This window comes from Rhinoderma darwinii, chromosome 4, assembly GCF_050947455.1.
Source record: "Rhinoderma darwinii isolate aRhiDar2 chromosome 4, aRhiDar2.hap1, whole genome shotgun sequence".
Classification (NCBI taxonomy): domain Eukaryota; kingdom Metazoa; phylum Chordata; class Amphibia; order Anura; family Rhinodermatidae; genus Rhinoderma; species Rhinoderma darwinii.
Window position 1 is genome coordinate 151754379 of NC_134690.1, and position 72089 is coordinate 151826467.

The 72089-nt window shown below is 42.0% G+C and overlaps 1 protein-coding gene across 1 annotated transcript; it reads left to right on the plus strand.

Annotated features, from left to right (window-relative positions):
- The first annotated feature begins 18458 nt into the window (after positions 1-18458).
- On the plus strand, positions 18459-38300 carry SENP5 (SUMO specific peptidase 5). Its single transcript, XM_075861708.1, has 10 exons — positions 18459-18553; positions 22033-23513; positions 24951-25056; positions 26581-26728; positions 29301-29348; positions 31067-31144; positions 31342-31479; positions 36256-36339; positions 37321-37371; positions 37768-38300. The coding sequence occupies exons 1-10, from the start codon at positions 18459-18461 to the stop codon at positions 37876-37878; spliced, it is 2340 nt and encodes a 779-aa protein (XP_075717823.1). The 3' UTR covers positions 37879-38300.
- The last annotated feature ends 33789 nt before the right edge of the window (positions 38301-72089 follow it).

The window sequence follows — 72089 nt, forward strand, 5'->3', positions numbered from 1 at the left end:
AAGGGGTTAACTGGTAATGTATAGGTAATAGAAATCCACTCACCTATTCAGGTTGTGTTGAGATAATCACAACGCTACTTGATAGCACATTACAGGTATAATCCGCCAGCTCCCATTGCTACCCTGCTAGAGGTAACTCCACTCAGAGGAAGAAAAATGCATGAAAAAATAAAAACTGCAGTACAGGAACGAGGCGACACGCACATCAATCTAGACTGCTGGATCTAGACTGCTCTAGACTGCTGTGTCTTGCTCCCGGTCCCCCACTGCAGTTTTTATCCGTTTATGCTTCATTGTTTTTCGACTGCGTGTAATGGAGACCATAGAGGCCTCTATTACAAATATGGCACAATCAAAGTTGTCCTGGAGGGAAATTCAAATTCCACATGGTATCACTCCATTTTGTCTACAGGCGACAGAGTGAAGTTTAATGCTGTTTGTATTCTATAAATGTAATGAACTCAGATATAATAAGTTATAACCCACAAACATTTCACATTTACCACACAGCAAGTGGGCCTGTGTGCTTTCAAATGTCAGGCCTGAATTTCAGTCCCAGTCCGTCCCCGTATGTATGTGTATATCAAGAATAATTCATTTGTTTAAATAAGACTTCGGTCACATCAAAGGAACTGGAAAAACTAAAAAATGAAGTGCCGGAGCCATTGCATCACAGACACTAAAGGTGCCCAATGGAACCAATTTGCTGTGGCAACGGTACGACATCTGGAATGTATCGGCACGGGTCCAAATCTAATACGATACAGTCCGAATAAATTTGCCACAAATCACAAGTGCCCCAATTGCCCCATTACACTTTGATGTTTCCTAGGACTGTATCCACGTTGGGATTTGCAATTCCACCCCTAAAATTAAAAAAAAATACCATACTGACCAGCTTTGGTCTTTTATAGTGACGCCTGTGATTGGCAGCAGCAATCACATAGGACAAAACGATGCAATCTCAGGAGTCCGGCAGGGACACGTTGCTACGGAGGTGGTGAGAATGATATTTTATTTTTAAACTCTTTTCCCTTTTGTTTTTTATATAATCTGTAAAATGCGGACACGATTTTGTGCGCTGCGAACACCAAAAGTTTTGGATTTTGGCAAAAATGAAACTTTTGGGAAATTCGCACCGAATTCAATTAGTGCTGAATCGATTCACTCATCTCTAATCGCATGTACACATGCGATGTCATGCTACCCCACAAAAATACATTATAGGTGATATCAGGTGATATGGCACATTGCTCATCTGTGAACGCGCTGGCCCAATAATAACTGCCTATAAGTTACCGTGGAACCCTTGCCTAACAAGAACATAACGATTCTTCTTATTTTTTTTATTTAACCCATTCCCGACATCCACCACATATATACAGCGCAGGTGAGGTGGGCGTTTATGGAGCGAGCTTGCTGGCTGAGTCCTATCCATAAAACGAGTGTGTCGACACTTCATTGTAATGAGTGGGATCCCTTAGGTCAATGGTGTAAGAGTAAATGAGATTAAGGTTTATTAAGATTATAGTTTTTTATTAATTATCTGTATCAATTAAAGAATATTCATTGTATAAAAAATGTCTCATAAGCAGTTTTGAAATTAGCTGTTTAAATCAGGAAAACAATTCTAGCCACCACACAGACCAGAGAATGCACATGGCATCCTGAAGTACTATAGATAAGAAAACATTGTTATATATGTCATAAAATTTCGTGCTGAGAAATACAGAACATAGATAATATCATGTGATAGCCTAGACATAGTGAAGCAGTTTACTTTAAGTAAAAGTGACGTATATATCCTACTGATTGGTTGATGGTTTTTAACTGAACGCAGGAAGTTATAAATAAAACTCAAACTCATGGTTATGCTGGAAATCTGCATGATACACCAAACATTGTGTGTGTCTGGGTTATTCTGCGTCCGTATATTGGAACGCATATATGTATACTTGGAAATTGATCGACCTATGAGAGCAACTATAACATCAATGAGAGCAGCTATAGGGGCATTATGCTGTATGGGGAAATTTGATTGGGCATTATACAGCATGGGGGCATCTGTGTGGGCATTATACTGCATGGGAGAATCTATGTGGGCATTATACTGCATAGGGGCATCTGTGTGGGTTTTATATTGTATGGGTGCATTTATGGGGGCATTATACTGTATGATCGCAGCTATGGGGGCATTATACTGTATGGTGGCATCTAGAGGGCATTATACTGTGTTGCTATGCGTGCCGAATCGGTTGTCCCTCTTTGTGATACTTGAAAGTTGGGAGGTACGGAGGAATCCCCGGCCAAAGCATTGCTGACGCTCTTCCTGGGGATTCCACACCTCGAGAAGCCCCTGATGTCACTATCCATATATGGACAGTGACATCAGGGGCTCCTCTAGGTAGCTCCAATGGCGCTATGTACAAAGAGGGGGTTTGTAGGGCTATTTACAGGAGGGTGTGTGTAGTATCTACAAGGGGGGGTGTGTGGTACTATCTAGAGGAGGGCTGGCAGTACCTACAAGGGGACATGTGTGCCATTATCTACAAGGGGGCGTGTGTGGCACAATCTCTTGGGGGGGAAGTGCTTCCTCTTGCAGAAGTTTACCATCAAGGTTACCGGCTCGTGGACCCAGTTTGAGCAGAGTGATGCCCCAGAATGTTAGTGATCGAGTATTACCGTCATGGACAGACCGAACATGTCTAGATAAAGACGTATCCTCTTTGTTGTTAATGGCACAAAAGTGTCTGGAGATTCTTCTCCTCAGTTCTTGAACCATTTTGCCCACATTTAATTTCGGACATGGGCATTTGGCTACATAAACAACTCCACTGCTTTGGCAGTTCATTAATTGTTTGATCTGATAGATTTTACGGCCTAGAGGATTACAAAAGCTTTTAGTAGTAGGCATAGATGGGCAAAAGGAGCATCTACCACAGGGATGGGATCCAATGACTGATGATTTAAGCCAGCATTTAGATGCTGATGAGGACTGGGAATAATGACTACGTACAAGGAAGTCACGTAAATTTTTACCTCTTCGGTAAGTAATACTGGGAGTGATAGATATTTGGTCACAAAGATCAGAGTCCGCATGAAGGATAGGCCAGTATTTTTGTAAGATTTTTGTAACTTGATATGAACAAGCATCAAAAGTGCCAATACATCTAACATTCGAGGACGATTGAGAAGGCTTAAGGCCTGTTTTAGTATTAGTAAGACTTCTATGATTGGTTTCACACAAGAGATCTCTTCTGTCTGTTGCCCTGGCCCTGGCATAGGCCCTGTGAAGACATTTTTTTGGGTAGCCTCAGGCAAGGAATTTTGAAAACAACCCATCACATTCGAATTTGAAAGATTGCTCATCAGAGCACTTTCTTTTTGCTCTCAGGTATTGTCCTACTGGGATTTCCCTCTTTAGTAAAGGAGGATGGTGGCTACCCAAATGTAGAAAGCTATTTGTAGCTGTAGGTTTCCGAGAGATGTTGGTTTGGACACCACCACTAGGGTCCAGGGAGATTCTGAGATCAAGAAATATAATCTCTGTGTGATGTGTATATAAGTGTGTACAGTGAAGGAAATAAGTATTTGATCCCTTGCTGATATTGTAAGTTTGCCCACTGTCAAAGTCATGAACAGTCTAGAATTTTTAGGCTAGGTTAATTTTACCAGTGAGAGATAGATTATATAAAAAAAAAACAGAAAAACACTGTCAAAATAGAGTCACTTTTGGGGAGTTTACACTGTTTTGGTCCCACAAGGGCTTTGCAAACGCGACATGGTGACAAGAATCCGATCCAGCAAAATCTGCACTCCGAAAGCCAAATAGGGCTCCTTCCCTTCTAAGATCTGCCGTGTGCCCAAACAGCAGTTCATGACAACATATGAGGTATTTCCGTACTCTGGAGAAGTTGCTTTACAAACGTTCTGGTTCTTTTTTTCCATTATTTGTTGAGAAAATGAAAAATGTTTATTTTTTATTTTCACTGCCCAATTCTAATAAAAACTATGAAACACCTGTGGGGTCAAATTGCTCACTACACCTCTAGATTAATTCCTCAAGCGGGATATTTCTTCTTTATTCCTTTTGGATGTTGATTTTTATTAGCTAAAACTACATTTTATTGGAAAAATGTAAAAAAAAAATATTTTCACGTCCAAATTCTAATAATATCTATGAAACACCTGTGGGTTCAAAATGCTCACTACACCCCTAGATTAATTCCTTGTGGGGTGTAGTTTCCAAAATGCGTTCTTTTTCGGATTGTTTCCTTTGTTTTGGCATCACCTCTTCTAACCTGACATGGTGCCTAATATATAATCTAATAAAAAGAAGGCCCCAAAATCCACTAGGTGCTCCTTTGCTTCTGAGGCCTGTGCTTCAGTCCATTAGCACATAATGCCATGTGGGGTATTTCTAAAAACTTCGGAATCTGGGCAATAAATATTGAGTGGTGTTTCTCTTGTAAAATCTTCTGTGTTACAGAAAAAATAAGATGAATTTCTGCAAAAAAAATTAAATTTGCAAATTTCACCTCTACATTGGTTTAATTCTTGTGAAACGTCTAATGGGTTAAGAAACTTTCTAAATGATGTTTTGAATAGTTTGAGGGGTGCAGTTTTAAAATGGGGCGATTTATGGGGGATTTCTAATATATAAGGCCCTCAAAACCACTTAAGAACTGAACTGGTCCATGAAAAAATAGCGTTTTGAAATGTTCTTGAAAATGTGAGAAATTGCTGCTAAAGTTCTAAGTCTTGTAATGTCCTAGAAGAATAAAAGGATGTTCAAAAAACAATGTAAACATAAAGTAAACATATGAGAAATGTAAACCAGTAACTATTTTGTATGGTATTACTATCGGTTTTACAAGCAGATACATTTAAATTTAGAAAAAAAAATCACTAACACAAAGTCCAATATGTCACGAGAAAACAATCTCAGAATCACTTGGATAGGTAAAAGCATTCCAAAGTTATTACCACATAAAGTGTCAGATTTGAAAAATGAGGCTCTGTCAGGAAGGTCAAAAGTGGTCACAGGGGGAAGGGGTTAACTGGTAATGTATAGGTAATAGAAATCCACTCACCTATTCAGGTTGTGTTGAGATAATCACAACGCTACTTGATAGCACATTACAGGTATAATCCGCCAGCTCCCATTGCTACCCTGCTAGAGGTAACTCCACTCAGAGGAAGAAAAATGCATGAAAAAATAAAAACTGCAGTACAGGAACGAGGCGACACGCACATCAATCTAGACTGCTGGATCTAGACTGCTCTAGACTGCTGTGTCTTGCTCCCGGTCCCCCACTGCAGTTTTTATCCGTTTATGCTTCATTGTTTTTCGACTGCGTGTAATGGAGACCATAGAGGCCTCTATTACAAATATGGCACAATCAAAGTTGTCCTGGAGGGAAATTCAAATTCCACATGGTATCACTCCATTTTGTCTACAGGCGACAGAGTGAAGTTTAATGCTGTTTGTATTCTATAAATGTAATGAACTCAGATATAATAAGTTATAACCCACAAACATTTCACATTTACCACACAGCAAGTGGGCCTGTGTGCTTTCAAATGTCAGGCCTGAATTTCAGTCCCAGTCCGTCCCCGTATGTATGTGTATATCAAGAATAATTCATTTGTTTAAATAAGACTTCGGTCACATCAAAGGAACTGGAAAAACTAAAAAATGAAGTGCCGGAGCCATTGCATCACAGACACTAAAGGTGCCCAATGGAACCAATTTGCTGTGGCAACGGTACGACATCTGGAATGTATCGGCACGGGTCCAAATCTAATACGATACAGTCCGAATAAATTTGCCACAAATCACAAGTGCCCCAATTGCCCCATTACACTTTGATGTTTCCTAGGACTGTATCCACGTTGGGATTTGCAATTCCACCCCTAAAATTAAAAAAAAATACCATACTGACCAGCTTTGGTCTTTTATAGTGACGCCTGTGATTGGCAGCAGCAATCACATAGGACAAAACGATGCAATCTCAGGAGTCCGGCAGGGACACGTTGCTACGGAGGTGGTGAGAATGATATTTTATTTTTAAACTCTTTTCCCTTTTGTTTTTTATATAATCTGTAAAATGCGGACACGATTTTGTGCGCTGCGAACACCAAAAGTTTTGGATTTTGGCAAAAATGAAACTTTTGGGAAATTCGCACCGAATTCAATTAGTGCTGAATCGATTCACTCATCTCTAATCGCATGTACACATGCGATGTCATGCTACCCCACAAAAATACATTATAGGTGATATCAGGTGATATGGCACATTGCTCATCTGTGAACGCGCTGGCCCAATAATAACTGCCTATAAGTTACCGTGGAACCCTTGCCTAACAAGAACATAACGATTCTTCTTATTTTTTTTATTTAACCCATTCCCGACATCCACCACATATATACAGCGCAGGTGAGGTGGGCGTTTATGGAGCGAGCTTGCTGGCTGAGTCCTATCCATAAAACGAGTGTGTCGACACTTCATTGTAATGAGTGGGATCCCTTAGGTCAATGGTGTAAGAGTAAATGAGATTAAGGTTTATTAAGATTATAGTTTTTTATTAATTATCTGTATCAATTAAAGAATATTCATTGTATAAAAAATGTCTCATAAGCAGTTTTGAAATTAGCTGTTTAAATCAGGAAAACAATTCTAGCCACCACACAGACCAGAGAATGCACATGGCATCCTGAAGTACTATAGATAAGAAAACATTGTTATATATGTCATAAAATTTCGTGCTGAGAAATACAGAACATAGATAATATCATGTGATAGCCTAGACATAGTGAAGCAGTTTACTTTAAGTAAAAGTGACGTATATATCCTACTGATTGGTTGATGGTTTTTAACTGAACGCAGGAAGTTATAAATAAAACTCAAACTCATGGTTATGCTGGAAATCTGCATGATACACCAAACATTGTGTGTGTCTGGGTTATTCTGCGTCCGTATATTGGAACGCATATATGTATACTTGGAAATTGATCGACCTATGAGAGCAACTATAACATCAATGAGAGCAGCTATAGGGGCATTATGCTGTATGGGGAAATTTGATTGGGCATTATACAGCATGGGGGCATCTGTGTGGGCATTATACTGCATGGGAGAATCTATGTGGGCATTATACTGCATAGGGGCATCTGTGTGGGTTTTATATTGTATGGGTGCATTTATGGGGGCATTATACTGTATGATCGCAGCTATGGGGGCATTATACTGTATGGTGGCATCTAGAGGGCATTATACTGTGTTGCTATGCGTGCCGAATCGGTTGTCCCTCTTTGTGATACTTGAAAGTTGGGAGGTACGGAGGAATCCCCGGCCAAAGCATTGCTGACGCTCTTCCTGGGGATTCCACACCTCGAGAAGCCCCTGATGTCACTATCCATATATGGACAGTGACATCAGGGGCTCCTCTAGGTAGCTCCAATGGCGCTATGTACAAAGAGGGGGTTTGTAGGGCTATTTACAGGAGGGTGTGTGTAGTATCTACAAGGGGGGGTGTGTGGTACTATCTAGAGGAGGGCTGGCAGTACCTACAAGGGGACATGTGTGCCATTATCTACAAGGGGGCGTGTGTGGCACAATCTCTTGGGGGGGAAGTGCTTCCTCTTGCAGAAGTTTACCATCAAGGTTACCGGCTCGTGGACCCAGTTTGAGCAGAGTGATGCCCCAGAATGTTAGTGATCGAGTATTACCGTCATGGACAGACCGAACATGTCTAGATAAAGACGTATCCTCTTTGTTGTTAATGGCACAAAAGTGTCTGGAGATTCTTCTCCTCAGTTCTTGAACCATTTTGCCCACATTTAATTTCGGACATGGGCATTTGGCTACATAAACAACTCCACTGCTTTGGCAGTTCATTAATTGTTTGATCTGATAGATTTTACGGCCTAGAGGATTACAAAAGCTTTTAGTAGTAGGCATAGATGGGCAAAAGGAGCATCTACCACAGGGATGGGATCCAATGACTGATGATTTAAGCCAGCATTTAGATGCTGATGAGGACTGGGAATAATGACTACGTACAAGGAAGTCACGTAAATTTTTACCTCTTCGGTAAGTAATACTGGGAGTGATAGATATTTGGTCACAAAGATCAGAGTCCGCATGAAGGATAGGCCAGTATTTTTGTAAGATTTTTGTAACTTGATATGAACAAGCATCAAAAGTGCCAATACATCTAACATTCGAGGACGATTGAGAAGGCTTAAGGCCTGTTTTAGTATTAGTAAGACTTCTATGATTGGTTTCACACAAGAGATCTCTTCTGTCTGTTGCCCTGGCCCTGGCATAGGCCCTGTGAAGACATTTTTTTGGGTAGCCTCAGGCAAGGAATTTTGAAAACAATCCATCACATTCGAATTTGAAAGATTGCTCATCAGAGCACTTTCTTTTTGCTCTCAGGTATTGTCCTACTGGGATTTCCCTCTTTAGTAAAGGAGGATGGTGGCTACCCAAATGTAGAAAGCTATTTGTAGCTGTAGGTTTCCGAGAGATGTTGGTTTGGACACCACCACTAGGGTCCAGGGAGATTCTGAGATCAAGAAATATAATCTCTGTGTGATGTGTATATAAGTGTGTACAGTGAAGGAAATAAGTATTTGATCCCTTGCTGATATTGTAAGTTTGCCCACTGTCAAAGTCATGAACAGTCTAGAATTTTTAGGCTAGGTTAATTTTACCAGTGAGAGATAGATTATATAAAAAAAAAACAGAAAAACACTGTCAAAATTATATATATTTATTTGCATTGTGCACAGAGAAATAAGTATTTGATCCCCTACCAACCATTAAGAGTTCAGCCTCCTCCAGACCAGTTACACGCTCCAAATCAACTTGGTGCCTGCATTAAAGACAGCTGTCTTACATGGTCACCTGTATAAAAGACTCCTGTCCACAGACTCAATTAATCAGTCTGACTCTAACCTCTACAACATGGGCAAGACCAAAGAGCTTTCTAAGGATGTCAGGGACAAGATCATAGACCTGCACAAGGCTGGAAAGGGCTACAAAACCATAAGTAAGACGCTGGGCGAGAAGGAGACAACTGTTGGTGCAATAGTAAGAAAATGGAAGACATACAAAATTACTGTCAATCGACATTGATCTGGGGCTCCATGCAAAATCTCACCTCGTGGGGTATCCTTGATCCTGAGGAAGGTGAGAGCTCAGCCGAAAACTACACGGGGGGAACTTGTTAATGATCTCAAGGCAGCTGGGACCACAGTCACCAAGAAAACCATTGGTAACACATTACGCCATAATGGATTAAAATCCCCCCCTGCTCAAGAAGGCACATGTACAGGCCCATCTGAAGCTTGCAAATGAACATCTGGATGATTCTGAGAGTGATTGGGAGAAGGTGCTGTGGTCAGATGAGACTAAAATTGAGCTCTTTGGCATTAACTCAACTCGCCGTGTTTGGAGGAAGAGAAATGCTGGCTATGACCAAAAGAACACCGTCCCCACTGTCAAGCATGGAGGTGTAAACATTATGTTTTGGGGGTGTTTGTCTGCTAAGGGCACAGGACTACTTCACCGCATCAATGGGAGAATGGATGGAGCCATGTACCATCAAATCCTGAGTGACAACCTCCTTCCCTCCACCAGGACATTAAAAATGGCTCGTGGCTGGGTCTTCCAGCACGACAATGACCCGAAACATACAGCCAAGGCAACAAAGGAGTGGCTCAAAAAGAAGCACATTAAGGTCATGGAGTGGCCTAGCCAGTCTCCAGACCTTAATCACATCGAAAACTTATGGAGGGAGCTGAAGATCCGAGTTGCCAAGCGACAGCCTCGAAATCTTAATGATTTACAGATGATCTGCAAAGAGGAGTGGGCCAAAATTCCATCTAACATGTGTGCAAACCTCATCATCAACTACAAAAAACGTCTGACTGCTGTGTTTGCCAACAAGGGTTTTGCCACCAAGTATTAAGTCTTGTTTGCCAAAGGGATCAAATACTTATTTCTCTGTGCACAATGCAAATAAATATATATAATTTTGACTATGTGATTTTCTGTTGTTTTTTTTTATATATAATCTATCTCTCACTGGTAAAATTAACCTAGCCTAAAAATTCTAGACTGTTCATGACTTTGACAGTGGGCAAACTTACAAAATCAGCAAGGGATCAAATACTTATTTCCTTCACTGTATATATATATTCGTATGTATGTCTAGATATATCTTTATGTACAGTATATTTGTGTATCATTTTTTATTTGTGGAGGGCAGCAATAGAGCGTGCCGCACAGGGCGCCATCCAACCTAAGGCCGACCCTGGTTGTGTGGCACTATCTACAAGGGGAGGTGTGTGGCAATATCTACAGGGGCCTGTGTGGCACTACCATGCATTCTCATTAGCCTCAGTTATACAATCTGTTTTAGTCAGGCACTGACCTCTTTATTTTCTTTTAATTTATTGTTAACTCCCTTATAGAACTATATCATTTGTAAAATGTACAAATGGTTTTATGCTCAAGGTGAAAAATAAATTACATCTCATTGATTGGTAGAGAAAGCAAACATGGCGAGGGGGAAGGAAATGTTGGGTAAAGAGGTTTTGGGGGGGGAAGAGGTGCAAACTGAATCTTTGCCCCGGGTGCAGGAGAGCCTAGCTACGCCTTTATTATTCAAACAAAAGCATTGTACTCAGACAGTCCGAAGGATGTGCTCCCACTAACTGTGGTTGTGTATATTTACACTATAAAACAAACATTTCTTTATTGATATGCACTAAAAGACAATACAAGTATGACTCTAGGACCACGCAGGGGAAACCTTGATCATTTACTTTAGAAAACAGAGGCTAAGAGGATCTACAGGTTAGATTCACTCTGTCCTAAAGAACTAAATGAGAGTTTTACCTTTACACCTTTTTTCTTCAGAGGCTAGCGGACGTTGTGCTTTATGATTTTGATTTCTATTAAATAACTTTTGCAGCTTACAGTTGATGCAACAAATAATAGTGTTTATTAACCATAAAGCCCCGTAGTTAAATAATGATGAGCTAATATACAGCTTTAATGCATTACCACTAGAATACTGGCAAGTCTTTTTGTTAGGCGCAATAGGGCATATTAACTATCTTTGATATTACATCTACATGTGTGAAATAAAGGCAAAAAGTAATAAAAAAAAGAACACAAACATAATATATGTTGATATATTTTTAATGACTACTACCGTATTTTCTAATACTATTACTGTATATTCTAAATAATACGAGCGTAGCATTGCCTCAGCTCATGTGTAAACCTATGTTCTATATGATTACACTATTCTATACTGGCAAATTACTACTGTGTAAAAATTGTGTTTAGATAAAAAATGTGTCCAGTAAAAAAGATGTCTGCATAACAGTATTGCTATAAGCTATATATACAAGCCTATACTTTTCACATAGTGACACGTCCTTCCTAAGTGACGCTTCACTGGCTCTCCACCCCCTCTCGTTATACAGTGACGCGTCTTGTGACGCTCTGGAACATCCTGCTATACTCCCAAATAAGGACCAATCAGGAAGCGAGTTACTTTTGCTACTGTAGTTAGGGGCCACCTGATTGGTTATCGGATCAAGAGGGAAGTTCATTTAAAGATACTCCAGAGTACCCACGGGCGTCATTGAAACAGCCATTCTCACCTGATGATGCCACTTTACGTGGCGAAACATGTGGGGAGGCTGACTTAGGGACCTATTTTTGTTATTTTACTATACACAATCCACATATGACTAGCCTCACAATTGATAAATAAGTAGAAAAAGTAGAGAAAATGATCCAGCGCTGCAGGAGTGTGTTTTAAAAAGGAACGTATTCCTAAATTTATTGTCAAAAAATGTTAAAAAAGTATAGCAGGCAGACTTGGTAGCAAGGCAGCAACAGGTAGGTATATTGAGCCTACGCGTTTCAAGCACATCGAGTGCTCTTAATCATGGTTATGATTATGAGTTTAGTGACAGTAGAGGGACAAGAGGGGTGTATAGAGATCAGTGTGCGGAGCAATTTCTTTATAGGAGGAATGCCTCCATGCCTTTCCAGTTGTAGCTGATAGCAGAAAGTCAATTAGGAGGAATGCCTCTAATGTCTTGAATGCATCTTCTTGTTTCCAATCATATACAGTACTTATGTCAGTAAGAATATCCTCAATGAACGTAGAAGATATTGATATCTCTAACACATAAGCTTGCAAACAAATGATTTTGATTATCTATCGAATTTTCAGTGACGTTATCATCATTTTAATCCCAAATAATTGAAATATATATTGAAACAGCATTGATATCATCCTATAGCATCATAAAAGGGTATATTGAATATCTCTCTTCCCTCTACAGATTTGCTCATCAATACCAGATTGAAAGTATAATATTTATAATTGGTAAAGGCAGTCCATGGATTAAATTTTTTATTCACAATTGTTTGTCCTGAGTAGGGTTAGTAAAAAACTCTTTAGTACATATCAATAAAGAAATGTTTGTTATATAGTGTAAATATACACAACCAATTACACGTTTTAAAAAATGGCCGCGTAAAAAATGGCCCGTTGGAACAGAACGCCGTTTTTCCCATTAAAATCAATGGGCAGATGTTTGAAGGTGTTTTGCTTCTGATTTTACAGCCATTTTTCGGGCGGTTTACGGCCCGAAAAACGGCCGAAAATAGCCTGTGTGGAATTATGAGGCAGATTTTGATCTGCCTGCATGCAGTTTGCCGTGTTTTTTGCTGTGTTTTTCGCCCGCGGCCATTTATCGCCACGGGAAAAAACGCCAAGAAATTTGTTTTCTCTGCCTCCCCTTGCTGTCAATGGGAGGTCAGAGACGTATATGGCAAAAGATAGCGCATGTCGCTTCTTTTTCCCGCGAGCCGTTTTTTTAAGCTCCAGTAAAAAAACGCCTCCGCCTCCCATTGAAATCAGTGGGAGGCATTTTCAGCCGTTTTTTAGTGTGTTTTCTGATGCGGTTTCCGCGTCAAAAACTCAGTGTGAACTGGCCCTTAGGCTTCTTTGCACCTATATACACGTTTTGTTTCCTTTTGTTGGAATGTGCTGATCAAATTTTGTGGTCTCTTATGTATTATATATATTTATATCTATATATATATATATATATATATATATATATATATATATATATATATATATATAGATATATATAGTGAAGGAAATAAGTATTTGATCCCTTGCTGATTTTGTAAGTTTGCCCATTGTCAAAGTCATGAACAGTCTAGAATTTTTAGGCTAGGTTAATTTTACCAGTGAGAGATAGATTATATTTTTTTAAAAAAACAGAAAATCACATAGTCAAAATTATATATATTTATTTGCATTGTGCACAGAGAAATAAGTATTTGATCCCCTACCAACCATTAAGAGTTCAGCCTCCTCCAGAGCAGTTACACGCTCCAAATCAACGTGGTGCCTGCATTATAGACAGCTATCTTAGGCTATGTTCACACGGAGTATTTTGGGGGAGGAATATCTGCCTCAAAATTCCGTTTGGAACTTTGAGGCAGATATTCCTCTCCCTGCACGCCGATTTTCGCGGCAATTATCGCGCCGTTTTTCGCCCGCGGCCATTGAGCGCCGCGGGCATAAAACAGCGAGAAATACGCTTTCTCCTGCCTCCCATTGAAGTCAATGGGAGGTCGGAGGCGGAAGCGCCCGAAGATAGGGCATGTCGCTTCTTTTTCCCGCGAGGCAGTTTTACTGCTCGCGGGAAAAAGACGCCGACGCCTCCCATTGAAATCAATGGGAGGCGTTCTCGGGCCGTTTCTGCCGAGTTTTGCGACGCGGTTTCCGCGTCAAAAAACTCGGCAAAATACCCCGTGTGAACATAGCCTTACATGGTCACCTGTATAAAAGACTCCTGTCCACAGACTCAATGAATCAGTCTGACTCTAACCTCTACAACATGGGCAAGACCAAAGAGCTTTCTAAGGATGTCAGGGACAAGATCATAGACCTGCACAAGGCTGGAATGGGCTACAAAACCATAAGTAAGACGCTGGGTGAGAAGGAGACAACTGTTGGTGCAATAGTAAGAAAATGGAAGACATACAAAATGACTGTCAATCGACATCGATCTGGGGCTCCATGCAAAATCTCACCTCGTGGGGTATCCTTGATCCTGAGGAAGGTGAGAGCTCAGCCGAAAACTACACGGGGGGAACTTGTTAATGATCTCAAGGCAGCTGGGACCACAGTCACCTAGAAAACCCTTGGTAACACATTACGCCGTAATGGATGAAAATCCTGCAGTGCCCGCAAGGTCCCCCTGCTCAAGAAGGCACATGTACAGGCCCGTCTGAAGTTTGCAAATGAACATCTGGATGATTCTGAGAGTGATTGGGAGAAGGTGCTGTGGTCAGATGAGACTAAAATTGAGCTCTTTGGCATTAACTCAACTCGCCGTGTTTGGAGGAAGAGAAATGCTGCCTATGACCCAAAGAACACCGTCCCCACTGTGAAGCATGGAGGTGGAAACATTATGTTTTGGGGGTGTTTCTCTGCTAAGGGCACAGGACTACTTCACCGCATCAATGGGAGAATGGATGGAGCCATGTACCTTCACTGTATATATATATATATATATATATATATATATATATCTATAAAACTATTAACCCCTTCCCAGGGACGAGTTGTAGATTTTCCCAGCACCATTTTTTGTTCCATACAGGGTGGGCCATTTATATGGATACACCTAAATAAAATGGGAATGGTTGGTGATATTAACTTCCTGTTTGTGGCACATTAGTATATGGGAGGGGGGAAACTTTTCAAGCTGGGTGTTGACCATGGCGGCCATTTTGAAGTCGGCCATTTTGTATCCAACTTTAGTTTTTTCAATGGGAAGAGGGTCATGTGACACATCAAACTTATCGAGAATTTCACAAGAAAAACAATGGTGTGCTTGGTTTTAACGTTACTTTAATCTTTCATGAGTTATTTACAAGCTTCTCTTTGTTTACAGCCATTGACATGTCGCAGAGGTTAACACGTGAGGAGCGGATAGAAATTGTGTTGATGTCTGGTGAACGCAGTACCCGGGTCATTGCAGCAGATTTCAATGCAAGACACCCTACGAGACCACCCATCTCCCATGCTACAGTTTGCAAACTGCTTGCCAAGTTTCGTGAAAATGGTTCAGTGTTGGATTTGCCCAAATGTGGATGCATGAAAACTGTCACTAATGAAGAAACATCAGTGGCTGTCCTAGCTTCATTCAGCAAGAGCCCACAGCGTAGCACTCGCCGCATGTCACTGGAGAGTGGCATCAGTCGAACATCCCTTCGGTGGATATTAGCTACTCACAAATGGCACCCTTATAAACTCCTGCTGCTGCAGCATCTCAACGAGGATGACCCAGATCGGCACACTGAATTTGCAGAATGGGCAAAACAAAGATTGGAACAGGACCCTCAGTTTACACAGAACATTTTGTTCAGTGATGAGGCAAACTTTTATGTGAATGGTGAAGTTAACAAACAAAACCACCGCTATTGGTCTGACACTAACCCACATTGGATAGATCCCTCCAAGACTGTTGGAACACAAAAATTGATGGTATGGTGTGGTATATGGGGTACAAAGATAGTGGGGCCATTCTTCATCAATGGAAACCTCAAGGCCACGGGATATCTGAAATTGCTACATGATGACGTGTTTCCCTCTTTATGCACTGAAGCTGGCACGTTCCCCGAGTTTTTCCAGCAAGATGGTGCACCACCACATTATGGGTGTCAGGTCCGAGCATTCCTAGATGAACAGTTTCCTGGAAAGTGGATTGGTCGTCGTGGGCCAGTTGAATGGCCTCCTAGGTCTCCCAATCTGACCCCCTTAGACTTTTATCTTTGGGGTCATCTGAAGGCAATTGTCTATGCTGTGAAGATACGAGATGTGCAGCAACTGAAACTACGGATACTGGAAGCCTGTGCTAGCATTTCCCTTGTGGTGTTGCTATCAGTGTGTGAAGAGTGGGAGAAGAGGGTTGCATTGACAATCCAACACAATGGGCAGCACTTTGAACACATTTTATAAGTGGTCAGAAACTTGTAAATAACTCATGAAATAAAGTAACGTTAAAACCAAGCACACCATTGTTTTTCTTGTGAAATTCTCGATAAGTTTGATGTGTCACATGACCCTCTTCCCATTGAAAAAACTAAAGTTGGATACAAAATGGCCGACTTCAAAATGGCCGCCATGGTCAACACCCAGCTTGAAAAGTTTCCCCCCTCCCATATACTAATGTGGCACAAACAGGAAGTTAAAATCACCAACCATTCCCATTTTATTTAGGTGTATCCATATAAATGGCCCACCCTGTATAATGTAGTGGGAAACTGGAAGCAAAATATATGTGGGGTGGAATAGGAAAAAAACAGCGATTGCTCAATCTTTTGGGTGGTTTTGTTTTTACGGCGTTCACCGAGCGGTAAAATCTGCATGTTAACCTTATTCTGTGGGTCAATTCGATTACGGCGATACCAAATTTCTAGTTTTTTTTATGTCTTACTACTTTTACAAGGGAAAAACTGTTTGTTAAAAATAAAATGTTAGTTTTGTCGCCATATTCTGAGAGCCATAACGGTTTTATTTTTCAGTAGATTTAGCAGTATGAGGGCTTATTTTTTTGCGGGGCGAGCTGTAGTTTATATTGGTACCATTTTGATCACTTTTTATTTCATTTTTTGTGGGAGATGAAGTGACCACAAAACAGCAATTCTGAAGTTTTTAATTTTTTTATGGCGTTCACCTTGCGGACTAAATAAAGATATATTGTAACAGTTCAGACTTACAAATGTGTCAATACCAGTTATATTAATGTAATTTTTTTTTTATTGCGCTTATATAGGAAAAAATTGTTTTTTTAACTTAATTTTGTATTTATTTTTTTACTTGTCCCCTTAGGGGACTTGAACCAGCGATCTTGCACGATATACTGCAATACTAATTTATTGCAGTATATCGTGATTCTGCCGAGTACTTCATAAGAGTACAAAGATGGGGGACCTAGGGACCATCATCAGGCCCCCATGCCAACCAACAGCACCTCCCGATCTCGCCGCGGGCCGTTGGAACGTCACACAGGGTCACCCCCGTCTTTAGTCATTTATATGCGTCGGCCGCTATTGACCGCGGCATTTAACGGGTTAAACAAGCGGGATCGCGCTCGACCAGGATCCTGCTCGTTACCCGGAAGTGTCGGCTGCCACACACAGCCGACACGCTCGTCCTATGGAGCAGACTCAGCCCGTGAGGCCGCTCCATACTCCCCCACACGACGTGCGCCGTATATATATGGCGGAAGGGGTGTAAAGTTAAAAGAAAAAAAAACCTTTTCCCACTTTCCCCCAAGCACAATGTAAAAAAATGAATGAACTGGTGTAGCAGCGTCTGTAATGGTCCAAACTATTAGCACATAACATTATTTAACCTGCACAATAAATGCTGTAAAAAAAAATGTAAACGCCAGAATCGCTGTTTTTTGGTCACTTCAACAAAAAAATTGAATAAAAAGTGATCAAAAAGTCTCATGTACCCCAAAATGGAACCAAAAGAAATAACAGCTCGCCCCGACCGAAAAACAAAAAAGTCATGGATCTCAGAATGTGGTGGCTCAAAGCAAATTTTACTTTTACAATAATTTTTCTCCTTGTTTCGGAGCCGTTTTTCATTGACTCCATTAAAAACCAGCTCAAATAACGTCCGTAAAATACGCCGCGAAAAACACATATTTTTATTAGAAATGTGGTATCGCCGTAATCGTATTGACCAATACAATAAAATTAACATCCCATTTTTGCCGCACGGTAAAAGCTGTAAATTCGAAACTCCACAAAAATGGAGGAATCCCTGTTTTTTTCCCCATTCCACCCCGCAAAGAAATGTTTTCCACTTTCCCAGTACATTATTTAGTACAATAAATGGTGCCGTGAAAATCTAGAACTCGTTCCACAAAAAAATCAGCTATATCGCGGAAAAATAAAAAAGTTATAACTTTTGTAATGTGGGAAGGAAAAGACGAAAGTGAAATTCCGAAAAATGTCTGCGGCGGGAAGGGGCTAATAATAACTTTGTTGTGTTGACAATTGTTAGAAGGGCGATGTGTATTCATAAGTAGACAAAAATAAAAAAAGTTATTGTTTTTTTGTAAAAAAAAAATTTTTTGGGGGGGGGCACTGATCCTTTGGGAATTTGATACTAAAAAAAAATGAATAAAAAAGTAACTGCTGTCAGAATCTATTTCCAGGAGGTGATGGATTTATAGTTCACTCGTTTCCTATTAATGTAAGGTGCGCAGCCTAGGGGCAGATCTTAGTACTGCAACGGAAAAAAATTCAAAAAGTTAGATTCAAACTCAAATTCTTGTTATACTGTTGAAGTTATGTCAACGGTACCGGGTTGCCATGGTGAGATGTAATTGTGACGTGCCTGGGGACCCCCAGTTGAACGGTTTTCTACACAGAATGGACGCTCATCTCGCTCCTCCCGATGGTTTCAGGTACATTTTGGATTGGTTAGCTAGAAAGCCTGGCGGACGGGATCGGAAGTGAGAGGCACACGAATGCTAGAAAATAGTTTTGTCAAATTCCATTCCATCCTACCGGTGATCGCTAGTCCACAGCGCTATCGCTCCGAACCGTGTCTGTTTATCTAATGGGAAGGGATCAGGTGATCGTGAACAATTTTAATAAAATCGTTATATGGCAAATTGAGATATTCCAATCGGACGCTTGGTGTCTCCACTCCCACGGTCCGATGCTCGCGCAACCTGATCGTGTAGGCGGCGATAGAGGGCGCTGCAGACCGGCAGAAGCGTCTTTTCTTAACGACCTAATTCTCTCTGTATTCCCAGCACTCTAGACGTTATACTAAGTAAATGTATAAGCCGTTAACGTTGTCTCCCTATAAAATGCACGGAAAACCGGCCAAAATCCCTAGATAGTGGCCACGCCGCTACTGTACCGGGAAAGGACCAGCAGCAGAACACTCACTGCGCCCTCCCCCAGAACGACAGGAAGCCCCGGGCCAGTGCTCAGGCGGTCACGTGTTCCTCCCCGGCTGTGGTTCGCACTCTGCTGATTGTCCCTTGTGATGCTCCGTACAGGAGGCGTCGTACTGTGTTTTTGGCCAGGAGGAAGCCAGAGGATTTGGGCAGTTGTGGTGTGTACGGCGTATACCGGGTGCCCCCCTCCTATAGAGCCCGGTGCGGACATAGCAGCGGCGGTGGTCTGTGTGATACGTACCCCGGCACCGTGTATTTAGGGGACTGCTGCTGTATGGGCCTCGGTATAGGACGCTCGTACTGCCCGTAGTGGTCTCCTCCAGTGGCTTCCCTTTACTCTGGATCCAGTAGCTGTGGCCCGTGTATTGACATGGATATGAGTTGGACACGCCACATGGCTTGCTCTGCTGAGGTAAGTGCATGCTCGCTCTGTATGATGTTACCGGAGGTAACCCTGCAGTATCCGGCATAGACTGTGTCACTAATCCGTACCATCTATTAAAGGAGAACAGTCATGGCTCATTGCGAAGCTGAGAACAAAAGTGTGTGCTTGTTGCTACGGGTTACAGTACCATATACACTTCCCTCCAGTTCTTTTTTTAAAGGTCCATAAAGCTGTGGAGGTGATGTAGTGTGCGATGTTCTGCAGGGGGGGTGTTTGTTTACATACGCTGCCCCATATAAATGGGGATCTATGGCTGTATCTCATCCGCCTGTCCTTCGATCCCATCCATGGGCAACATTGCACAACGTCGCCTTTTTCTTCAGACCCTCAAGATAATCAATTGGGGTCCAAGTATTGGCACATTGTATACTGCAAGTTTTCTATGTCCTACATGTGTAATACCAAATTGAGGGGGGTACGTCCACTCACACCCTTAAAAGCGGCCATATGTTAGTAAATCAGAAGTTCGAGCCGCAGCCAGAGTTTGGTATTTTTGTATGGCTGCGGCGGCCATATTTATAAAAGTGGTAACCAATATGGCTGCACTTCCTGTTATCAGTTGTATTCGACCGTGACCCCAAGCTGCTAGTTTCTCCCCATATACGAAGTAAAAAAAAAACGATTTATTCTTTGCTCTGGAGAGGTGAATTCGAAGTTAACCAAAATGGCAGTAGATCCGGTTGATAAAATAGCTGCCCCAGCGGGGAAGAGAAATTCTATCCTCTCTGTGTGTAAAAGAAACATAATGAACTCTGCGCTGTGATAGCTTTTCATTCACTAATATATGGCTATTTACACGTTTTTAGTCGAAAACCTATTTAGCCGCCGCCGGCCTGTGTTCTGGATGCGGTACAGTTGGTATTTTCTTTACAATTGACCATGAACTGTGTTCTGGCTTGCTCACGTGATGCAGATTTGATGGCAAATTTCTGTAGGTTTTCAAATAACTTTTTTTGAACAGGAAAGTGGCCGTGAACACGTGTGGGTACAGCTTATCGTTATTCAGTAGCTTGTGCCATGCTCCCCAAAAGGCATGCAAATCCGTTCAGAGATGTGGCACACAGTACATCAGGCGTTGTACCTGACAGTGGGCATGCCAGTCCTTCTCACCCACTGGGCAATAGATTGAATAGCATTGTGGAATATAAAAGAGAGATGACCCGGCAATTATCCTGGCGAGTCTGCAGAAAGATGAAAATCGCTTAAAGACGTTGTCCAAGACTTTAGAGAGAGCCTCTCGCCTCACGTGTCTGTTTTAGTAAATACTTGTTCATGGAAACAATAGCTATTTATAAAAGAATAATAAATAAATACCATTGAAATCAATAATATTGCAAGTGGAAACGATACTTTCCATTTGTCTTTCCGTTAATCTGTTCCTTTGACGGAACAGATGAATGGACGGCCAACTCCGATGTGAACAGGCCCTTAAAGTAAAAGGGGAGGAAAAATAAACAAATACCGAAAGGGGCTACCGGAGCATCAGCGCTGGAGCGACCGGGTGTTTAACAGATGAGTATTGTTTCTAGTTTTATTTGATAACATATTCAGCAGCTAATTTAATTTCTTAAAGCCCCAGGCAGCCCCTTTGATATATTCTAAAAAGTAGCTACAGGGTATAACTTCAACCAAAATAAATAGGAATACCTGTCTTGGTAAGGCTTCGTTCACACTGGTGTCATGGCTTTCACTTTTGCGCATGTGTGTCCCATTGACTGATAGAAAAGAAGTCATGCAAATTTGAGCAGTCTTATGCCCCATGCACACGACCGTAAACAATCTTCGTAATTGCGGACTGTTATACGGTCTGCAATTACGGACCCATTCAGTTCTATTGGTCGCGGACACCTTTTTCGTATTGCTACGGATAGGTGTCCATTCCGGAGAACTGTGCCGGGAATTAAGGAGCGTGTCCTATTTTATGGACGAGCCGCCCGAAAATGCAGGCTGCGGAGGCCGGACGTACCTGCAATTGCGGGCCCTGCTTACGGGCACGGCCGCGTGCATGAGGCCTAAGAGAAATGTATTATTTTGCTAAAATTGAGGTGTAAGGCCTCGTTCACATCCGTATCGGGTTCCGTTTGAGGTTTCCGTTCGATCTTTCCGTCAGGAACAGATGAACGGAAAGCCAAACGGAAACTATTACCATTGATTTCAATGGTAATGCTTCCATATCAATTAGTTTCCATTTGTTTCCGTTCCGTAAGGTTTTCGCTTTTTGAACGGAAACAATAGCGTAGTCGTCTACGCTATTGTTACCATTAAAAAAAACAAAAACTTTACGGATCAGAAACAAAGGGAAACCAATTGAAACGGAAGCATTACCATTGAAATCAATGGTAATGAAAATGGAAGCTATAGTTTCCGTTTGGCTTTCCGTTCATCTGTTCCTGATGGAAAGGTCAAACGGAACCCTCAAACGGAACCAGACACTAATGTGAACAAGGCCCCAGATGACGTTCGGAAATGAGCCCCTGTTATAAGATCAGCTTTACTTACTCTGCGTTTTTTTTTTTTGTTTTTTTTTTAGGGTAGCCTCAAGCTCATTATGTGGCAGAAAAATGAAAGAACATAAATTTTCACGCCCCAAAAAAAATAGATTTCCTGTCTGGCCTTCAAAATGGTCAAGACAGTGTGGAGATTTTAACAACTTTGGCTCCAAGAAACAAGATATTCTCTTATCCAAAAAATGGAATAAAGAAAGCCTAAAGAATGACTATAAGCACCAGCAGATTGAAGGCAATCAAGCCGAAGCACGCAAGAGAAAGACATTTGCTGGTGAGACCTCAGGAACAAAATCTGGACAAGACGCCGTAAAAGAAGGAAAGCTTAACCGTTACAAGAAATGTTATTTTTCTTCTGGCGTTTCTCTACATACAAATACAGTGACCCCATCGCATGCCGCAAAGCAGAATAAACTTTGTGGTAAGAAGGCGACTTCAAGACTCGTGTCCGTAAATAATCTCGTACATGAAGACTCTGCTAGTGTGCCACCAAAGAAGATCACGAAGGCGCGGAGACACAAGGATGAAAGTGCCCGCAGCCTCGTGGCTGCTAAGAGTCAAGGAAATAGACGTTCTCCTTTATATAAAGAAAGGCGCTCTGGCGGTTTATGGCTGCTGAAAATCTGTGATTTGCTTAATATCGGAAGAGGATCTTCATTTATGATGCAGAAAAAACTCTTTCAGATTGCAGCCTGTGGTAAATTACAGTCTGAGAAGCTCAGAGCAAAAAAGACGACAAACTATAGACTACTGGATTTTAACTGGATGTGGTTTCAGAAAGGTTTTTGGAACTGCTGCAAGAAGACTCTGAGAAGCCGGATCCGTAAAGTGGTCTCTTATTTGAAGTTGCAACTTCAGAAACACATAAGGGCCGGACGGAGGTCGTACGATATGAACAATAACACTTCAGGAATTTTATACGAGATCCCACAATGCACTACCAAAAGCTGCCTACGAGATGACGTTGTCAAGCTGCAGAATGTGGAAGCTCCGTTTGGAAATGCTGCATCAAGCATAGCTCTGTTAAGAGACAGCCAGCAACCGCTGCTCTGCCCTCCTGCTCAGTGGTGCGGCGCGGACACCTTAACCAAGAAAACAAGTGATAATCCAGCGCACAACCAGCCAGATGACTTGTGTGTATTGCTTACCGAAAAAGAGGTATATATATCTTGCCAGGAAGAAACGACTGCTCACGGCGAGAAGGACGATGAACCCATTCCCCTGACTTTTGACAAATTGCAACATTGTGCGAATGATACTTTTGTTTGTCAGAACAATGCTTCCATGGAAACGGTAGAGAATGGTGATGAATCCTGCCCCATGGATTTGGATGACAGTACAGACTCTGATGTATTTAGTGCAAAGCTGTTGGATCACCCTTACTGTAAAAGTCCCATGCAACAGACCACTTCTGAAGGATTGGATATACTGGCGAAACAAGGCCTACAGAACGGACAGAAAATCCTCCGCTATGTCCCAGATGAACAAATTGCATCCAGTATTTGCGGTATGTGCTTTAATATCGGGTCCTTCATGAAATGATTTGCATTACTTTACACAATGCTACTAGTAGTACAACCAGATTGACATGTCAACTTTTCAAATATTTCTCACGTTTTACAATGATGTTAAGGCCTCATGCACACTTCCATCACCATTTACACGGCCGTTTCTCACGGATCCGTGTGTCCGTTATGGTGTCCGTTCCATGTTTCCGTTTCAAACGGACGTTGTACTTCCGTTTGGCTTCCGTGTTTCCGTTAAAAAGAACAACACATTTATTTAACTTTATTTCAACTTGTCACATGTCCCAGTCTGTGAACTTTGGCACGCCATGCCGTTGCTAGGGCAATGGATCCGTCAAAAACGGACGGCACACGGAAGCCTTCCGTGTGCCGTCCGTTTATTTTTGATGAACCCATTGACTTCTATGGGCCCCACAGTCAGGGAATCACTGACCAAAGTAGGACATGCTCTACTTTTGACGGAACTGAACAACGATCCGTCAAAATAATAGAAGTGTGCATGGGCCCATTGAACTGAATGGGTTCAGGGTGCTATCAGTGACAAAAATGGATAGCACCCTGAAGGGAAAAACCTCCATAATTCTCAAACTTGTATTTGCAACCTTCTCTTATGAACACTTACAATGATGTTACCTTATGTGTGGCTATCGTTTTGTCTTTTCGGGGTATTGAATAGTGTAGCCGGCTCCAATCTTCAGCCCGGCAAAAAAGGGGTTAATGAGTAGATGGATCCAAGTGTATGGTATATTTCTTCGTTGCTGTATTTTGTAGATCAACTATATGGCCCAAGCAATGTGGTGTGAGCAGGTCCTAATAATATGACAAACACCATCTACACTTACAGTTACAAATGTCCTTACGTCTGAACCTGGTCTAACGCTGCGGTCCTCTATTTGCTGTGATTTTCATGGGATGTTTGTCACACGAGATCTGGTATGTTTTACATCCTCTCTAGACTGACTGGAGAAGATCATATGGCATCTTGATCACTAAAGATAACATCAAACCATCACAGCTGAAATTAAAGGGGATGTCCAGGGGGGGGGGAGGGTCACCTGTTCAGGATCCTCATCTCTTGGCCAGAGCAGAGAGCGGTTCCAAAGAGTGTCTCTTGAACTGGAGGACCTGTCCGGTCCTGAATTACACAGACAACCTATTATGAATTGGTACTGTGTAATGCTAAATTTCTCCTGTGGTGGCGCTGCAGATAAAGTGAACACTCCCTCTCGGATTTCCCCGCAGATTACAGCTGAAGGCTGGGGGTCCCAGCAGGTGGAGACTGCGTTATCATTTTATTGTCAAAGGAACCTTCTATAAAATCGGGACTGTCCAAGGCGCAGAACCGCTTTAATGGAAGTATTTCTGTTTTTGTGTGTATTTAATGGGGACTGTTTTTTTCCTTTTCCATCTATTTCTAGATTTCCTAAATGAATTCATGAAGAAATACGGTAGCTTGATTCCAGTATCTGAAAATGACGTACTTACTCGTTTAAAGGAAGTTTTTCACCAGGATTTTTCCCACAGGTTTGATATTTAATACTACTAATGTAGATCTTTACAAGAAAGTAAAACTATTAGGCTGAATTCAGACACAGCATTTTGGTGGCGTATTTAATAGCGTTTCTTTGCGCTTCCATATGTTACATTCGGTCTATAGCGAAATATAAAAGGCTATATATACACTGCATTTTGGTTTGTGGTGTCAGTGGCTCTTTTTTTTTTTTCCAACACGCAGCATGCTCTGGGTGTAGCGTTTTTTTTTTTGTTTTTTTTCTGGCGGTTTTTCTATAGGCTTCTCTATAGGACTCAAAAAAAAAATACTCCTCCAAAAGCGAATGTTACATCTTTAAATGCCTTAAAGATCACGGTCAGAGTATTTACGTTCTCCTCTGCCATTTTATGTGGGCAGTGATCAAGCTACCGGTTTACCGACCACAGTGGTAGCAGGAGACTGACCGTTCCACAGACCACACATACGGAGAGAACGGTCGTCTGAAAATCTCCGGTGCCTGGTACAGATAGACTCCTAGGAAGTCTTTTACACTACTCTGCCCGCTTCAGATTTTGCACCCATGTATAAGGCAGGCACAACTGTATTTATGGAAGTTTATTCTTTGCTGTTCTGCATTGAAAGACTCCAAACGGCTGTATGTTTTTAATATGCAGACTATGGCAGCGATTTCTATTGCCTTTCCCTGTAAGAATAATGTATTGTTGTTGTGACCCTTTTGCAGTAAATTATTACTCGGTGTGAGCGTATCTTTGGACTTTTAGGCTGGAGATAAACAGAGCAGTGGCTTTTCTTTCCTGCTTATTTTTCTCGTACTATAACCACTATGCTGAAAACCTTTGGGAATTCCATTCCGTCCATCACAATAGTTTAATATATGCTTGACATGCCCTAAATGTACAGAAGTTTATGGAGATTTATGGTTTATACCGAATTGTTTAGGATCCATTTTCCATCTTGTTTCTGTCACAATATAAACTATTGTCTTCATGTGTATATAGTCTTACTTTCTTCGCTGGTTTAATAGTTGGCAAACCATTGGGCATCAGTGCATAATGCGAGTCAAGAATAGCAAATCTTAAGGCGACCATAGACATTTAGATTGAGGTCTGCCGATTCTCAGCAGGTTTGGCGGACCATCTATCTGTACGGGGGCCTCCTGCCCCCCCACGGCAAATGTCTCCAGTATTGGGCAGTTGGATTTTAATATCCCTGATGCCTTTGTTCTCAGGGGAGATAAGCCACTAGTTGTCTGGCAGCGGATCACTCCCCTCTCCCCATTTAGTGCGTATTGGGGGAAGGGAGAAATAGCTGTCGGCCAAACGATTGTCCAACCAACAACGATCTAATGCGTATGGCCAGCCTTATTCACTGAGATCAGATCCCATACATGGCAATATTATCCGTATGACGCATTGGAGGGGTCTACTGATGCCTATTGTATCTAGTCTAGACATTTAACCACATAAACGCAAAAAAAGATGCGTTCAAGTTTGTGTATAACTAATAATTCTGTTTTATTGTATTTTCTCTCTAAGGATTTCCCACATTAGCAAGGAAATGGCAAAGTATAGAGCCAAGATTTCCAGAAATATTGGTTGCGGTTTTCGTATTGGCTATAATAAACACACACTTTACATGGAAGATCTTGTTACCCTCGATGAACAGCAGTGGCTCAATGACCAGGTAGGTAACATGGATTTCTCTTTATCCTTTTTCAGAAAGGTCTTTGTGTGAAATAAAACGACACATGACATTGTTCTTGTTTACTGATGATACCTCCCGTCTGTGTATAAACCACCTACACTTTAACCCCTTAATACCGAAGGTATTTTAAACCTTAATGATCGAGCAATTTTTTTAGTTTTTCCATCGTCGCATTCAAAGATCTATAACTTTTTTATTTTTGCGTCGACATAGCTGTATAAGGACTTTTTTTTTGCGGGACAAGTTGTATTTTATAATAGCACCATTTTGGGGTACATATAATTTATTGATTAACTTTTTTTAGTGGGGTACTGGAAAAAAAAAAAGACATTTCGCCATTTGTTTTGCGCCTTCATTTTACGCCGTTTACCGTGTTGTATAAATAACATAACTTTATTCAGCGGGTCGTTACAATTGCGGCGATACCAAATTTATATGGATTTGTTTGTTTTCCTGCTTTTACACAGTAAAACCACATTTTTTTCAAAACTATTTGCTTCTGTGTCGCCATATTTTAAGAGCCATAACTTTTTTTTTTTTTTTTTTTTTTGAGCGCTAGAGCTGTATGAGGGCTTTTTTTTTTGCGGGACGACTTGTAGTTTTTTATTGGTAACATTTTTGAGTAGATGCGACGGTTTTATCACTTTTTATCGTTGTTTTCTATTATATTTTTATGGCGTTCACCGTGCGGGTTAAATAATGTAATCATTTTATAGTTGGGTTTGTTACGGATGCGGCGATACAAACTATGAGTAACTTTTAACATTTTTTCATAAAGTATTTTGTAAGGGGAAAAAGTGGGGTTTGATTTTTTTTTACTTGGGTCATTTATTTATTTCAAACTTTATTTCACTTTTTTTTTTTTTTTTTTTTTACTTTTATTTTTAGTCCCACTAGGGGACTTTACTGTGCAGACTTTTGATCGCTATTATAATACACTGCAATACTTCGGTATTGCAGTGTATTATTGCCGGTCAGTGTAAAACTGACAGGCACCTGTTAGGTCATGTCTCTGGCATAGTTGAACAGGCAATCACTAAAGGCAGACCTGGGGGCCTTTGTTAGGCCCCCAGGCTGCCATAGAACCCATCGGCACCCCGCGATGCACGCGGGGATGCCAGTGGGATGAGAGAGGGAGCCCCCTCCCTCTAAAATCACTCAGATGCGGCGCTCGCTATTCAGCACCGCATCTGAGGGGTTAAATATGATCGGAGACAACTGCTAGTGGTCTCCGATCGTTGCCCTGAAGCCCGAGGCTGTTACTAACAGCCCGGGCTTCAGCAGTACTACCCTGAACGGCTGATGTAAAAACACTATACGCCAGTTGTTAAGGGGTTAATACCGAAGTTATTTTAAACCTTTTTTGACCAAGCAATTTTTTTAGTTTTTTTCATTGTCTCATTCAAAGAGCTATAACTTTTTTTATTTTTACGTCAATATTTTTCAGTCCTGTATAAGGACTTGTTTTTTGTGGGACAAGTTGTATTTTTTTAGTAGCACCATTTTGGGGTACTTATAATTTATTGATTAACTTTTATACATTTTTTGGTGGGGTAATAGGAAAAAAAATCTGAAATTCCGCCACTCTCTTATTGTCATAAATTTATGCCGTTTACCATGTTACAAATAATATAATAACTTTATTGAGCAGGTAGTTAAGTATTTTTTACGGTGTTCACAATAATGCAATAGTTTTATATTTAGAGTTGTTACGGACGCGGTAATACCAAATATGTGTAACTTTAAAAAAAAATCATAATCTAGTATTTTGTGAAGGAAAAAGTGGGTTTTTAATATTTTTTTTTTTACTTGGGACTTTATTGCAAACTATTAAACTTTTTTTTTTTTTCCAGTGCCACTAGGGGACTTCACTATGCGATCTTTTGATGGCCTAGCAGGTATTAACTAGAGGCAGACCTGGGGGCCTTTGTTAGGCCCCCCGGCTGCCATAGAAGCCATCGGCACCCCGTGATCACATCGCAGGGTGCAGGTGGGGTGAGAGATGGAGCCCCCCCCCCCTCTAAAACCTCTCAGATGCGGCGCTCGCTATTGACCGCCGCGTCTAAGGGGTTTGAACATGATCGGAGACCACAACTAGTGGTCTCCGATAGATAGCCCGAGACTGTTAGCAACAGCCAGGGCTGCAGGAGATCCCTGCCCGATGGGAAAACTACCCCGAACGGCCGATGTAAATAGACTATATGCCATTCGTTAAGGGGTTAAAGGCTATGTCAACCTTTTTGAAAGAGATTTTTTTATTTTTTTTAAATAGAAATGTCAAGTGTGTTTGCAACTTTCAAATGAGATTTTATTAAAAAATTTACTTTTTGATATACAGCAGCTCTGTATTCTGTATACAGAGCGGTTGTATTGTTTGCTGAACCCTTCAATGACTTCAGCTTTTGTGATCGGTGATGGATCACTTATTCTTCGATGTGCATTTCTATCAAGAATTTGTCATATCTCAGGACAAAGGACGTTTTTGCCTATTATGATTTTGATCTTTGAATTTTTCACTACTGTGCTAATGTGTTGTTTTTTTTTATTGTAGATCATTAACATGTATGGTGACCTCATAATGGATGCTGCACCCGATATGGTGTGTATTTACGGTTTTAATTGTATATTTCTACATGTTCTTTCCATGTAAGGACTTGTTCACATCTGAGCTCCATCTTAGACGCAGAAGGAGAATACCGGGAGTGCCAGATCCGTCGCATGATGGAAACAAACAGTTCCCGACGGAACCCATTGACTTTACTTGGTTCCGTCATGGTTTCCGTCATTTTGCTGGACAAAATAGCCAGCGCTATTTTGTCCGGCAAAAACGACAATCTGCGACAGAGGCCCCTAATAAAGCCTTGAACGCAGATGTGAACAGGGCCTAACTAATTTGATGACCTAGTAGAGTTGATCAAGAAGTATGGGCAAATGCGACATCCTTCCACGATTCATTGTGAATTAATGAAAGAAGTTAGTGCACCCTATGGCCGGGATCCCACGTAGTGTAAATGCTGCGGAATTTCCGCAACGGAATTCTGCGCAGAAATTCCACAGCATTTACAGTAGCAGCAAAGTGGATGAGATTTAGAAAATCTCATGCCCATGCTGGGGAAGAAAACCGCAGCGTAAACGTTAATATATTGACCTGCGGTGTGGGATTTAAATCCACAGCATGTCAATTTATGCTGCGTTTTAGTTGATCTCCCTTTGTGGGTTTTCCCCATTGAATTCATCCAAATCCTGCAACAAAATGGCAAGCGTTACGACTTTTGCGGCGTATTGGCAGCGATTACGCTGCAAAATTCGCAACTATGGAAAAAAAAACATACCCAGAAGTCTGTTCCTTCGTCCAGTCCGGCCTCCTGGGATGACGTTACATCCCACGTGACCGCCGCTGCAGCCAATCACAGGCTGCAGCGGTAACATGGGCTGCTGCGTCATCCAGGGAGGCCGGACCGGACTGCACAGGAGGGACACGTTGCCAGAACAATGACATAAGTGTGAGCGTTATTTACCACTGCTTTCTGCAGCGGAAAATTTGTCTGAAAAAAACGCAGCACTGTGTGGTGCGATTTTTATTTCTTTATTTTTTTTCCCCCGGACAGAATGTACTGTGTGTTCTAGGTCAGACACACTGCGTGAAATTTACGCAGCGTATACGACCCGTGGGAACCCGGTCTAAGGCTACACTCAGACGTAGCAGATTTTCGGTGTGGGTTCCACGATACATGTGAATGGGAATGACACACACTGCAGCATGCCTTAAATGCAGCGGATTTGTGGAAAAACTTTACGTGATTTTTCTGTGGGTTTGTGGTAAATACCTGCAAAGTCTGAACAAGTCTAACGGTCAGTCTTTCCCGTTCTCTGTAACATTAGGCTACCTCCACATCCCGGTAGCACTGCTACTAATTTTAGGTTGTGAATGTAGGACTTTTGGGAAATAAAGGAGGACGAACGGGCTCCACGTGCTTGCTGCAAAATCTAGAAAAGAGGAGCTAAAGCAATGCTAAAATCGCTGCCCTTTTATTATTGAAATGTTGTGGGATAGCCCAGAATTGCAACTGCAATTTATTATATTCCAAATTTACATTTTAAAATAAAAGCTACAAACTTTAGGAAAGACATTATTATCTTTATGAAGTAGAGACAGATTGAAGATTACTGCCTCTTATGGCTCAGGCATCCTCTCCGTTTCTGGTGATAGTCGTTGATGTTGTGGACTTGAGGTGTCCTGCACCCCATGTACGTTGTATCTTTTTAAAGTTATAGATTGCGTGCTAACCTTGTTCCATTTTTTTATTTTTCTGGCAGATTCACTTCTTTAACACATTTTTTCATAAGCAACTTGTGACCAAAGGATATGATGGGGTGAAACGATGGACTAAAAAGGCAAGTTCACTCTCATGCAGTATGGTGTCATTGTAAAGATTCAGATAATCTACTCCCTCATCCCGCTTCCATGTGATTGTCTTTTTTTTTTTTTTTTCTGGAATACCGGATTTGTCTTGATAAACACATTTCTATATACATGTACATTGAGTTTATTTTGCTTTAATTAGTTTTTTTTAATCTTGTGTTTTCTATAGGTGGATCTTTTCAAGAAGACTTTGCTGTTGATTCCAATACACTTACAAGTCCACTGGGCCCTCGTTGCTGTGAACATCCCAAATAAGACTATTACCTTCTATGACTCTCAAGGCTTACATTTAAAATTTTGTACCGAGGTAAGTGCGTTTTTTAGAACAAAATATTGTGATATCCTATCTAAGTGCTATATATATATATATATATATATATATATATATATATATAGTATTATACTACATTGTAATTTCACACTTGATGGCCAGTCCCTTCTAAGGCCATTTTTATGATGCATTTTTGGTGCTGTTTGTCTCCTTTTTTTAACCCCTTAATACCGAAGGTATTTGAAACCTTAATGACAAGGACGTTTTTCATAATAAAGCATTTTTTTGTAAGGGGGGAAAAGTGGGTTTTTAATTTTTTTTCTTGGGATTTTTATTTCATTATTCTAAACGTGAAACTTTCTTTTTTAGCTTTTTTTTTAAACCAAATTTTTTTTAGTCCTATTAGGGGACTTTACTGTGCGTAACAGGCGTTACATGGACTAATAGGCGTTTACGTTAGGCCCCCTGGCTGCCATAACCATCGGCACCCCGCGATTGCATCGCGGGTTGCAGATGGGGTGAGAGAGGGAGCCCCCTCCCTCTAAAACCTCTCAGATGCGGTGGTCACTATTGACTGCCACATCTGAGGGGTTAAACTGCTATCGGTCTCTGATCGTTGCCCTGAAGCCCGAGGCTGTTGGCAACAGCCTGGGCTTCACGAGCAGTGTGCCCGATTCGGGGGAAACCTGAAGTGCCGCCGTGAAAAGGAAGCGCTTCAGAAGAACTATCCTGAACGGCCGTTGTAAAAAGACTATATGGCGGTAGATAAGGGGTTAAGCCACTAGGACGCTAACTGTACGTCACGGATTGGCTTACATTATTAAATTTTGGTGTACTGTTACATCATGGTGATCGCGCTGGCATAGAAGCTGTGCCAGAGCAATAACCACGGAAGCCCGGGGTTGACTGAAAGCCGCATTCCCGCTGCAATGGCCTGGGACAGAGAACAACGTAACCAGCTGTTTAAATCTTTATATGCCTTAGCCAATAGCGACCACAGCATTTGACTGGTTTGATAGAGCGGCCCATGAACACGATCCGCCTAACAAAGTTACCCAAACCTACCGTGGCTGTATGCCTATTAGGCCGTGCCAGAGCGTTTTACACAGACCGGCAGTAATGCTTTCGTATGCAGAGTTTACCAAAGCGTTATATAAGTGATAAGATCCTCGCTTTTTGAAAGATTACTAAATGCATTTAAAGGGAATGTGGCGCTAGAAAAATATATATATATTTTTTTTTTTAGTTAAGCAGTGTATAGGTGATTAAACATTGTTCTAATTTTTTTCACGAGTCAGGAAATATTATAAATTAGATTCTAATTCATAACATTTCCCAGTGCTGGTCACTAGATGGAGCAATTCCCAAAATTGCAGCATTGGCATGTGGTAAAGCAACCACATTGCTTTATGCTGCAAAATTTGAGAATACACACTCGCTCTAGTGAGCTCTCAGAATCCCCCCTCCTTTATCCTGGCTAGTGCCAGGAGAAAGGAGGGGATTGAACGGTCAAACCTCCTACACTGTGTCGCCATTTTTTGAGCGAACACACAGTGTAGTAGGTTTACATACAGTAGTAATCACACACTAAAACACGTACATACACAGAAATAACTTACCTGCTCCTGCCGCCGCCGCTCCCTCCGGTCCGTCCACTCAGTCTGCTCCCTCCACTCCAAGTGCTTGCATTAGAACACAAGTCCGGAAGCCGCGACCGGAAGTAGTAATCTTACTGTCCGGCCGCGGCTTCCGGTCCACAAGAAAATAGCGCCGGACGTCACTCGGCCGAAGACCTTCTATTTGGACTGTGTGGGAGCGGCGCATGCGCCGTTCCCACACAGACGGCGTACAGCATAGTGAATGGAACGGCTCCCGTTCGCATTCTCTATGGGGATGTATGTGGCGTATTCCATCACTGTATGTGTCGTTAATCGACACATAGAGATGAAAAAAAAAAATGGCAGCCCCCATAGACAAGAAAAAGTTCAAAAATAAAAAAAAGTCAAACACAAACACACAAATAAATAAAACATTTTTTAATAAAACACTAAAAGAAAATTGATATAAAAATTATTTTTTTTCGCGAGACCCGTCCTTTAAGGGGATGTTCACATCAGTGTTGGGTTCAGTTGATGGGTTCCGTCATACCTTTCAGTCAGGGGAACTCTTCAACGGAAAGGCAAATGGAAACCATAGAAACGAAAGCATTACCATTGAAATCAATGGTAATGCTAACGGAAAGCTAATGGTTTCCGTTTGTCTTTCTTTGGCGAAAATAGTGCAGTCAACTGCGCGTCAAAAGAAACCTAACATTAATGTGAACACATCCAAAGGCCCTGTTCACACTTTTTTTTTTACATGTTTTTTTTTTTTGCCACGGAAACCGTGGCAAAAAACATCCGGAATTGCCTCCCATTGATTTCAAGGGGAAGTGGAGGCGGTTTGTTTTTCCTCCGAGCAGAAAAATATGCTCGCGAGAAAAAAGCGACATGCCCTATCTTTAGGCATTTTCCACCTAAAAAAAACCCCATTGAAATCAACGGGAGACGGAAAACAACACCGCAAATGTTTTTTTTTTATGCGTTCATAGCAAAAAACGCTATTTTCCTTTGCCTGTTGAAGAAAGAGGTAAAAAATGTGACAAAATTTGCAGCATAAAACACGTCCAAAAAAGCCTGTGGTGCAAAACCACAAAACTCTGTGTGAACAGGGCCTAAAATAAAATTGCACAGTAAAAAAAACAAACTTTTTTTCTATAAAAATTATTTTTATTTTGTAAATGTATTTAAAAAAACTAAACAAAATGGTACCATTTAAAAACGCAACTTATCCTGCAAAAAGAACAAGTTTTATTATGGCTCTTTGAATGCGGCAACGCAAAAAACGAAAAAATCCTACAGGCCTGAATACCAAAATAGGCTTGGTACTTAATGGGTTAAACGCTGCAGCCAAATGTTAGTTTATATGAGAATGTCCAGATGCATAGCATTTTGTTTTTTGGGGGCAATTTACCAATCGTACTACTTTTTTTTTTTGTTTTTCTCCACCATTGGCTTCTCTAAAAAAATTCAAAAATACCACAAAAAAAGCCATTAAAAATGCTTGAAACGCGTGGAGATTTTTTACATCCTTTTTTTTTTTTTTTTCTGAATATAAAATTCACGTGTGGAGGAGGCCTAAGTGTGGTGTTATTAGAACAAACAATCTAACCAAATGCAAGTCCTAAATAATAGCAATAGGTTGGTTAGCTGAATTTTAAAGCTCTACGTAATGTTCCTGTTAACTCTACTATGACCTTTATAGAACAATATAAAGTAAATAGATTATTTGTAACTCATTTTGTATTGCACGGTTTTAAAGTCGATCATTAATTTAATATTTTACACTGGTTTCAAATTTAGTACATATTCCCTTACCTCCCTGTCTACCTTTCTTAAACTGAGACTATGTTGTGGCAGAAAAACTTGAGCAGTGCCTATTGGCTCATAGGGGTCTCTAAGGGCCCTTTTACACCGGCCGGTGCATCGAGCGCCGATCAACGAGACAATGAATGTGGACAAGCGGTCGTTGCTCTGATCGCTCTTCCCCATACATTATCATGTCGGCAGCGCGTTTCCCTGTTTACACAGGGAGATGTGCTGCCGACGACGATAATCTTTTCGTTTTTTAAAACGATACGACCAGCAGATGATCGAGCATTTGCTCATTCCTTTTCTGATCGCTGTCCTGTTCACACAGGGCAATTATTGTCAACGAGCATTCTATGAATGCTCGTTTGCCCAATAATCGCCCAGTGTAAACCCCCTTAGGATTCTATAAATTATATTGCAAAACAAATATTAGGTAAAGGTGGAAAACCCCTTTTAGTGTGTTGTCTATAGGGATGGAAGAAAAGGTTTTTTTTTAAGCTGACTCTTAGGCCTCATGCACACGACCGTATTTTTGTCCACCCGTAAATACGGGTCCGGTGTCACACGTATTCGACCCGTATTGCACCAGTATTTACGGACCCATGCCCGTAAATACGGGTCCGGTGTCACCCGTATTCCACCCATATTTACGGGCACGTTTTTGGCTGCAAAATTACACTGCAGTAATCGGCAGCCCTTCTCTCTATCAGTGCAGGATAGAGAGAAGGGACAGCCCTTTCCATAATAAAAGTAAAAGAAATTCATACTTACCCGGCCGTTGTCTTGGTGACGCGTCCCTCTCTTGACATCCAGTCCGACCTCCCTGGATGACGCGGCAGTCCATGTGACCGCTGCAGCCAGGGATTGGCCTGTGATTGGCTGCAGCGGTCACATGGGCTGTAACGTCATCCCAGAAGGCAGGACTGGAGGAAGAAGCAGGGAGTTCTGGGTAAGTATGAACGCCTTTTTTTTTTTTTTACAGCTCTATCTATATTGTGATTGTTAGTCACTGTTCAGGGGGCTGAAACAGTTACTGCCGATCGTTTAACTCTTTCAGCACCCTGGACAGTGACTATTTACTGACGTCGCCCAGCAACGCTTCCGTAATTACGGGTGCACACACGTAGTCACCCGTAATTACGGGAGCCCCATAGACTTCTATTGGCTGCCCGTGCCGTAATTACGGCCTGAAATAGGACATGTTCTATCTTTTTCAACGGCACGGGCACCTTCCTGTAAGCATACGGGGAGGTACCCGTGGCCAATAGAAGTCTATGGGCCCGTAATTACGGGAGATTTTACGGTCGTGTGCATGGGGCCTTAGGGATTTTCTTGCTAATTTTTATTTATATGTAATGTTTTTAAAATATGCTTAATCCATATTGCTTTATATTCCCTGCAGAACATCCTCAAGTACATTATGACAGAAGCCAGGGAGAAGAATCACCCTGAATTTCTTCTGGGTTGGCAGACTACTGTAAAAAAGGTAAAATTCAGGCTTGGTAATTAGTAGAAAAAAAAATTTTGGACTGTAAACGTAGCATTAGTAAATCTGCAATATTTGTAGAGCATCAAACCAGGAATTATTTAGTATGATTGATAATAATGCCATGAATAAGTTACTCCACCTTCTAGGGGCTATAAGTGACAGCTCTCCCATCAACCCCTGCTTTCACTGCAGTAAACATTGTATAGTCAGGAAGAATAGCTGGATTTGGAGAAGGTGAATCTAGAGGCTATGAAATCCTGATACTTCCTAGTTTTTTTTACCTTGTCTAAATTTAAAAGCAAGAAAACTAATATTACATGTTTTCTTTTTACATGATCAAAGGGACAAGGTAGGCAACTGACAATAACTGGTTGCATAATCATAAATTTGATGTAAAATCTATGCCCTTTGCCAGTTGCGTTTTTGCTAGGAGTTAGTGTTATCCTGTGAATTATTTGAATTCCAGAAGTCTGGAAATGCTTTTAATGGCTGTTTTTAAAGTAATTTGCAGTATTTATAGCCTCCTTTTATTTTTTGCTTCCTTGTGTCCCCCATGGGGCTATTTCTAATCTGTACTGCTGTAAGGATACAGAACTTTACAATCCTAACAAGCTGAGAAAGGAGTCTTCTCAGCTATATTGCCATGCTATAGCAGAGGCTCTGCTCCTTACCTGACAAGCAGAGCAGAAAGCTATTTCTATTAGCTGCACAGTGATCCTCTGTTTACTGCAGAGCAGAGACCTGACTGAGGGGAGAGTGATGTGCTCAGTAGGTGGATGTGCACATAACCACTACACTTTGAACGCCAGGTGGCGCCATACTATGTCATTACACTTTACTGGATTATTTTTTTGTTTTTTTTAACAGCATGTAAATGGAAAACATTGTTAATGTTTATATGATCTATGCAACTAATGTGCTATATAATGGTGGGACAATCCCTTAGAAATAAAATGCCTTCAACATTTTGTTTTTCAGTGCATTCCACAACAGAAGAATGACTTTGACTGTGGCGTGTTTATGCTTCAGGTAAGTCCATAGCAGTTTGCCAGAACGTGTTTGCACTTGCCATATAACACAACCTAAGACTCACCGATTTATCACTATATATTCTGCCCAGATATATGGCACAATCTTCCCACCAAACGCGACTTCGCTGTCACAACATAGCTGCAAATGTATGATCTCATTTCTGCAGTAACGTGCACCACTAGAGGTGTATGTGTTCCAGACATTGAGTACAGGCTTTCTCCAGCACTTCAAGTTTGGGAAAGTTTCCAACCATTTAAGTCGGTGCTTTTTTAGTGGGGAAAAAAAACACCTTGTACATATGACACCGATACCCTATTGTGTTCAACAGTACAGTTTTTTATGTCTGTATGGATTATGCTTGATAAATAAAAGGAGTCTATTTTCTCTCCTCAGTACTGCAAGTGCCTCGCTCAAGAACAGCCTTTCCTGTTCTCCCAAGAAGACATGCCTCAAATCCGAAAGTGGATATACAAAGAACTCTGTGAACGTAGACTCATGAATTAACAAAAAACATTAAAGCTGCTGTTTTGTGGCTTATTTGGAAACATTCAAGCTGTACTTGAATTATTTAATACTTCTACAACTCTCAAACATAACTTTAGAAGGGTGGCTGGCCCTCCATTGTTACCTCAAATGCTCCTTTTATTTGATTAAATTCATTTGATTTGGACATGATCTGGTTCGCTTGTGGGACAACGACCAAGCGAAGCTGCCATGAAATCTTTGTGGCTTCATTTTGATTCTGGTATTTATTATTTATTATGTAAGCATGCAAATATGCAAAAGCATGCAGCAGTAAAACAAGGACTGTATATTTCATGCACCTTTGACTTGTAGATAGAAGTGACAAAGAATTTTAATTTTGTTTAAATATATTAAACAGGTACATTTTTCCTGTAACTATTAAAACTGTATTTACTTTGAAATGTTTTTCCAATGGAAAAATTATTCATTACATAATATTTTGACAAGATATATTTTATTGATTTTTGTATTTTCCACTTTCATTTACAGTCCATGTGAAGTTCCAGAAATTAGGGATAATTGTGGACACTTTCCATTGTGCTATGTTTGTGAATCAACAATGATATGATTTTATTTAATGTGCTTCTAGTCTCTATCTGCATTTGTAAGAAAGTAAGCGAGGGGAATTTTTTTTCCACTGATACACAGAGCCTTGTGCTTTCCAACTATGAGGTATATAAGGGGTTTTCCACTCTTTATAATTTGTGTGCAGATGGTGTAACTGTGGTAAGATTAGTCACTTACTAATGTGCTGTCTGTAGCTGAAATGCCTCCGTAAATTAGTCTCACATGTAGTTACATGACCATGCTCTTGGTGTTGATCTCCTGCTTGTGTGATGTTTCCTACACCAAACATGTGGTTAACTCTCCCCCTCCCTATAGTGTATGGGGTGACACACATTACATGCCTCTTACTGTCACTGCTTACTCTCCCCCTCCCTGTCTCTGGAGAGATGATTTCAAATGCTGGGCAGCTGTGTCTTCGAAGCAAACAGAGTAATTACAGCACTACCTTACACCTTTTTAATAGAGGGGCATGTAGACCGCTGTGAATATAGGCAATGTCTGAGAGGGGACGAATTATGGGAATTGTAGTACTTTTACGTGGTAATTTCACCCACTGAAAGCCCTGGCAGCATCACAATAGCAATTCTGTATAGAGCTGGATAAGGCTGCATGCACACGACTGTATTTTTCATCCGTAATTATGGACCAATTCATTTCTATGGACACCTTTCCGTATTTTTACTGATGTGTGTCAGTGCCGTAGAAATGATAGAACATGACCGGGTTTTTTTTGTCCGCAATTACGGCACGGTCTCCACAAATCTCACCCACACTGCTGCTACTGTATTACGCTACAGTGTTTACTCTGTGTGTTCCTACACTTAGGCATTATTCACACAAATGTGTTATACGTCCGTGCTACGCGCGTGATTTTCACGCGTGTCGCACGGACCTATGTTAACCCCTTAAGGACGCAGCCTAGTTTGGGCCTTAAGGCTCAGGGCCCATTTTTCAAATGTGACATATTTCACTTTATGTGGTCGGAATGCTTAAACCTATCCAAGCGATTCTGAGATTGTTTTCTCGTGACACATTGGGCTTTGTTAGTGGTGAAATTTGGACCATATATTCAGTGTTTATTGGTGAAAAATTGCAAAACTTAGAGAATTTATAAAAAATATAATTTTTCAGAATTTAAATGTATCTGCTTGTAAAACAGACGGTTATACCACCCAAAATAGTTACTAGTTCACATTTCCCATATGTCTACTTTAGATTGGCATAGTTTTTTGAGCATTCTTTTACTTTTCTTGGAAGTTACAAGGCTTTGAACATAAACAGCAATTTCTCATTTTTAAGAAAATTTCAAAAGCCTTTCTTTTAACCCCTTAACGCTCAGCGGCGCTATTACGTCGCGGGAGTAACGGCCATTTCGGCCGTCCTCCCGACACATGCAGGAGCTGTGACAGCAGCTGTCTCGTACAGCAGCTGCCGCAGCTCCTACAGCGGGGACCGATCGCTGTGTCCCCGCTGATTAACCCGTTAAAAGCCGTGTTCAATAGTGATCACGGCTTTTTAGGGGTTAAGCTACAATTGCCAGCCTGCTACACGATAGCGGCCGGCGATGGTGACTATGGCAACCGGACACCAAACAATGGCGTCCGGCTATGCCATTGACGGAAGCATAGTGGGTCCTGACGAAGTCAGGACCCACTGCTTGCTGTCAGTGAGTAGCTGACAGCTCTAATACACTGCACTACGCATGTAGTGCAGTGTATTAGAATAGCGATCAGGGCCTCCTGCCCTCAAGTCCCCTAGTGGGACAAAGTAATAAAGTAAAAAAAAAGTTAAAAAAAGATGTGTAAAAATAAGAAAATAAAAGTTTTAGAAGTAAAAATCCCCCCTTTTCCCTTATCAGTCATTTATTATTAATAAAAATATATAAACAAACAAATAAACTATACATAATTGGTATCGCCGCGTCCGTAACGGCCTGAACTACAAAATTATTTTGTTATTTATCCCGCGCGGTGAACGCTGTAAAAGAAAATAATAATAAACCGTACCAGAATCACAGTTGTTTGGTCACTTCACCTCCCAAAAAATGGAATAAAAAGAGATCAAAAAGTCGCATGCACCTAAAAATGGTACTGATCGAAACTACAGTTCGTTACGCAAAAAATAAGTCCTCGCATGGCTTTATTGATGGAAAAATAAAAAAGTTCTGGCTCTTAGAATAAGGTAACACAAAAAGTGAATGATTTTTTTACAAAATGTATTTTATTGTGCAAACGCCATAAGACATAAAAAAAAACTATAAACTTCTGGTATCGGTGTAATCGTATCGCCCCGCAGAATAAAGTGAATGTCATTTATAACGCACGGTGAACACTAAAAAAAATTGAATAAAAAAAAAAACAATAGAATTGCGTTTTTTTTAGTCACCACGCCACCTAAAAATAGAATAAAAACTGATCAAAAAGCTGCATGCACCCCATGAAAACTGCAATGAATTCCTCAAGGGGTCTAGTTTCCAAAATGGGGTCACTTTTGGGGGTTTTCCACTGTTTTGGCACCACAAGACCTCTTCAAACCGGACATGGTGCCTAATAAAAAGGAGGGCTCAAAATCCACTAGGTGCTCCTTTGCTTCGGAGGCCGGTGTTTCAGTCCATTACCGCCCGAGGGCCACATGTGGGATATTTCTCTAAACTGCAGAATCTGGGCAATAAGTATTGAGTTGCGTTTCTCGGATAAAACCTTTTGTGTTATAAAAAAAATGGTATAAAAAGGATTTTCTGACAAAAAAAAAAATGTACATTTTACTTTGCTCTAAATTCCTGAGAAACACCTAAAGGGTTCATAAACTTTTGAAATGCTGTTGTGAATACTTTGAGGGGTCTAGTTTCTAAAATGGGGTATTTGATAGGGATTTCTAATATAGGGGCCCCTCAAAGCAACTTCAGCACTGAACTGGAACCTAAAAAAATAAATAAATTAGGCAATACTTCGCTCCTTACATTCTACTGATAATGAGCCGTGCCCACCCCGAGATGACCCCAGTTTTGACCGTTTGTATAAACGGAGACCCCTATTAGACCGGTTCAGTGCCCGGTTTTCCCAATCATACACCCCTGAGAATTGTATTTCTATTGAGTCCTTAGTAGATTTTAAAGAGAGGGTTCAATTCCGCGAGTACCTGCCAGGTAGGAGGGTAAGGTATGGCGTGAAGATGTATAAGCTGTGTGAGAGTGCATCAGGGTATGCCTACAGGTTTAGGATATATGAAGGGAAGGACACCAGTGCTCAGCCCCCAGAATGCCCCCCCCCCCCCCCCCTTACTGGGAGTTAATGCAAAAATTGTGTGGGATTTGGTGCACCCACTGCTGGACCAGGGTTACCGCTTCTACCGGGATAATTTTTATACCAGCGTCCCACTCTTCAACTGCCTCGCTTCCAGAAGTCATGCGGCACTCCTAGAAGAAATCTGAGAGGCCTCCCTAAGACTACTTGGGCAAACAAGAAGGGGTGAGAGCAGGGCACATTCTAGCAGCAACATATTGTGTATTACGTACAAGGTCAAGAGAGATGTCACACCAGTACCTATGTACCAGGACGAGGTACCAGTACAGAGACCCCCAACCAGACTGCATCCTGGACTACAATAGGTACATCGGAGGGGTGAGATCAAGTCCTGAAGCCCTACAGCGCCATGCGGTGTGGTATAAGAAGCTGGCCGTGCACATCATACAGATGGCATTGTACAATGCGTACGTGCTACGTCATTGTGCAGGCCAGTCAGGAACTTTCCTTGAATTTCAAGAGGTGATTATCAAGAACCTAATCTTTAGGGTCCAAGAAGGGGGACACCCAGTACTTCTGGTAGCGGGGCCACACACATCGTACAAGGGCAACACTTTCCAGGAGAAGTTCCCCAAACTGGCAAGAAGGGAAAAAGTCAAAAGAGGTGCAAAGTCTGCTATAAGAGGGGGGATAAGGGAGGACACAATATACCAATGTGACGCGTGTCCCGAAAAACCAGAGCTCTGTATGAAAGAGTGTTTTAAAATTTATCATACATCCCTTGGTTTATAATTTACCTCTAGATGAATGCCTTAACCCCTTAAAGGGAATGTGTTGCCAGAAAAACATGTTTTTTTTTTAAAAATTAAACATTTAGTGTGTGGGTGATTAAACATTGTTCAAATTTTTTTTATTTTTTTCGCGAGTCAGGAAATATTATAAATTTTTTCTAATTTATAATACTACCCATTTTTGGTCACTAGATGGAGCTAGTTCCCAAAATTGCAGCATTGCAACATTGGGTTAAAAGCCCTCGCTCTAGTGAGCTCTCAGCATCCCCCCCTCCTTTATCCTGGCTAGTGCCGGGATAAACGAGGGGTTTGAAAGGTTTAACCTCCTACACTGTGTGTCGCCATTTTTTGAGGTAACCCACAGTGTAGTAGGTTTACATACAGTAGTAAACACACACAAACACTAACATACATTGAAATCTCTTACCTGCTCCTGCCGCCGCGGCTCCCTCCGGCCCGTCCGCTCCCTTTGCTGCCGCTGTTCCATGTGCACAAGTCCGGAAGCCGTGACCGGAAGTAGTAATATTACTGTCCGGCCGCGACTTCCGGTCCACAGGAAAATGGCGCCGGACGGCGCCAATTTCGAATAGGACTGTGTGGGAGCGGCGCATGCGCAGTTCCCACACAGACGCCGTACACGGCAGTCAATGGGACGGGAGCCGTTCGCAGTCCCTATGGGACTGTGGCTGCCGTATTCCATGTCTGTGTGTGTCGTTAATCGACACACACAGAAATGGAACAAAAAATGGCAGCCCCCATAGGGAAGAAAAAGTGTAAAAATAAGAAACAGTAAAACACAAACACACAAATGAAAATAAACGTTTTTATTAAAGCACTAACATCTTTAACATATAAAAAAATTATTTGTGATAACACTGTTCCTTTAAGGACGCAGCCTAGTTTGGGCCTTAAGGCTCAGAGACCATTTTTCAAATCTGACATATTTCCCTTTATGTGGTAATAACGTCGGAATGCTTAAACCTATCCAAGTGATTCTGAGATTGTTTTCTCGTGACACATTGGGCTTCATGTTCGTGGTAAAATTTGGTCGATATATTCAGTGTTTATTGGTGAAAAATTGCAAAATTTAGAGAAAATTTGGAAAAAATAGAATTTTTCAGAATTTAAATGCATCTGCTTGTAAAACAGACGGCTATACCACCCAAAATAGTTACTAGTTCACATTTCCCATATGTCTACTTTAGATTGGCATCGTTTTTTGAACATTCTTTTATTTTTCTTGGACGTTGGAAGGCTTAGAACCTAAACAGCAATTTCTCATATTTTTAAGAAAATTTCAAAAGCCTTTTTTTTAAGGTACTTCTTGAGTTCTGAAGTGGCTTTGAGGGGCCTATGTATTAGAAACCCTGATAAAACACCCCATTTTAAAACAGCATTCAAAACAGCATTTAGAAAGTTTTTTAACCTTTCAGGCATTTCACAAGAATTAAAGCAAAGTGGAGGTAAAATTTGCAAATTTCATTTTTCTTGCTGAATTTCAATATTAAAAAAAATTTCTGTAACACAGAAGTTTTTACCAGAGAAACACTACTAAATATGTATTGTCCAGATTCTGCAGTTTTTAGAAATGTCCCACATGTGGCTCTAATGCGCTCATGGACTAAAACACAAGCCCTAGAAACAAAGAAGCACCTAGTGCATTCTGAGGCCTCTTTTTTATTAGAATATATTTTAGGCAGCATGCCAGGTTTGAAGAGGTGTTGAGGTGCCAAAACAGTAGGAATCCCCGAATAGTGACCCCATTTTGGAAACTTCACCCCTCAAGAAATTCATTTATGGTTGTTGTTACCATTTTGACCGGACAGTTTTTTCACAGCACCTATTTGAATTGGGCTGTGAAATTAAAAAAAATGTCATTTTTTCCAATAAGATGTCATTTGTGATCAAAATTTCTTATTTTCACAGGGAACAAAATACCCCATTTTGTTGCCCAATTTGTCCTTAGTGTGGCAATACCCCATTTGTGGTGATAAACTGCCGTTTAGGCCCATGGGAGGGCTCAGAATGAAAGGAGCGCTATGTGTTTGTTGGAGTCCAGATTTTGCTGGATTGGTTTTCGGGTGCCATGTTGCATTTGCAGAGCCCCAGAGGTATCAAAGCAATGGAAACCCACCAGAAGTGACCCCATTTTGGAAACTACACCCCTCAAGGAATTCAAATATGGCGGTTGTTACAATTTTGACCGCACAGTTTTTTCACAGCACCTATTTGAATTGGGCTGTGAAATGAAAAAAATTATATTTTTTCCAATAATATGTCGTTTTAGCTCAAAAATTCTTATTTTCACAAGAAATAAAATACTACATTTTGTTGCCCAATTTGTCCTGAGTGCGGCAATACCCCATTTGTGGTGATAAACTGCCGTTTGGGCTCATGGGAGGGCTCAGGAGGAAAAGAGCGCTATTTGTTCTTTGGAGTCCAGATTTTGCTGGATTGGTTTTCGGGTGCCATGTCGCATTTGCAGAGCCCCAGAGATATCAAAGCAATGGAAACCCACCAGAAGTGACCCCATTTTGTAAACTACACCCCTCAAGGAATTAACTTATGGATGTTGTGACCATTTTGACCCCATAGTTTTTTCACAGAACTTATTTGAATTGGGCTGGGAATTAAAACAAAATTAATTTTTTCCAATAATATGTAGTTTTGGCTGAAAATTTCTTATTTTCACAAGAAATAAAATACCCCATTCTGTTGCGCAATTTGTCCTGAGTGCAGCAATACCCCATTTGTGGTGATAAACTGCCGTTTGGGCCCATGGGAGGGCTCAGAAGGAAAGGACCACCATTTGGCCTACTGGGGATTTTCTGGTGCGAAGTCATGTGTGCAGAAGCCCCAGTACAGTTGAAACCCGCAAGAAGTGACCCCGTTTTAAAAACTACACCCTTAAGGCATTCATCTAGAGGTGTAGTGAGCATTTTGACCGGAGAGATACACCCCATAAACTGTAATGTGGGTTCTCCCGGGTATGGCAATACCCTCAATGTGGCTGTTATCAGCTGCTTGGGCACACAGCAGGGCTCAGAAGGGAAAGATAAGGGGGATAAGCTCTGCGGAGTACATCAGGGTAAGTAGAATTGGGGTAAATTATAAATCAAGGGATGTATGATAAATTTTAAAACACTCTTTCATACAGAGCTCTGGTTTTTCGGGACACGCGTTACATTGATATATTGTGTCCTCCCTTATCCCCCTCTTATAGCAGACTTTGCAACTCTTTTGACTTTTTCCCTTCTTGCCAGTTTGGGGAACTTCTCCTGGAAAGTGTTGCCCTGGTACGATGTGTATGGCCCCGCTTCCAGAAATACTGGGTGCCCCCCCCCCTTCCTGGTCCCTAAAGATTAGTTTCTTGATAACCACCTCTTGAAATTCCAGGAAAGTTCCCCTCTGGCCTGTACATCGACGTAACATGTACACATTGTACAATGACATCTGTATGATGTGCACGGCCAGCTTCTTATACCACACCGCATGGCGCTGTAGGGCTTCAGGACTTGATCTGACAAGTCCACCCCTCCCATGTACCTATTGTAGTCCAGGATGCAGTCTGGTTTGGGGGTCTCTGTACTGGTACCTCGTACTGGTACATGGGTACTGGTGTGACATCTCTCTTGTCCTTGTACTTGACACACAATATGTTGCTGCTAGATTGTGCCCTGCGCTCACCCCTTCTTGTTTGCCCTGCAGAGTCTTAGGGAAGCCTCTCAGATTTCTTCTAGCAGTGCCGCATGCCACAGGACTGGAAGCGAGGCAGTTGAAGAGTGGGACGCCGGTATAAAAATTATCCAGGTAGAGGTGGTAACCCTGGTCCAGCAGTGGGTGCACCAAATCCCACACAATTTTTGCATTAACTCCCAGTAAGGGGGGGGGGGCATTCTGGGGGCTGAGCGCTGGTGTCCTTCCCTTCATATATCCTAAACCTGTAGGTATACCCTGATGCACTCTCACAGCTTATACATCTTCACGCCATACCTCTCCTTGGCAGGTACTCGCGGAATTGAACCCTCCCTTTAAAATGTACCAAGGACTCATCAATAGAAATACACTTCTCGGGGGTGTATGCTTGGGAAAACCGGGCACTGAAACAGTCTAATAGGGGTCTCCGTTTATACAAATGGTCAAAACTGGGGTCCTCTCGGGGTGGGCACGGCTCATTATCAGTATAATGTAAGAAGCGAAGTATTGCCCAATTTATTTATTTTTTTAGGTTACAGTTCAGTTCTGAAGTTGCTTTTATGGACCTATATATTAGAAACCCCTATGAAACACCCCATTTTAGAAACTAGACCCCTCAAAGTATTCACAACAGCATTTAGAAAGTTTATGAACCCTTTAGGTGTTTCACAGGAATTTAGAGCAAAGTAGAGGTGAAATTTACATTTTTTTTTTTGTCAGAAAATCCTCTTTATACCATTTTTTTTATAACACAAAAGGTTTTACCAGAGAAACACAACTCAATACTTATTGCCCAGATTCTGCCGTTTTGAGAAATATCCCACATGTGGCCCTAGTGCGGTAATAGACTGAAGCACTGGCCTCCGAAGCAAAGAAGCACCTAGTGGATTTTGAGGCCTCCTTTTTATTAGGCACCATGTCCGGTTTGAAGAGGTCTTGTGGTGCCAAAACAGTGGAAAACCCCCAAAAGTAACCCCATTTTGAAAACTAGACCCCTTGAGCAATCCATTGTAGTTTTCTTGGGGTACATGCGACTTTTTGATCAGTTTTTATTCTATTTTTAGGTGGCGTGGTGACTAAAAAACAGCAATTCTACTATTGTTTTTTTATTCTATTTTTTTTACAGCGTGCACCGTGCGCTATAAATGACACATTCACTTTATTCTGCAGGGCGATACGATTACGGCGATACCAGATGTTTATAGGTTTTTTTATGTCTTATGGCGTTTGCACAATAAAATACATTTTGTAAAAAAAACATTCACTTTTTGTGTTACCTTATTCTAAGAGCCAGAACTTTTGTATTTTTCCATCAATAAAGCCGTGCAAGGACTTATTTTTTGCGTAACGAACTGTAGTTTCGATCATTACCATTTTTAGGTACATGCGACTTTTTGATCTCTTTTTATTCCATTTTTTGGGAGGTGAAGTGACCAAACAATTGTGATTCTGGTACGGTTCATTATTTCTTTTACGGCGTTCACCGCGCGGGATAAATAAAGAAATAATTTTGTAGTTCAGGCCGTTACGGATGCGGCGATATCAATTATGTATAGTTTATTTGTTTGTTTATATATTTTTATTATTAATAAAGGACTGATAAGGGAAAAGGGGGGAGTTTTACTTTTATTACTTTTAAAACTTTTATTTTCTTATTTTTACACATCTTTTTTTAACTTTTTTTTAACTTTATTACTTTGTCCCACTAGGGGACTTGAGGGCAGGAGGCCCTGATCGCTATTCTAATACACGGCACTACATGCGTAGTGCAGTGTATTACAGCTGTCAGCTACTCACTGACAGCAAGCATAGTGGGTCCTGACGTTGTCAGGACCCACTAGGCTTCCGTCGATGGCAGAGCCGGACGCCATTGTTTGGTGTCCGGTTGCAATAGCCACCATCGCCAGCCGCTATCGCGTAGCAGGCTGGCGATTGTAGCTTAACCCATAAAAAGCCGTGATCACTGTTGAACACGGCTTTTCAGGGGTTAATCAGCGGGGACACAGCGATCGGTCCCCGCTGTAGGAGCTGTGACAGCTGCTGTATGAGACAGCAGCTGTCACAGCTCCTGCATTTGTTGGGAGGACGGCCGAAATGGCCGTTACTCCCGCGACGTACTATTCCGTCGCTGAGCGCGAACGTATTGGTTAGCGCGGCGGAATAGTACGTCGCTGAGCGGGAAGGGGTTAAGGGTGTAGTTTTTAAAACGGGGTCACTTCTTTCGAGTTTCAACTGTACTGGTACCTCAGGGGCTTCTGCATACATGACTTCGCACCAGAAAATCCCCAGTAGGCCAAATGGTGGTCCTTTCCTTCTGAGCCCTCCCATGGGCCCAAACGCAAATGGGGTATTGCTGCACTCAGGTCAAATTGCGCAACAGAATGGGGTATTTTATTTCTTGTGAAAACAAGAAATTTTCAGCCAAAACTACATATTATTGGAAAAAAATAATTTTGTTTTAATTCCTAGCCCAATTCAAATAAGTTCTGTGAAAAAACTATGGGGTCAAAATGGTCACAACACCCATAAATGAATTCCTTGAGGGGTGTAGTTTACAAAATGGGGTCACTTCTGGTGGGTTTCCATTGCTTTGATACCTCTGGGGCTCTGCAAATGTGACATGGCACCCGAAAACCAATCCAGGAAAATCTGGACTCCAACAAACACATACCGCTCCTTTCCTTCTGAGCCCTCCCATGGGCCAAAACGGCAGTTTATCAACACAAATGGGGTATTGCCGTACTCAGGACAAATTGGGCAACAAAATGTAGTATTTTATTTTTGTGAAAATAAGATTTTTTGAGCTAAAATTACATATTATTGGAAAATATATATTTTTTTTAAATTCCCAGCCCAATTCAAATAAGTTCTGTGAAGAAACTATGGTGTCTAAATGGTCACATTACCCATAAATGAATTCCTTGAGGGGTGTCGTTTCCAAAATGGCGTCACTTCTGGTGGGTTTCCATTGCTTTGATACCTCTGGGGTTCTGCAAATGCGACATGGCACCCGAAAACCAATCCAGCAAAATCTGCACTCCAAAGAACACACGGCGATCATTCCCTTCTGAGGCCTCCCATGGGCCCAAACGGCAGTTTATCGCCACAAATGGGGTATTGCTGCACTCAGGAGAAATTTGGCAACAAAATGGGGTATTTTGTTCCCTGTGAAAATAAGAAATTTTGATAAAAAATGACATCTTATTGGAAAAAATGAAATTTTTTTCATTTCACAGCCTAATTCAAATAGGTGCTGTAAAAAACCTGTGTGGTCAAAATTGTAACAACAACCATATTTGAATTCCTTGAGGGGTGTAGTTTCCAAAATGGGGTCACTTCTGGTGGGTTTCCATTGCTTTGATACCTCTGGGGCTCTGCAAATGCGACATGGCACCCGAAAACCAATCCAGCTTGTTGCCCAATTTGTCCTGAGTGCGGCGATACCTCATTTGTGATGATAAACTGCCGTTTGGGCCCATGGGAGGGCTCAGAAGGAAAGGACCACCATTTGGCCTACTGGGGATTTTCTGGTGCGAATTCATGTATGCAGAAGCCCCTGAGGTACCATTACAGTTGAAAGCCCCAAGAAGTGACCCCGTTTTAAAAACTACATCCTTAAGGCATTCATCTAGAGGTGTAGTGAGCATTTTGACCGGAGACATACACCCCATAAACTGTAATGTGAGTTTTCACGGGTATGGCAATACCCTCAATATGGCTGTTATCTGCCTGGGCACGCAGCAGGGCTCAGAAGGGAAAGACGGGGGGATAAGCTGTGCGGAGTGCATCAGGGGTGGATTAAAAATCAAGGGATGTATGATACATTTTAAAACACTCTCATACAGAGTAGAAAACCTTACTAAAATAAGGGCTAAATAGCCAATTGTACTGTAAAGGCGTAAGCACGGTAGACCATACAGAGGAGGAGCACTACCCATTCACCATATAGTCTAGCGGTATAGGTCACCACGATTGGTCGCACAAAGAGGGCAGAATTGGAGAGAGCCACAATTGCGGATAGGGATAATAAATACGGTGTGCACACAGGGATTCAACCAGTCAGGGTCACAGCAATTCATTCAGAGGAAGCAATTGAACGATATTTGTTCATTGAGACCCGCCGGTTTCATGGTATGCATGTGGAAAATCCATTGGGCCTCTTTTTGTAGGATCCTCTTATTCCAATTACCGCCCCTGGCAGATGGCCTTATATGCTCGATCCCCTGAAATTTAATGGCATGGGTGTCACCACCATGCTGTTCCCAAACGTGTCGGGCCACGGAAGTATCCACATTACGACGAATGTCGCCTTTATGGTCCATTATTCGTCTCCTGAATTCTCTAATTGTCTTGCCGACATATTGCAGTCTGCAGACACATGAGATCAGGTAGACGATGCCCTTCGTTTTGCAATTAATAAAGGATCTGTTGTCATATGTCCGACCAGTCGCGTGGCTGTTGAAATTCATGCCACACGAAATGGATTCGCAAGCTTTACAGGACCCACATCTGAATGTGCCCTTAATGTTGTGTGTGAGCCATGTTGTGGGACGAATAGATAGCATGTGGCTATGAACTAAACGACCCCTGATGTTCCTACCCCTCCTGTATGTGACAGAAGGTCTGTCGCCCACAAGGTCCCCTACATCTGGGTCAGTCCGCAGAATCCCCCAATAGGTCTGTAGGATTCTGATAACTTCGCGATTAGATGAATCATATGTGCCTATAATTCGCATTTTGTCATCGGTCGTACGTTTTTTAGGATTTAGGAGTTCACTCCTATTGCAATGAATTGCATTGCGGTAGGCCGATCCAAGGACATCATGGGGATAACCCCTACGGTGAAATCTATTCTGTAGGTCCGAAGCAGCTAATTTGAAGTCAGTCATAGTGGAGCAATTCCTGCGTACCCTTAAGTATTGCCCCTTGGGTATGCCTTTTCTCAGGGGTGCGGGATGCCAACTCTCCCATCGAAGGAGACTGTTGGTTGCTGTCTCCTTCCTGACGATGTTGGTTTGTATATATCCCTGTTCAGTCTTAAGTATATTAATATCCAAAAAGGTCATTTTGCTCTCATGAATAACAGACGTAAGAAAGAGCCCCATTTTGTTGACATTAAGGATGCTCACAAATTCGTTGAACTCCTCTTTAGTTCCAGACCACAGAATCATGATGTCATCAATAAATCTTAGCCAGAGGATGATCATAGATGTCCTTCGATCCATCTCCCCCCCAAATACAATCATCTTCTCCCACCAGCCCAGATATAAGTTAGCATAAGAGGGTGCACAGGGGGTCCCCATTGCTACCCCCCTAAGCTGGTGGAAGAATTTGCCATCGAACAAAAATAAATTCTGTTCGAGAACAAAACGAAGGAGGCTAACCATAAACTCGTTGTGAGCCTGGAACTGTGTTCCCCTTTCCTTCAAAAAATCCTCCACAGCCCTACATCCCATGTCATGGGGTATAGAGCTGTATAAGGCCTCCACATCCAGTGAGGCCAGATGTACACCAGGATCACATTTAATGCCCTCTAGGCGTCTAAGTACATCCATCGTATCACGCACATATGATGGGAGGGCCAGTACAAATGGACTAAGGATCCGATCAATATAGAGACTAGCATTCTGAGTCAGGTTATCAACCCCAGAGACAATGGGGCGACCCTTGAGAGGAGATGTGCCTTTATGTACCTTGGGCAGGCTATAGAAGGTGGCATATTGTGGATGATCAGTCAGAATAAAGCGTTGTTCATTGGTGCTCACCGAGTTGAGAGATCGGCCTTGGTTTACCAGTCTTTTTAGTTGGTTTGCAAAAGTCGGCATAGGATCACTCAATAAAATTCTATAACATGCTGTATCACTCAGAATACGGTGGCACATGTCACTATACTGATTACGATCCATCACAACAATATTGCCACCTTTATCTGATGGTTTAATGACAATACTGTCATCCTGCTCAAGGGCCTGTAGGCCTGCCATCTCATCTCTAGAGGTGTTAAATTTGATGGTATTGGAGGAATCAATTTTCCTAAGCTGGTCCACCACTACCTCCAGAAATACATCCATTGGGGTATTGTCATTAATGGGGGCATTTCTGGTAGAGGGCTGCCTCAACTCTGTAAAGGGACCATCACCCACATTTCTCTGACCTTCTTCTAATAATTGATTAAAGGGGTTGTCCCAAGTTGACTCAAATTTTTTTTTTTATACATTCTAAGCAGGAAATGAATTTTAAAACATTTGGTGTTAAAAAAAAATTAAAATTCATTTCCTAAGTGCCTTTTTTTTACACTTGATAACTCAGCAAGTGCTGGTTATCTTTTCTAAAAAGGGGCGTGAGCGGCTCGATGTCAATCAAGCCGCTCCGCTCTGCAGTGTGCGCGCTCCCGATGTTGCTAGATACTGTAGTTCTAGCAACATCGGGAGAATGTTCGTCTCAAGCGGGCATGGTAAGCCCGATTGAGACGAACTTACCGTGAATATACTGTACACTACACTACACTACATTCACCCCGTTTCGGCAAGCCACTTTTCCCTCCCCCACCCTGTCACTACATTTTTGTACCCGCCGCATCGGTGCTGCATCAGCACCCGGCGAACAACTAAAAATATATAAAATAAAATAATAATCACCTAAGACGTTCTAACGGCGCTCTGAACGGTCCCGTCACTTGCCATCTTCCTTCTTCTTGGTGCCGCTCGCATTCATAGTAACAATGCGTTGTGGCGCAGATGACGTAATCATATCAGGCCCACGTGATTACTTCATCTGCGCCCACCGCTCTGTTATTGTGAATGGGAGAAGAAAAGTGACCGGACCGTTCAGCTCTTCGTGGGAACGTCTTAGGTGAGTTTATTTTTGTATGTATGTTGTTATGTATGTTGGTATGTATGTATGTATGTATGTATGTATATGTTTTCTTGTATGTATGTTGTCATGTTTGTATGTGTATATGTGCATGTATGTGTATATGTTCATGTATGTTTGCATGTATGTATGCTTTCATGTATGTATGTTTACAAGTATGTATGTTTGCATGTATGTATGTTTGCATATATGTATGTTTGCTTGTATGTATGTTTGCTTGTATGTATGTTTGCTTGTATGTTTGCTTGTATGTATGTTTGCTTGTATGTATGTTTGCATATTTGTATGTGTATGTGCATGTATGTGTATATGTGCATGTATTTTTGCTTGTATGTATGTTTGCTTGTATGTTTGCTTGTATGTATGTTTGCTTGTATGTATGTTTGCTTGTATGTATGTTTGCTTGTATGTATGTTTGCTTGTAGGTATGTATGTTTGCTTGTATGTATGTATGTATGTATGTATATGTTTTCATGCATGTATGTTTGCATGTATGTATGTTTGCATATATGTATGTTTGCTTGTATGTATGTTTGCTTGTATGTATGTTTGCTTGTATGTATGTTTGCATGTATGTATGTTTGCATATACGTATGTTTGCTTGTATGTATGTTTGCTTGTATGTATGTATGTTTGTATGTGTATATGTGCATGTATGTGTATATGTGCATGTATGTTTGCTTGTATGTATGTTTGCTTGTATGTATGTATATATGTATGCTTGCTTGCTTGTTTGCATGTATGTATGCTTGTACGTATGTTTGCTTGTATGTATGTTTGCTTGTATGTATGTTTGCTTGTATGTATGTTTGAATGATTTTTTGTATGTTTGTATGTGCATGTATGTGTATATGTGCATGTATGTTTGCATGTATGTATGTTTTCATGTATGTATGTTTTCATGTATGTATGTTTGCATGTTTGTATGTTTTCATGTATGTGTTTTCATGTATGTATGTTGTCATGTTTGTATGTGTATATGTGCATGTATGTTTGCATGTATGTATGTTTTCATGTATGTATGTTTGCATGTATGTATGTATGTTGTCATGTTTGTATGTGTGTATGTTTTCATGTATGTGTTTTCATGTAGGTATGTTTGCATGTATGTATGTTTGTATGTATGTTTTCATGTATGTATGTTGTCATGTTTGTATGTGTATACGTGCATGTATGTTTGCATGTATGTATGTATGTTTGTTTGTATATATGTCTGTATGGCCATGTATGATACTGTCTGCTGGCGCCCTGTATCTAAGCCAACTTTGCCGCAGGCTTCTATACATGGTATAACAGTCAGTATCACACATGAAAGTGAAAGAAAGCCTACAACATGTTTTATTTCATTTTTTTTTTATATTTTTGATTTTTTACAGGTTTGGTGTTTGGACTACGTCGGTTTCGAGGACTACTTAGATGACGCTTTTTTTTTCATCAATAAAATGGTTAATGAGGGTTGTGTTGGGGGTGCTTTATTTCAATAAAATATTTTATCTATATCTTTGTCTTTTCTTTTCAAGTTTTATTACTATCACTTTAGTAATGGCCGCTGTCTGAGTGACAACATCCATTACTAAGGGGAGGCTTAACACCATTATTACCCCGGTACCCACCACCACCAGGGGTGCCGGGAAGAGCTGGATACGATCCAGTACCCGACCATCTGTTGTGATGGTAGGGCTCTGGGGCGGCCGCAGGCTGGTATTATGAGGCTGGGAAGGGCCAAAAACAGTGGACCTTCCCACCCTTGTAATGCTAGGCTGCTGCTGCTGTGTTGTATCTGGCTGGTTATAAAAATGAGGGGGACCCCACGTCATTTTTTTTTATTATTTATTTATTATTTTTATTAAAAAGACATGGGGTTCCACCCAATTTATCATAACCAGCCACAAACAACACAGTGTTATTAGCCTGGGAATGTACTAAACCAGTGGCCCCTCCCACCCGTGTAATGCCAGGCTGCTGCGGCCTTGTATATGGCTGGTTATTAAAAATGTGGGGGACCCAACGTCTATTGTTAAATTTTACAAAAAAACGACGTGGGGGTCCCCCCCATTTTTATAACCAGCCCGATACAACACAGCAGCAGCAGCCTAGCATTACAAGGGTGGGAAGGTCCACTGTTTTTGGCCCTTCCCAGCCTCATAATACCAGCCTACGGCCGCCCCAGTACCCGACCATCACAACAGATGGTCGGGTACTGGATCGTACCAAGCTCTTCCCGGCACCCCTGGTGGTGGTGGGTACCGGGGTAATAATGGGTGGTTAGTGCTAGCCTCTGCACCAGCTAACACTAAGTACCGCCTTAATAATGGACGCTGTCAATCAGCCAACTACCATTATCTAGGCACTAATAAAGTTTGAAAAAAAAACACAAAGACAATTTTTTTTTATTGAAATAAGAAATCCCCAACAAAACCCTCGTTAACCATTTTATTAAAATTTTCAAAAAACGTAGATCTACGCAGTAGTCCAACGAATCGAAAGACGTAGTCCAATCGGTACATCAAAATCTGCAACAACATTAAAAAAAAGTTAGCAATGTGAACAATACCGATACTTATACTCACCTACACACACACAAACAACCACACACAAACATATACACAAACACATATAAACACACACCCATATATTACACAAACACACACATAAACACATATACACACACACACATATACACACACACATATACACACACACATATACACACACACACATGTACACAAACACACCCATATATACACAAACATATACACAAACATATATACACACACACACACACACACATATATACACAAACACACACACATATACACACGTATACAAAAACACACAAACATATACACACAAACCTATACACATATGCACAAACACACCCATATATACACAAACACACACACATATACACACACACATATGCATACATATACACATATGCACAAACACACCCATATATACACAAACACACACATATACACACACACATATACATATACAAAAACACACAAACATATACACACAAACATATGCACAAACACACGCACACACATAAACACACAAACACACACACAAACATATACACAAACACACATATACACACAAACATATACACAAACACATGTACACAAACAAACCCACATATACACAAACATATACATATATACACAAACACACCCATATATACACACACACACATATACACAAACACACCCATATATACACAAACACACACACATAAACACACCAAAAAAGCACACACACATATACACACAAACATATACACATATACACACAAACATATGTACACAAACACACCCATATATACACAAACACATACACAAACCCACACATATACAAAAACACACACACACACAAACATATACACAAACACACCCATATATACACACACACAAATATACACAAACACAAAAATATACACAAACATATACACACAAATACACCCATATATACACTCACACATAAACACACACCCATATATACACAAACACACCCATATATACACAAACACAGACACACACACACACACACACTTAGCTTTAGCGGAGCGCAGACTTCTCGCGACGGGTGCCTTCCACTTCATCTCCTTGCATCTCCTGCGCATGCGCCGAGATGCGCCGAGATGCGCGTTCATGAGTAAATGACATCCTCTGCTCCGGACGCAGAGGATGTCATTACGCATGCGCGGCCACCGCTAAAGGTAAATAGCGGTGGCCGGGAACCTAGGCAACGAGCAGGATACAAAGAGGGACCGACCGCAACTTCAATCAACGATATCAAGAAAACGACATCGCTGGACGACGGACAGGTAATTAGAATTCTTCTTATTTTTACATGGGGGAGCTTTATAGCTCCATTTATCAACTTGGGACAACCCCTTTAAGTATTCTGAAATGTGGCATATCCTCCTCAGAGATCCCCAGTTCAAGGCATTCTCGCCTATCGTGGGTTTTGAAAAATTTCTTCCATTTTAATTTGCGCACGAATAGATTCAAATCCTTGACCCACACGAAGAGGTCGAATCTATTCGTGGGCACAAATGAGAGGCCTTTCTTCAGGATGCTAGTCTCCTCAGTCGTTAGGGTACGTGATGAGAGATTAATTATCTGCAGGTCATCCTCATGATTCCCGCACACTACATCTCTCTTCTGTCTCTTAGTAAATATTCCGAGATGGGGTGATTTCGTGATAAAAAACCGTCCCTATTAGGGCCCTTGCCTCTACCTCTGCCCCTTTGGTAATTACGGGTTGGATTCTTCCCAGAGTTGTGACTTCCCCTAGTTCTCCTACTGGGGTTTCTAGCAGTATCGGAAACTGATTGATCCTGTTCTGAGGAGGACTGTTCGGTCTCAATCTCAAATCCCCCCAAATTTTTGACACTGTAATCGAATATTTTTCCTTCTTTAAAATCAGCAGTATCTCGGACATATTGGAAATGCTTTCTCTCTTTAATATGTCCAGTAAATTTTTCAATACCCTGTTGGAGTGCTATCTCTTTTCTCTCATAGTCTGAGTTGTTTGAAAATCTCGTAACTGATTCAATGCCCTCCTTCAGTTCCGCTGTACTACGTGCCAACAATATTTTTTCCTCCTCCAGTAAGATCCCCATAAACCTAAGGGACGAATCAATGGACTCTTTCTCCCATTTGCGGAGTAGATCTGGAGACCTGACCCGTGCAGCAGGGATGAGGGTGATACGTAGGCCCCTGGGTACTATCTTATTCCTGAGATACGTATCAAGCGTCTGAATCTCCCACCACGACCTGATATGATCCTTATAAATCCTAGTAAGATTGCTAAAAGAGGCACTGATGCCGAGGTGTTGGGTCTGTGACACCAGTTCATTTTCGGAAAACACTTCCTGAGCGTCACTCATCCACTTAGCCACATTGATCTCACCAGTGAGAAAGCCTGCCATCCCCACTGTAATGTGTTAATTTGTAAACTCTAGAATTTGACGTTAAGCAACGATTGTTGCATTGATATATAACAGGTATCCGTTCACTTAATGGATTAAATTGTATCACTGCCTGAATGAACGATTAAAATACGATTTTTATTGTAGAAAACCTTACTAAAATAAGGGCTAAATAGCCAATTGTACTGTAAAGGCGTAAGCACGGTAGACCATACAGAGGAGGAGCGGTTATAGTACTATTGTTAGCACAGTTGCTGCCAAACAACGATTCCCCCTATCTGTATTATAATATAACACCTGGTCAATCCGTGCCACTAACACGTGTCCCTACGCGTTTCCGCACCGTTATTGGTCACAGTGCTTCATCAAGGGTACACTGATGTGATTTCAACACATCTAATTCAATTTGTATGGCCGGGAGACACCTATTGCGTGTCTCATAACATTCACCCGGCTCGTGCACGACACTAGTCAGCTTGTCGAACACGAGCCGAGTGAAATGCCGGACATAAATAGTACTAGCCCCTCCCTCCCCGGAGTGACGCGGCGGCCGGGCAGCCAACCCATGGCGAGCCACGTACATGACGCGGCCCGAGCAAGGCCGGCCCCCCCGGCGTTCGCTGTCACCACAGGGGGGAAGGACAGAAGCGTCCCTAGTAACCAGGGATCACAAGGCGGCCATGTATCGCTGGATACGATAAGTGGCTGGGGAGAGGACCCAGGACAGGGACACAACGATCGCGAGCCATAACACTGGCATACTCGATCGCCGCGTGTGACATCCGAGGGACCAGGTGTTATATTATAATACAGATAGGGGGAATCGTTGTTTGGCAGCAACTGTGCTAACAATAGTACTATAACCGCTCCTCCTCTGTATGGTCTACCGTGCTTACGCCTTTACAGTACAATTGGCTATTTAGCCCTTATTTTAGTAAGGTTTTCTACAATAAAAATCGTATTTTAATCGTTCATTCAGGCAGTGATACAATTTAATCCATTAAGTGAACGGATACCTGTTATATATCAATGCAACAATCGTTGCTTAAGGTCAAATTCTAGAGTTTACAAATTAACACATTACAGTGGGGATGGCAGGCTTTCTCACTGGTGAGATCAATATGGCTAAGTGGATGAGTGACGCTCAGGAAGTGTTTTCCGAAAATGAACTGGTGTCACAGACCCAACACCTCGGCATCAGTGCCTCTTTTAGCAATCTTACTAGGATTTATAAGGATCATATCAGGTCGTGGTGGGAGATTCAGACGCTTGATACGTATCTCAGGAATAAGATAGTACCCAGGAGCCTACGTATCACCCTCATCCCTGCTGCACGGGTCAGGTCTCCAGATCTACTCCGCAAATGGGAGAAAGAGTCCATTGATTCGTCCCTTAGGTTTATGGGGATCTTACTGGAGGAGGAAAAAATATTGTTGGCACGTAGTACAGCGGAACTGAAGGAGGGCATTGAATCAGTTAGGAGATTTTCAAACAACTCAGACTATGAGAGAAAAGAGATAGCACTCCAACAGGGTATTGAAAAATTTACTGGACATATTAAAGAGAGAAAGCATTTCCAATATGTCCGAGATACTGCTGATTTTAAAGAAGGAAAAATATTCGATTACAGTGTCAAAAATTTGGGGGGATTTGAGATTGAGACCGAACAGTCCTCCTCAGAACAGGATCAATCAGATTCCGATACTGCTAGAAACCCCAGTAGGAGAACTAGGGGAAGTCACAACTCTGGGAAGAATCCAACCCGTAATTACCAAAGGGGCAGAGGTAGAGGCAAGGGCCCTAATAGGGACGGTTTTTTATCACGAAATCACCCCAACTCGGAATATTTACTAAGAGACAGAAGAGAGATGTAGTGTGCGGGAATCATGAGGATGACCTGCAGATAATTAATCTCTCATCACGTACCCTAACGACTGAGGAGACTAGCATCCTGAAGAAAGGCCTCTCATTTGTGCCCACGAATAGATTCGACCTCTTCGTGTGGGTCAAGGATTTGAATCTATTCGTGCGCAAATTAAAATGGAAGAAATTTTTCAAAACCCACGATAGGCGAGAATGCCTTGAACTGGGGATCTCTGAGGAGGATATGCCACATTTCAGAATACTTAATCAATTATTAGAAGAAGGTCAGAGAAATGTGGGTGATGGTCCCTTTACAGAGTTGAGGCAGCCCTCTACCAGAAATGCCCCCATTAATGACAATACCCCAATGGATGTATTTCTGGAGGTAGTGGTGGACCAGCTTAGGAAAATTGATTCCTCCAATACCATCAAATTTAACACCTCTAGAGATGAGATGGCAGGCCTACAGGCCCTTGAGCAGGATGACAGTATTGTCATTAAACCATCAGATAAAGGTGGCAATATTGTTGTGATGGATCGTAATCAGTATAGTGACATGTGCCACCGTATTCTGAGTGATACAGCATGTTATAGAATTTTATTGAGTGATCCTATGCCGACTTTTGCAAACCAACTAAAAAGACTGGTAAACCAAGGCCGATCTCTCAACTTGGTGAGCACCAATGAACAACGCTTTATTCTGACTGATCATCCACAATATGCCACCTTCTATAGCCTGCCCAAGGTACATAAAGGCACATCTCCTCTCAAGGGTCGCCCCATTGTCTCTGGGGTTGATAACCTGACTCAGAATGCTAGTCTCTATATTGATCGGATCCTTAGTCCATTTGTACTGGCCCTCCCATCATATGTGCGTGATACGATGGATGTACTTAGACGCCTAGAGGGCATTAAATGTGATCCTGGTGTACATCTGGCCTCACTGGATGTGGAGGCCTTATACAGCTCTATACCCCATGACATGGGATGTAGGGCTGTGGAGGATTTTTTGAAGGAAAGGGGAACACAGTTCCAGGCTCACAACGAGTTTATGGTTAGCCTCCTTCGTTTTGTTCTCGAACAGAATTTATTTTTGTTCGATGGCAAATTCTTCCACCAGCTTAGGGGGGTAGCAATGGGGACCCCCTGTGCACCCTCTTATGCTAACTTATATCTGGGCTGGTGGGAGAAGATGATTGTATTTGGGGGGGAGATGGATCGAAGGACATCTATGATCATCCTCTGGCTAAGATTTATTGATGACATCATGATTCTGTGGTCTGGAACTAAAGAGGAGTTCAACGAATTTGTGAGCATCCTTAATGTCAACAAAATGGGGCTCTTTCTTACGTCTGTTATTCATGAGAGCAAAATGACCTTTTTGGATATTAATATACTTAAGACTGAACAGGGATATATACAAACCAACATCGTCAGGAAGGAGACAGCAACCAACAGTCTCCTTCGATGGGAGAGTTGGCATCCCGCACCCCTGAGAAAAGGCATACCCAAGGGGCAATACTTAAGGGTACGCAGGAATTGCTCCACTATGACTGACTTCAAATTAGCTGCTTCGGACCTACAGAATAGATTTCACCGTAGGGGTTATCCCCATGATGTCCTTGGATCGGCCTATCGCAATGCAATTCATTGCAATAGGAGTGAACTCCTAAATCCTAAAAAACGTACGACCGATGACTAAATGCGAATTATAGGCACATATGATTCATCTAATCGCGAAGTTATCAGAATCCTACAGACCTATTGGGGGATTCTGCGGACTGACCCAGATGTAGGGGACCTTGTGGGCGACAGACCTTCTGTCACATACAGGAGGGGTAGGAACATCAGGGGTCGTTTAGTTCATAGCCACATGCTATCTATTCGTCCCACAACATGGCTCACACACAACATTAAGGGCACATTCAGATGTGGGTCCTGTAAAGCTTGCGAATCCATTTCGTGTGGCATGAATTTCAACAGCCATGCGACTGGTCGGACATATGACAACAGATCCTTTATTAATTGCAAAACGAAGGGCATCGTCTACCTGATCTCATGTGTCTGCAGACTGCAATATGTCGGCAAGACAATTAGAGAATTCAGGAGACGAATAATGGACCATAAAGGCGACATTCGTCGTAATGTGGATACTTCCGTGGCCCGACACGTTTGGGAACAGCATGGTGGTGACACCCATGCCATTAAATTTCAGGGGATCGAGCATATAAGGCCATCTGCCAGGGGCGGTAATTGGAATAAGAGGATCCTACAAAAAGAGGCCCAATGGATTTTCCACATGCATACCATGAAACCGGCGGGTCTCAATGAACAAATATCGTTCAATTGCTTCCTCTGAATGAATTGCTGTGACCCTGACTGGTTGAATCCCTGTGTGCACACCGTATTTATTATCCCTATGCGCAATTGTGGCTCTCTCCAATTCTGCCCTCTTTGTGCGACCAATCGTGGTGACCTATACCGCTAGACTATATGGTGAATGGGTAGTGCCCTCTCTCCCCCCCTCACCCTGGCTTCCTCCGAGACACTGATTGTGATCGGGGGTGCGGTAATCGGTTCCAGGACCGCTGTGTCTCCTGTCCCTCGGATGTCACACGCGGCGATCGAGTATGCCAGTGTTATGGCTCGCGATCGCTGTGTCCCTGTCCTGGGTCCTCTCCCCAGCCACTTATCGTATCCAGCGATACATGGCCGCCTTGTGATCCCTGGTTACTAGGGACGCTTCTGTCCTTCCCCCCTGTGGTGACAGCGAACGCCGGGGGGCCGGCCTTGCTCGGGCCGCGTCATGTACGTGGCTCACCATGGGTTGGCTGCCCGGCCGCCGCGTCACTCCGGGGAGGGAGGGGCTAGTACTATTTATGTCTGGCATTTCACTCGGCTCGTGTTCGACCAGCTGACTAGTGTCGTGCACGAGCCGGGTGAATGTTATGAGACACGCAATAGGTGTCTCCCGGCCATACAAATTGAATTAGATGTGTTGAAATCACATCAGTGTACCCCTGATGAAGCACTGTGACCAATAACGGTGCGGAAACGCGTAGGGACACGTGTTAGTGGCACGGATTGACCAGGTGTTATATTATAATACAGATAGGGGGAATCGTTGTTTGGCAGCAACTGTGCTAACAATAGTACTATAACCGCTCCTCCTCTGTATGGTCTACCGTGCTTACGCCTTTACAGTACAATTGGCTATTTAGCCCTTATTTTAGTAAGGTTTTCTACAATAAAAATCGTATTTTAATCGTTCATTCAGGCAGTGATACAATTTAATCCATTAAGTGAACGGATACCTGTTATATATCAATGCAACAATCGTTGCTTAACGTCAAACTCTCATACAGAGCCTTAGTTTTTCGGGACACGTGTTACATTGATATATTGTGTCCTCCCTTATCCTCCTCTTATAGCAGACTTTGTACCTCTTTTGACTTTTTCCTTTCTTGCCAATTTGGGGAACTTCTCATGGAAAGTGTTGCCCTGGTACGATGCGTGTGGCCTCGCTTCCAGAAGTACTGGGTGCCCCCCCTTCTTGGTCCCTAAAAATTTGTTTCTTGATAACCACCTCTTGAAATTCCAGGAAAGTTCCCGTCTGGTCTGCACATTGATGTAGCACGTACGCATTGTACAATGCCATCTGTATGATGTGCACGGCCAGCTTCTTATACCACACACCGCATGGCACTGTAGGGCTTCAGGACTTGATCTGACAAGTCCACCCCTCCCATGTACCTATTGTAGTCCAGGATGCAGTCTGGTTTGGGGTTCTCTGTACTGGTACCTCGTACAGGTACATGGGTACTGGTGTGGGCATGTATTGTTGTCAATACAAGGTCATCTCTCTTGTACTTGACACACAATATGTTGCTGCTAGAATGTGCCCTGCTCTCACCCCTTCTTGTTTGCCCAAGCAGAGTCTGAGGGAGGCCTCTCAGGTTTCTTCTAGCAGTGCCGCATGCCGCAGGACTTCTGGAAGCGAGGCACTTGAAGAGTGGGACGCTGGTATAAAAATGATCCAGGTAGAGATGGTAGCCCTGGTCCAGCAGTGGGTGCACCAAATCCTACACAATTTTTGCATTAACTCCCAGTAAGGGGGGCATTCTGGGGGCTGAATACTGCTGTCCTTCCCTTCATATATCCTAAATTTGTACGTATACCCTGATGCACTCTCACATAGCTTATACATCTTCACGCCATACCTTGCCCTCTTACTCGGCAGGTACTGGCGGAATTTAAGCCTCCCTTTAAAATGTACCAAGGACTCATCAATAGAAATACACTTCTCGGGGGTGAATGCTTGGGAAAACCGGGCACTGAAACAGTCTAATAGGGGTGTCCGTTTATACAAACGGTCAAAACTGGGGTAATCTCGGAGTGGGCGCTGCTCATTATCAGTATAATGTAAGAAGCGAAGTATTGCCTCATTTTTTTTTTTTTTTTAGGTTCCAGTTCAGTTCTGAAGTTGCTTTGAGGGGCCTATATATTAGAAACCACTATGAAACACCCCATTTTAGAAACTAGACCCCTCAAAGTATTCACAACAGCATTTAGAACGTTTATGAACTCTTTAGGTGTTTCACAGGGATTTAGAGCAAAGTAGAGGTGAAATTTACATATTTATTTATTTTTGTCAGAAAATCCTTTTTATACAATTTTTTTCTATAACACAAAAGGTTTTACCCGAGAAACGCAACTTAATATTTATTGCCCAGATTCTGCAGTTTTGATAAATATCCCACATGTGGCCCTAGTGTGGTAATGGATGAAGCACCGGCCTCCGAAGCAAAGGCGCACCTAGAGGATTTTGAGGTCTCTTTTTTTATTAGGCGCCAGGTCCGCTTTGAAGAGGTCTTGTGGTGCCAAAACAGTGGAAACCCCCCCCCCCAAAAGTGACCCCATTTTGGAAACTAGACCCCTTGAGGAATTCATTGTAGTTTTCTTGGGGTGCATGCAGCTTTTTGATCAGTTTTTATTCTATTTTTAAGTGGCGTGGTGAAAAACAGCAATTCTACTATTGTTTTTTTATTCTATTTTTTTTACAGCGTTCACCGTGCGCTATAAATGACATATTCACTTTATTCTGCGGGCGATACGATTACGGCGATACCAGATGTTTATAGTTTTTTTTATGTCTTATGGCGTTTGCACAATAAAATACTTGTAAAAAATCATTTACTTTTTGTGTTACCTTATTCTAAGAGCCAGAACTTTTTTATTTTTCAATCAATAAAGCCGTGCGAGGACTTATTTTTTGCGTAACGAACTGTAGTTTTGATCAGTACCATTTTTCGGTACATGCGGCTTTTTGATCTCTTTTTATTCAATTTTTTGGGAGGTGAAGTGACCAAACAATTGTGATTGTGGTACGGTTTATTATTATTTTCTTTTACGGCGTTCACCGCGCGGGATACATAACGAAATAATTTTGTCGTTCAGGCCGTTACGGACGCGGTGATACCAATTATGTATAGTTTATTTGTTTATATATTTTTATTATTAATAATAAAGGATTGATAAGGGAAAAAGGGGGATTTTTACTTTTATCACTTTTAAAACTTTTATTTTCTTATTTTTACACATCTTTTTTTTTACTTTATTACTTTGTCCAACTAGGGGACTTGAGCGCAGGAGGCCCTGATCGCTATTCTAATACACTGCACTACATGCGTAGTGCAGTGTATTAGAGCTGTCAGCTACTCACTGACAGCAAGCATAGTGGGTCCTTACTTTGTCAGGACCCACTAGGCTTCCGTCGATGGCATAGCCGGACGCCATTGTTAGGCGTCCGGTTGCCATAGTCACCATCGCCGGCCGCTATCGTGTAGCAGGCCGGCGATGGTAGCTTAACCCCTAAAAAGCTGCGATCCCTATTGAACGCTGCTTTTAAGGGGTTAATCAGCGGGGACACAGCGATCGGTCCCCGCTGTAGGAGCTGCGGCAACTGCTGTACGAGACAGCAGCTGTCACAGCTCCTGCATGTGTCGGGAAGACGGCCAAAACGGCCATTACTCCCGTGACGTACTATTAGGTCATGGAGCGCAAATGATACATCTACCATGACCTAATAGTACGTCCAGGAGCGGGAAGGGGTTAATGAATGGGGCCGTTCAGACTGCCAGTGAATTTCACGCAGCGCACATAAGCTTACGTGCGCTGCGTGAAACTCATGACATGTCCTATATTTGGCCGTGTTTCGCGCGGCACGCACCCATGAAGTCAATGGGTGCGTGCAAATCGCGCTCCGCACACGGAAGTACTTCCGGGTGATGCGCGTTACAGTAGAAAAATAAATAAAATAAATGAATGAAAACAGAAAAGCACCACGTGCTTTTCTGTTTTTAAACATAAAACTATAGTGTCATAAGGATGCCGGCTGCGTGAAAATCATGCAGCCGCGCACCATATGCTGATGCCACACGGACCTTTTCCGCACGCAAAACGCAGCATTTTTTGCGCGCGCAATACGGACAGGTCCGTGTGAATAAGGCCTTAGTCTATAGGATCTTGGCTAAAGAAATCCAATTGAGGATCCACCTCCATCCTTCTACAGGTCCTTCACAATGAATTAGAATATCATCAAAAAGTTAATTTCAGTAATTCAATTCAAAAAATGAAACTCATATTCTATAGATTCAATACACACACAGAGTGATCTATTTGCTGCATTTTTTTCTTTTAATGTTGAACATTATAAGTAACAGCTAATGAAAACCCAAAATTTAGTCTATCAGAAAATTTGAATATTGGGTAAAAGTTGAAGATTGTAGACTCATGGTGTCACACGCTAATCAGCGAATCAACACAAAACACCTGCAAAGGTTTCCTAAGCCTTTAAAAGGCCCAGCAGTCCGGTTGAGTAGGCTACACATTCATGGGGGAAGACTGCTGACTTGACAATTGGCCAGAAGGCAGTCATTCACACCCTCCACAAAGAGGGTAAGCCACAAAAGGACATTGCTAAAGAAACTGGCTGTTCACAGAGTGCTGTGTCCAAGCATATTAATGGAAAGTTGAGAGGAAGGAAAAAGTGGTAGAAAAAGGTGCACAAGAAACAGGGAAAACCGCAGCCTTAAAAGGATTGTCAAGAAAAGGCCATTCAAGAATCTGGGGGGGAGGGGGAGATTCACAAGGAGTGGACTGCGGCAGGAGTCAGTGTTTCAAGAGCCCAACACAGACAGACATATCCAGGACATGGGCTACAACTGTCGCATTCCTTGAGACAACGTCAGAAGCGTCTTACCTGGGCTAAGGAGAAAAAGGACTGGTCTGTTACTCAGTGGTCCAAAGTCCTGTTTTCAGACGAAAGTACATTTTGCAGTTCATTTGGAAATCAGGGTCCCAGAGCCTGGAGGAAGAGTGGAGAGGCTCTCAATCCAAGTTGCTTGCGGTCCAGTGTGAAGTTTCCACAGTCAGTGATGGTTTGGGGAGCCATCTTATCTGCTGGTGTTGGTCCATTGTGTTATATCAAGTCCAGAGTCAACGCAGCCGTCTACCAGGAGATTTTCGATTACTTTATTCTTCCCTCTGCTGACAAGCTTTATGATTTTTCCAACAGGACTTGGCACCTGCCCGCACTGCCAAAAATGATTATTACTTACCGGTAATTTGATTTTCCTCTAACCTCCACGACAGCACCACCAGGAGGGATTCCCAGCCTCCAAAGGGACAGGAAACAGCTTACATTCCCCCTCCTCCTTACCCTCTCCAGTTAATACCTGAGACTTGATAACATACAGGCTAAGAATTTTAATATTCTTCAAATAAATTTATGGAAAATGATGGGAAAAAACCCAGTGCTGTTGTGGGGGTTAAAGGAAAATCAAATTACCGGTAAGTAAAAAACATTTTTCCCTCTACATCTCCACAACAGCACTACCAGGAAGATTAACATCGATTTTTTTCTAGGAGGACGACGACGACGACGACGACAACGGCCTGTAAAATTTTACGGCCAAAGCTATGGTCTTGGTTGGACATTATATCCAATCTATAGTGTTTAAAAAAGATATTTGGACTAGACCATGTCGCAGCCTTACAGATCTGCTCAATAGAGGCAGAAGCACTCTCAGCCCAGGAGGTAGAAACAGCTCTGGTTGAATGAGCTTTAAAGGACAGGTGTCCTTTTTTACATAAATTTGATTTTAGCGTGTTATTTAAATAAATTTTATTTATTTGTGTTTTTGTGTTTTACTTTTTTATTTTTTCTTACTTTTACTTCACTATGCGGGCTGCCATTTTTTTTTCCATCTCTGTATGTGTTGATTAACGACACATACAGAGATGGAATACGGCACATACATCCCCATAGAGAATGCGAACGGGAGCCGTTCCATTCACTATGGTGTACGCCGTCTGTGTGGGAACGGCGCATGCGCCGCGACCACACAGTCCAAAAGGAAGGTCTTCGGCCGAGCGACATCAGGCGCCATTTTCATGTGGACCGGAAGCCGCGGCCGGACATTAAGATGACTACTTCCGGTCGCGGCATCCGGACATATGTTCAGAAGCAAGGACGAGGAGCGGAGGGAGCAGCGGCAGCGGCAGGAGCAGGTAAGTTATGTTTGTGTATGTTCGTGTTGTACTGTCTGATTACCACTGTATGTAAGCCTACTACACAGTGCATTCGCTCAAAAAATGGCGGCACACAGTGTAGGTTTGAACATTTAACCCCCTCCTTTCTCCTGGCACTAGCCAGGATAAAGGAGAAGGCTTAATTGAGCACACTACAGTGTGTCTTCTCCAATTTTGCAGCATAAAGCAATGAGGTTGCTTTACCACATGCCAATGCTGCAATTTTGGGAATTGCTCCCTCTAGTGACCAGCACATGGAAATGTTATAAATTAGAATCTAATTTATAATATTTCCTGACTTGTGAAAAAATTAAAAAGATTAGAACAACGTGTAATCATGTATATATTAACTGTTTAACTAAAAAAAAAAATATTTCTAGCGACACATTCCCTTTAAGCAGCAAAGGAGGAGACATCACCATGACTTTGTAGGAATGGGAGATAGCTTCCTTGATTCATCTTGAAATAGAAATCTTGCTTGCCTTGTGACCTGTCTTTGCCCTGGAACTGAATTAACAATTGCTCTTGACGTCTGAAAGATTTTGTTCTGTCTAGATCGGTGAGGATACATCTTCTGACATCCAATGTATGAAATTCTGCCTCCTTTTCATTCTCAGGGGAAGAGCAGAAAGGAGGAAGGGACATCTCTTGCTGACAATGAAATATGGACACTACCTTCAGGAGAAAAGATGGTAAGGGCCTTAGAATGATTTTATCTTCCAGGACGTTCAAATAGGGAGGAGAAGATGAGAAGGATTTTACTTCTCCAACTCTGCGAGATGTTATAGCTAGAAGAAAAAACGTTTTCAAGGTTAGGAATTTCAAGGAAGCATCCTGAATTGGTTCGAAAGGATGTCTGGTAAGTGCGGTCAGTACTAAATTCAGAACCCAAGGAGGGACTCTGGAAACAAGTGCAGCCGCCATCCGAGAAGTTGCTCTGAAAAATCACTTAACCCACGGATGGTCTGCTAGCCTCTGATCCAGGAAGGCACAAAGAACTGCAGTATGGACTTTTAAGGTACTGGTTCTTAAAGAGAACCTTTCACGTCCCCATTCATGTGCAGCTGAGTGCAGCATGTAATGGGGAGGGCTGCACAAACCCTGGGGCACTTTACATTTTTTTTTTCTACCTACCTCAGTTATTTAGATATCGGTGCCGTTATATTTGGCGCCCGATATTTAAATAAATCCCTGAACAGTCAACGGTGCGTGTACTGGCAAGGGGGCGGGTTATTATGGCTGTGACACTGTCCAATCAGATATGGACAGTGCCACAGCAGGAGCGAGAGTGTGTGATTGCAGTTTCTTCATCCGAACAGTCAACGGTGCGTGTACTTTCAAGGGGGCGTGTTACTATGGCTGTGACACTGTCCAATCAGATATGGACAGTGCCACAGCAGGAGCGAGAGTGTGTGATTGCAGTCTCTTCATCCGAACAGGCAAGGGGGCGTGTCAGTGCTACGGACAGAGCTGTGGAGAGGATCTCTTCAGCTCTTGTGAGAGATCAGTTTTGTACTTTTTCTGCTGAACTGGCAAGAGGGCGTGTCTCTGCTACGGACAGTGTAAGCGCTATCCAGTTCTTACAATGTCCGTAGCAATCACAGGCCCCCTTGCCAGTTCGGATGAAGAGACTGCAATCACACACTCTCGCTCCTGCTGTGGCACTGTCCATATCTGATTGGACAGTGTCACAGCCATAGTAACACGCCCCCTTGAAAGTACATGCACCGTTGACTGTTCGGATGAAGAAACTGCAATCACACACTCTCGCTCCTGCCAGGATAGGGAAAATGTAGGTGACAGCAGTACTTTTTATTTAGAAAAACAATCTATTTTTACCACTTTATGAGCGATTTTTAGCTTTATGATGGGCGTGTTTTTACTTTCGACCAAGTGGGCGTTGTACAGAGGAGTGTATGACGCTGACCAATCAGCATCATGCACTTCTCCCCATTCATTTAGACTGCACTAGCGATATAGTTATATCGCTATCTGCAGCCACATAAACAAACTATAACATTACTGCAGTGTCCTGATAATGAATATACATTACCTCCAGCCAGGACGTGATGTGTATGCAGAATCCTGACACGTCTGAATCTTTTCTGTGAGATTTCCAGCAAGGCAAACAATCTTGTTTTAAATGACCGTCGTTTACATCGTAATCTCGCAAGATTACGTTTGCCTTGCTGGAAATCTCACAGAAAAGATTCAGACGTGTCAGGATTCTGAATACACATCACGTCCTGGCTGGAGGTAATGTATATTCATTGTGAGGACACTGCAGTAATGTGTGTGTGTATGTGTGTGTGTGTGTATGTGTATGTGTATGAGGCTGCAGATAACGATATAGCTATATCGCTAGTGCTGTATAAATGAATGGAGAGAAGTGTATGACGCTGATTGGTCACTGATTGGTCAGCGTCATACACTTCTCTGTACAACGCCCACTTGGTCTAAAGTAAAAACACGCCCACTTGGGCATTAAGAAACGAATTAGCATAAAGCTAAAAATCGCTCATAAAGTGGTAAAAATAGATCGTTTTTTTTAAAAAAAAAAAGCATTACTGTCACATACATTACAGCGCCGATCTCCTTGTGTAGGAAATAGGGCACTTATGTGGTGGACAGAGCCTCTTTAAATATCGGGCGCCAAATATAACGGCACCGATAGCTAAATAACGATGGGAGGTAGAAAAAAAATGTAAAGTGCCCCAGGGTTTGTGCAGCCCTCCCAATTACATGCTGCACTCAGCTGCACATGTATGGGGAGATTAAAGGTTGTCTTTAAGCCTAAATCAAGACCTTGCTGAAGAAAATCCAGGATAGTGGATATCCTGGGTTGGAGAAAATAATCTGTTGAAGAGGTTTGCTTCAGGAAGGAGAGGAATGTTCTCCAAACTCTGTGGTAAATCCTGGAGGTGACCTTTTTCCTGCTCTTCAATAAGGTATCTACCTACCACTTTTTTTTTTTTTTTGAAAGGCCCTTCTCCATCAACATGTTCCATTCAGCATCCAAGCTGTAAGATTAAGTTGGTTCACCTCTGGGTGAAGGATTGGACCCTGGCACAGCAAGTCCCACCTGGGAGGTAGATGCCAGGGGGCTTCTTGAGGCATCCTCAGCAATAGTGGAAACCATGACTTCTTGGGCCACTATGGGGCTTTTAGAATAACTCTCGCTTTCTCCTACAACACCTTCTTCAGTACCCTGGGGATGAGAGGGAATGGAGGAAAAGCATATAGGAGTTTGAGACAGGTCATCTGATCCTGACAGATTGTCCTTGTAGGATAGGGAAAAGAACTTCGTTACCTTCCTATTCTTCCTGTCTGTGAACAGATCTACCTCCGGATTCCCCATCTTCTAATAAGGTCTTGGAATATCTGCAGATTTAGACACCACTGTCCTGGAAACAAGGTTTATCTGCTCAGGTAGTCTGCCACCTGATTTTCTGTTCCTCTTAGATGTATAGCGTTAGAGATAGAACATTTTGCTCGGCCCAGATGATTTGTTCTGATACCTGACAAAGTAGCCGGTTTCTCGTTCCTCCTTGTTTGTTCAGGTATGCTACCGTAGAGACATTGTCTGAGAATATCCAGATGTCTTTGCCCTTTAGTAGACTTCCTAAA

Coding starts and splice junctions, on each gene's coding strand:
- SENP5 (XM_075861708.1), top strand. CDS start 18,459: ATGGTGAGATGTAATTGTGACGTGCCTGGGGACCCCCAGTTGAACGGT. Junction 25,057..26,580: donor CACCAGGATTTTTCCCACAG/GTTTGATATTTA, acceptor TTTCTCTCTAAG/GATTTCCCACATTAGCAAGG. Junction 26,729..29,300: donor AGCAGTGGCTCAATGACCAG/GTAGGTAACATG, acceptor TTTTTATTGTAG/ATCATTAACATGTATGGTGA.